We start from the raw sequence: 70496 nt of genomic DNA on the forward strand, positions 1-70496 counted from the left end.
CTACTTCAGGATAAATAAGCAAGCATGTATAAAGCAAAATTTACGTTTAGCGAATGCATAAATTATCGATGAACTTTAGCACGAAACACCAAAAGCGACAATTTACTTGTAGGCGAAGAAAAACGTAAGGAGTTAACGGCAAACCTGGATGTAGTGAGAGCTTTTTCTGTGCTCATCAGCCCTTGATTGTGTGGATAATAAATATTTTTTGTACAACTATGAAAAATCGTAAATATTAATATCTTTTGCGCGACTTTGTAAACGAACTCAGAGAATTAGGAGAACAAATTTGGTTGCATTGTCTTCTGATTCACATGCTGCGATTTCATATATTTAGAAGGCAATAAAATTACATTCTTTGACAATTTCTGCTTTGCCTAAACGCAATTAGTTACCGCTTCACTAAACGCGTTTTATTGCAGAACTCCCATCTATAAACACCAGCAACGCATTTTCAGCCAATCTTTACATTAAATTGCATGTGACGCGGATAAATAAAACATTTTAATAATTAAACTAAGAGATGGTTATAACTTGAAAGAAATTTTTTGGTAAAACAAGTAGATTGATACGGCGACCGGCTTTTGAGATACAGCTGATCAAAGTCGCGTTCTTGCTGCTGCGAACGAAATCGTGCGAAAGCGAGAATATTGCTGTGTGACGTCATAGAAGGCGCTTCAGTCGTGCGAGTGCTGGCAGCAAGCCTTATGCGTAGGAATGGAAAACATTGTAAAACTGGTTTAGTATAGTTTTGCATTAAACAGGGGACAACAAGTGAACAAGTGCAGTAAACGGATTTTGATGTTAATTTGAGCTGCAGATAGATGGCCGCTATTTCGACCTATGAAGTCTTATGTAGTTGCATAATAATAAAACAGTTACTGGGACAGGGTGTTCTTGTGGTTAAAGCTTTTGTGATTGCTAACGTGATGCATGAACTTTTAAAAACACGACAGAAACAATAAACCGTCAATTAAGCAAAAGATAGAAGTAATTCTTTGCTTGGCAGTTGCGTTACCTACGAATTCGTGTCATAAATGATTAGATTAATTCGCCACAACCAACCACTATAACGCCCGTTAGATACTCCCCGGTTCGTGGAGCGGAACGTCACACGAGGGAACGGTTAAAACGCGCCTCCTGAACTTCCTCCGAAAATATTCGCAGTTTTTTATTCGGACAAAGAAGACGGTTTCTGTACAAAATGCATCACATCAACAAATGTACTTTAAATTTACAATCAATAGAGGCTCACTAACTGTTTTCGGAACAGGCATGCAAACGAATAAATTGCTAGTTCAGTGTTACGCCTAAACAAAGATGCAATGTATAGTCACAAATTCCCGTTACGACGTTACACACAATGCTTATCAATTGTTGTGACAACAAACCACAAACACCGCTTTATTAAATGGCACGAACACTCTAAGAATAAACAAAGCAGTGTAAGTAACTTGTCTGACGCATTTACTTTCCAAGGTACAACGAATGGCATCTTAAGCCATTGCGTTCAAATAGCAATCAAGGTTAACCATAATACAGTTTATCCAATACGCATAATTAAGCTCTTTGCGACACAGAACCGTGCTCCACGGAAGTCAGACACAAAAAAGGACTTAACCAAGTTTTCAGTTCAACAAAACTACCCGTTAACTGTTACGTCACAAACTACAATAGACTGCAACAATTATAGCAGTGAAAGGAAAAAAGGCACATAAACAGAAATCAGGCAATTGCTGGCAAATAAGATGTAACATACCCTCCCACAATGTACGAATCCAAGGAGTACATGTCAACACAACAAACAAATATCGGACAGTAATTGCGAAAACAGTTCACCCGCAACTAATCACGCATCGCGACGTCGCGGCACAGTAAGCACAATTTTGCGATTGGGCGTTTTAACGCACCAGTGTGAGTCTTCACGATCACCTGACGCACAACTCCTTTCCGATCAGGAAGTTCCTCAATCACTCGACCCAGGAGCAACTTGCTCCGTGGCTGGTTGTCATCCGCCACAAGAACCACGTCATTTACCATAAAATTCGAATGTCCACTTGCCCACTTCGATCTGGGCATGAGCGTAGGCAGGTACTCGCGAGACCATCGCCTCCAAATCTGATCGGCCAGGTATTGTACCTGACGCCACCGGTTTTGATGGTAACGTGCTTTTGTCTTCCCACTCACAAGTGCAAAACAACCAGACATTAACCTAAAACTACTATTGTCAACATAATGAACATTATCGCGTCACAGTTATTTAAATTTAAGACAACCACCTGCTAGTGGCGCTCTTTCCACAAAACACTGCAGCGAAACTTTGTGATTAAATGTCATTTTTGTGTTAAATTGTGCAATTCGATTACTTCGCGTACGTACGCATCTGTTATTTTTTGGGTTAATCACTTCGTTCTCTACGCCAGATAGGTTTATCTCGCACATATGTGCTAATCGATTTTGGTTTTAATTTCTCATCGACGTTTTATAATAATCCGTCCATATTCGCAGTTTTCTCATTTCGATGATATTATAAACACCGCTACACGGCCTTAAGCTAGGGAGAGGAAGCGAGAAAACGGACTGAGCGAGACAAAAGCAATTGAAGTATAACTTTCGTCGTTGCATTTAACGTTGTTTGTTTTGAAACAAGGTATGTTTGTTTAGCGTTTTATGTTTTGATTAAAAAGTCGCAAAGATAGTTTTTTGGCAGATGTTTTTGGTAGTCTTAGGAGCGCTTGTGTTTCTCCTGGTGCTTATATTATAAGAGATGTTGTTTGCAAATATGTTCCATTATGTTCTTAATGGAGATTTCACAATGTAAATTATATTAATGACATGGACGTTTTCGGAAATAATTCCACCTGAAACTAAATATATAGATGTAGTTGTGGCAGAGCAACTTGTCCATAAATCCAACTTGAATTCTTTTTTTTTATTTTTTTTATTCGGGCGTGTCGCGTTGAAATCCTGCAGTATTCTAATTCCGCAGTAGCAGGTTTGTGCTTCTGTGTTCGCATGGTAACGACCACAGGTGCACCGCATAAGTAACCGTTTACAGTTTGTATTTGGACATCGGATGCCTGTGTAGGATTCTTTGTTGGTCCACTGCCCGCACGGGCATCGAAGGTAATCGATCTTGCATTTGCAAGTGCAGATGGTTCCGTCGGACGGCAACATAGTGCGGCAGCACTTCGCATGTTGTTTCTTGGGTGAGGGGCTTTTATTCCTTTTTTGTTTCCTGCCTACCACCGGCTCAAAAGGGGTTGAGGATGTTGGTGTCTGATCGCATCGGAGGTCAGCTGGAATGTCACCTGGTGCAGAGTCTTGGGCTTGTATTTGGGAACGAGCTGCAATGACAAGGGGTATGAGGGTTGGTGACAACTTGCCCGTGGGTTTTGGTGGGGATGTAGATTCCTCATCAGTTGTGGTGGAGGCGGAGGAGGAGTCTTCATCGGGAGAAGAAGTGTCTCCGTTTTCCTCAGTGGAGTTGGCGACATGCTCGCTCTGCTCTTTGGTCTCATCGGTCTGGTGGTGTTTGGTGTGTTTCTTCTTTCTCTTTGCTGCCAGGAGGTGGCATTCGGCCTGGTTGTGGCCATCGGCCTTACAGTGGTCGCAGTGCGGTGGCTGCGATGTATGGAACGCCGATACCACGTGTTCCCCGAGCTTGAGCTCTCTTGGAATGGGGTTGTTTTGGAGGACGGACCTCTTCCTAATAAATGCTCTTTTCCCATTGCTGATGCGGTACACGTCATAGAGTCGCCAACCCCGGGACACTGGCGCGTAGTGGCTCAGCAGTGCCTGGATTGGCTGCTGTTTGATCTTAGGGGGTACGTAACTGATGACGACTCTCTCCTCGTCATTGGTCCACGCGTTAGCGTAGACCGCCGACGAGGAGTCGGTGATCTTCTTGGCCAATTGTTTCGCTTGCGCCTGATTGGTGGTATAAAACATTACCTTTCCGTAAGGAAGAAGGTTAATACCATTTAAACTTCTTTTTGCAAAGTTCATTGCTTTGAGGAGGTTGTAGATCGCTTCCCGGCTCAGCCCGGGATTGAATCTCGCTTCTACCTCTCCATCCCGCTCAATGCGGAAGGGGTCATCGTCAGTGTTGTCTACGATTTGGGCCGCTACTGCAGCATAAGACGTGCCTGCAGGGTTTGTAGCATCTGCCATACTTCAGTGCGCAATACTATAGGACAGTTTGTCCAACCGCTCACCTTGGATTTGTGGTCCTGGAATACGTTCCGGAAAATCCCAGATGATATAATCCAATTTGGCGTAATCCAAGGACTAAGAGCCAGAAACTAACTTGCCTTCTTTGCTGTTATAAGTAACGTAACTGAAGTAAAAAACGAATTCAGGTCTCGTCAGTACTTCTTCAGTAAACGAATGATGTGGTTGTGGCAGAGCAACTTGTCCATAAATCCAACTTGAATTCTTCAGGCGATGTCGCCGGATTGTTTGGATTGTGTTGCAAACTTATAGTCTTTCTTAAACCCTAATATAAACGTTACCAACTTAACTCTATTTTGTCTTTTAATATTTGTGCTGTTCTGTGTTGCGAAATTTGAGCTATTGTTGCTTTGACGTGACGGCAAAATGTTGCAAACTTAGTCTTTCTTAAACCCTAATATAAACGTTACCAACTTAACTCTATTTTGTCTTTTAATATTTGTGGTGTTCTGTGTTGCGAAATTTGAGCTATTGTTGCTTTGACGTGACGGCAAAATTTGGGACATAATAGATCACATTCTATTGCAGTGCTTCCCAACCTTTTTCAGTTCGCGACCCACTTTTAATGCAAGTTTTATTGTGCGACCCACAATGAGATATGAACAAACGAATGACATGCAACAATTTCGTGATCTAATAAAAAACTGTAACATTTAGAAATGCGACCCACTGGTTGGGATGTACTGTTCTAGTTGAATAAACTCCACATAGTTGGGTGCCAAAAACTCCACATACGTACACATATTTTTCTGTAAAAGCTATAAATAGACCAAGGCCAAAATAGCCGCAGCCTTTTAGTTTGTAGCTGTGGTGTGCTGCTCAATTGCCGCTGTCTACAACTCATACGCACATTCCCACTTGTTTATTCAATTGGTGTCGTCAAGGTTGTAACGTAAGGTTTTCTGGAAATAAATACGAGCGAAAAACATACAAAATTCATAATTGACAAAATAAGCCACACTTACCGACAGTAAGGCCTGAGTAAGCAACATAAAACGTGCGCTTTCAAACGTGCGCTATTTATTTGGCGTAGACAAATTCAGTCACGCGTGTAATCAAGCTTACAAGCGGCAGTTATTTGGCTGCGTTCAAGACGCGAAACTTTTGCGATTACACTCCGGCCCTTTAAGGACGAGAGAATGGAGTGCTTAACTCAACAAATTGATAACAATACGCAAGAAAACACCTCATTTTGTTGCAGCTTCCACTATTAAGCAGATTTTGGTAATGGGTCTTTCTATAAAGCCGTTTTTAGTTTTAATTTTAACAGACGGCACCAGCTCATCGTGGCTGGATGGAAAAGTGGCAACAATGGGTCCAAGAAGCCAGGTGCCTCTGGGCATATTTTCGTCAACAACACAAACAATATCATTAACAATAAAATTGCGATGAGGTTTGACCCACTTCTGGCGTTTGTCCATCAGTGGCAAATATTCATTCAGCCACCGCTTCCAAAATAGGTCCGCTAGATATTGAACTTGGCGCCATCTGCGCCTTGAATAAATGTCTCGTTTGGTAAAGGAGCCGACAGGAAACGGATGGTCCGACTTTAGATGTAGGAGGTGGTTTGGAGTCAAGGGCTCAAAATCATCAGGATCGCTGGACACCGTTGTCAGAGGTCGCCCATTAACAATTGCCTCTGCTTCACACATCAGAGTTGTTAAGACCTCTTCGTCAAGGACTTGCTCCTTGGTGATGGCCGATAGAACCTTTCGTGCAGTACGTATTGATCGTTCCCATATTCCACCGTGATGGGACGCACCTGGGGGATTGAAGTGCCATTTGATCTGGTTTGAAGACAAAAAATTCACAATTTTAGTTTGGTTCAGCTCTTGGAGCGCCTGCCACAGTTCTCGTTTGGCACCGATGAAATTGGTTCCATTGTCTGAACGAAGCTCGGCCACTTGTCCTCGTCGAGCAATGAACCTGCGCAAGGCTAAAATAAAAGAACTTGTGTCCAAGCTATTTGCTACTTCAAAATGAATAGCTCTGGTTGTAAGACAAGTAAATAATGCTCCGTATCTTTTAACTTGTGATCGAGCGCGCTTTACATTGAAAGGACCAAAGTAGTCAACTCCCACAAACGTAAACGGCGGCTTATCGGGGGTTAACCTGTCCTCGGGTAAGAACGCCATCTGTTGTACGCCACGCCTTCCCGTTCTTCTTTTACAGTCCACACAACGGTTCAACACAGAACGCACCAGAGTATTAGCTCTGACCATCCAAAATTGTTCTCTTATCAGAGCCAAAACGTATTCCCTTCCACTGTGGCCAGGAATTTCGTGAAAATGTCTTGCAATTAGCTCAGAAGCGCGGCCACGTCCGGGCAAGAATACTTTGTGGTGTACTTTAAGCGCTTTACAAAGGCTAGTTCTCCCACCAACACAAATTAGTTCATCAATTAAACAAGGATTCAAGTTATAAATCGAACTGGATTCGTGAATAGGTTTCCCCACTTTTAGGAGTTTATACTCCTTACCGTAATGTTCTTGTTGAACCATAAAGAGTGTTCGATTTTTCGCCTGCTTCAGTTCATCTACGGTTAGAGTGCCTAAAGTTGTTCTCTGGTCAGGATTGCGTAATGCTTCTGGAAACCTAAGCACCCAGCCAACAATACGAATCATCCATTGCCAGGATGAGGACCTCTCCAACACCCTGTGCAAAACACTGTTGAAATTTGTAACAACAGCACATGTTGTTGCTGCAAGTTTAACTTCTGGATCATTATCTGGTATGACGTTCAAGAAATTAGGTTGTCGAGGAAAACCAGTATCACGGCACCAAAGAAAGTCTGGCCCATTCAGCCATTGTTTACACTTCAAAAAACTCGTAACTGTTAGTCCCCTTGACGCGTGGTCAGCAGGTTTGTCTAGAGTCGGCACATACTTCCACTGGCATGACTTGGACATATTCAAAATTTGAACAATGCGATTTGCAACAAAAGTATGAAAGCATTTGCTGGTATTACAAATATATCGCAAAACTGTTACACTGTCGGCCCACAAGGTTACAGAATCAATGTCAAGTTGCAATTCTTTTACCAAAATATCAGTTTGTTTTGCTACTACGTTTGCAGCACACAGCTCCAACCTTGGGACGGTCATTGGTTAAATTGGGGCCAACCTAGTTTTCCCACATAAAAATGCACAATGAATATGATCGTTGCCATCAAAAAAGCGAATATACGAAACGCAACCGTAAGCTGTCAAGGATGCGTCACAAAAGGTATGAATTTCAACTCTTACTAAAGGTCCCAAATTTGTCGGTTTGAAACAGCGAGGTATCGTCAAATTTTCTAATGCTGGCAATTCATTTGCCCAGCGCTGCCAAGTGTCACTGAAGACCTTTTGAACGGATTGATCCCATGTTAAGTTACTTCTGCACATGTTTTGCAACAACACTTTTGGAGTATGCAATACCGGTGCCGGTAAACCGAGCGCATCATAAAGTGAGCTAACCATGGACAAAATTCCCCTTCGGGTTACAGGGCGATTTGGTATGCGAATTTAAAAACCTGAGGTATCAGCATCTACTCTCCAGTTAATACCTAATGCTCTCTCAGAAGGCAAGGAGTCACGACTGAGATCAAGATCTTTTATCGCGATGGCATGATCACCGGACGGAATTGATTGCAAGACTTCGCGACTGTTAGATATCCATTTCGTGATATGAAACCCGCCACGTTTTAGCAGAGAAGTTAGTTCGTGAATCATTGTAATTGTTTTTCTTTCATCATCTAATGATTTTAAGCAATCATCAACGTAAAAGTTGTTCATTACTGTGTTTACAGTCTCGGGCGAAAAGCTATCGCCATGATCAATTGCCGTTTGACGTAGCGCAAAATTGGCACAACTTGTAGAACAGACGGTTCCAAACAAATAAACGTTCATTTGATAAGTCACTATTTCCTTTTTTATATCACCATCTTGCCACCACAAAAAACGCAATAAATCTCGGTCTTCTTCGGGGACGCGAACTTGGTGAAACTACAGCAATTTTGTCTTGTCTAAATCTACACAGTACACCAAAAGAGCGAGCTAGTTAAATCCGGCCCCTGTAACAGGCATTTGTTTAGTGAAAACCCGTTAAACTCCGCTGAACAATCAAATACAACCCTTAACTTGTTTGGCTTTTTAGGGTGATATACACCGTGGTGAGGCAGGTACCACACATTTCCGTCATTGCGCTGTAGCAATACACGTGGAACCTTACGAGCATGATCTTCAAGAAGCATTTGATTAATAAAAGAACGATAATGCTCGTAAAACGTAGGGTTTCTCTTGAACTTCGATTTCAATTGTTTGATACGGTTTTCAGCTTGCTTTAAATTTATTGGCATAATCAACTGTGTTTCCCGTTTAGGCAGCGCGATCTCATAATGTCCGGTGTCAAGTTGCTTAATAGAATTATCGAAACATTTCATAAACAGTTGCTGATCTGGCGACAAACCTTTTCTATTGCTTCCAGCGGTTTCTAAACGTCCCCCATTAACGTCGCTGACTAACGGATTATTCAGCAAAAAAGCTTCTTTCACGACATTACCGTTTATCGTGGTGGATGTTATTTGAACTTTTACACCGTTTGCCTTGAGTTCACACATAAGTTTCCTGCTACAAAACGTAGATGTGCTACCCGGATCAAGAAACGCATTAACAATCACCCAATTATCGGAATCTGACCGCTGCACCTTTACTGGCAAAATCGGCAACATGATATTAGCTTCATGGGACTGAACCACGCCACATTTTACAGCGTCCGAATTAGAGGGCGAATTAGGGTTTTCTTCCGGATGCAACAGGGTTCTATGCATTTTTACGCAACCCTCTTTTTTTTTTTTTTTTTCATGGATTTGTGCGACTACAGTTGCTTGCAACATGACCAGGTTCCAAACAAGAAAAACACAAACTTTTGTCCTTCACAAACTTATATCTTTCTTCAACATTCATTCGTCGAAAGACTTTACATTGATTCAGATAATGTTCAGCGCGACAACACACACAAATTGGCTTTTTCTGATAGTCGCTTTGCTCGATAAAAATGAATCGACAGCAGAAGTCGCGTAACAATTCGAACCACGTTTGGAATGTTCAGATACTACACCGAAGATTGGATTATTGGCCTCTCTGGCCTTCTTTCGAACAAACATTGCAATATGTTCAATCGTGATTTCTTTTGCACGACAGTGCATAATATCGTCGGCAACAGAACGCCAATTAATCTTTGTCTATTATTTTTTGCAGCGTTTCTGGATTGTTCATTTTATGTAAACTTCCGAAGCTTTTTAATGCATTAACGCACGATGTAAGGCATATAGAAAAACGCTGTAGCGCATCAGCATCATTCATACTAATCTTCGGGAAATTCGTTAGTTTATGAATATAACACATAGAGATCTGATATGAATGGCCATAGTGCTGCTTAAGCAAACCTTTAGCTGCGACATACCCTTCAAAAGGAGTTAAATACTGGCAACTTGCCACCAAGTCATGGGCGCATCCACTAGTGTACTGCATCAGATAGTATAAACGCTAGCGGGGATCAAATTCCCATTGTTCAATTAGTGTTTCAAAAGCCGTCATAAAATTGAGGTAATCTGCAAGATTTCCAGCAAAAACCGGTACCTTTACATTAGGAAGTCTTGTCGCTGCAATGGTCTGCTGCATTAGTCTTTGGTCCGAAGCAGAATTATGATGCGATTGTCCATGTACTGGCTGATAGATGGTGAAAGGTTGACGGCATCTGTGGTTCGGGCGCAGACGCATGTGGAGGGAAAAAGCATGGGTTAAACACACTGTCACTTCGATTAGCAGAAGTTACAGTAGAAACATTTAATTTGCCCTGTTCTATTGTTATTACATTTAACAAGGCATCGGTTTCAGACCGAAGTCTCTGGAGCCTCGCCTCAGGGGTAGGCGTCGCTTCATCTCCGACATCTGGTCTATTTAATCTAGACCGAGCACGGGTATTTGGACCCGTATAATCGTTTAGAACTTTACCTTTACGCGGCATCGGAGGGCCGTGTCGAAAACTGTGTAGCCACAGCTTTTTAATTTGTAGCTGTGGTGTGCTGCTCAATTGCCGCTGTCTACAACTCATACACACTTCCCCACTTGTTTATTCAATTGGTGCGGTCAAGATTGTAACGGAAGGTTTTCTATAAATAAATACAAACGATAAACATACAAAATTCAAATTTAACAAAATAAGCCACACTTACCGACAGTAAGGCCTGAGTAAGCAACATAAAACGTGCGCTTTCAAACGTGCGCTATTTATTTGGCGTAGACAAATTATAAGCCACGCGTGTAATCAAACCTACAAGCGGCAGTTATTTCGTTGCGTTCAAGACGCGAAACTTTGGCGATTACATACACCAAGGCCAATTATTTTTTAAAAACCGATCACACAATGAAATAGTTCTCGTTCAATGCTTGAATAATTAAAAGCATCGGCTTGTTTGAAAATTTATGTGTCACTCAATGTTTAATGGTCAAGAACAATCTTTGAATTAATTTAACTGAAAAAAAATCAAATATTACTTGCTAATCACTCAAGCGTGGTATAAAGGTGGTTCCCCTCCGGTGTGACATTAGTTTCGTTCTCGGAAATGCTGCAAAAAATAAAAAGAAGTTGTGAACAAACATTTAGGGTTTTACACTAGACCTGGTATTTCATTGACTGTCAGTTTCCCTTTTTGTCTTCATCATGAAGCGAACACAAGAAGAAATAAACTTGCATCACCAGAAAGTGATGGATTTTTTAAACAAGTAAGTTTAATTCATGGAGATTTACTGAAGTTAAACTATTGATGTTTTAGTGACAGAAAAGAAACAAAACGATTTTGCAACAGAACACTTTGTTCCCAAGGAGAAAACTATTCAATACATGATGCTGTTGTTTGTTCTATGTCAGATTATTTTAATGCTTTACTTGGTGTTGAGGTAAGTGTGTTTGTTTTGTAGAAATAATATGAAACCTGAGTGTTTGTCGTTTAGTTGTCCCCTGTCCGTAAATTCATTGTTGCAATCAAGCAAACAATGTCATTTAGACAACGACAACAACTCTTTTCTTTTCAAAATTAATTTAGTTTGTTGACAAAACTCATAGGCCATGTGGTATAGTATCTCAACAATTGAGCAACATACCATAATATTTTGTACCTGTCTTTTATGAACATACATACCCAGAGTTGTTCATCCCTTTAGTTTACACCAGGCCTCCATAACATATGGCTCCATCCCGACATCCAGCTCATGTTTTGACACAATTGGCTCAGTTGCAACAGCTTAGTCTAGTGTTTGCATATCTGATAAGCATTTGTTTGAGTTGTTACAATATTAAGGTTTAAATTTTTAAGATGTTAAGGTGGTTTTTGTTATTACTCGACAATTACTTTGGCTGAACTCTTGCAACTATGATAGAATGCAACTTACTAGATTGATTTATTTTTGCTATAGCCCTTGTGATGTTTTTATTTGAACAGGACTGATGTATGTTATTATATGTAAATTACATACCATATTCCTGCACCAGAAAGGTTGTGAATTTTGTCAGTTCTTTGGACCGAATTGTGTGTGTTTGTTGTGATTGGTTAACTTTGTTTTCTTATAGATGTGCGAGAAATACTCAGATTTTATCAAGGTTGACAATATTTCACCAAAAAGACTGGAAAGTGTATTGGATTATATTTACACTGGTGATATTGAAGTAACAGAGAAAAATGTGTTGGAAGTGTTGGAAGATGCTGATTATACACAGATGCAAGGTATACAAGTTTTAATCTTCACTGGTGTTATTGTGTCAAGAATGAATATTTCAATATATATGTTCTGCTTGTGTATCATTTTATTTGTCAACCACGATAATTTTGCATATTTTAGGTTAATATTTTTGTGTTTGACTACTGTCACTTTGTTGGAGAGATATTAATATCTTTGTACTGTGTGCTACTTTTTCCAATAAACCAGGGACAGAACAAATTATTTGTAATCAATGGAGAAGTGAGAACAGATATTACTTCTGAATTAGAGGCGGTTGAATTTTGTTTTATTCACACTTTCAGAATTGAAGTCATTTTGTTGTCGAGTCATCCTTAAAATGATTTCAACCGACAACTGTTTGAAGCTAAGAGCTTATGCTACTCGATACAATCTTGCTGATGTGGAAAAGAAAACAAACCAAATGATTGTTGATAACATTGCAACAGTTGTACAACATGATGATTTCATGCAACTTGATGTTGGTGATATGTCTGCAATCATCAAACAGAAAAACAAAGGGGTATTTTTGATTCATTTTCTTTGTTTTTTTTCCTGAATTTGTAATTTATTTGTTTATCTATGCAAGTTGGCGGGTTTTGAAGTTGGGTCAGTTTCCCACCCACAGCTTTTAGTTCTGGATGTTGTTTGTTCTTATTTAGTCACAAATGTAACTTTACAAATGTCAGTGAACTTTTCTGCTTATCTGAGTTCATTTCATGACATGCAGTAATGTGATATTTGCAATAAACCTAGGTTTTGATCCAGGGGTTTCTTATCTGCATGTTTTTCAACAACCTAATATCAAAACAATAATGCAAGTTTTTTTCTGAAACATATTTGTTTTAAGTAATTTTGGAAGTGATTTTTTTATGACATTTTAAGTTTCTGTTCATGTTCTTAGGTTTAAATTTACAGTTTGGTGCAGACATATCATATTATTAAGCTTTTCATGGTAGCTTGCCTTTTCATAACATATCGTTTGTTGAATGTAGATGGAAGAAGCTGTTTTTACTGGAATGGTTCGATGGGTCAATTACAAGCCTTCCCATCGAGAGAATTTGTTTGTGAATCTTTTTTCACAACTTGATCTTTCATCTATTTCCAACGACTTTATAACAACTACAGTTAGAAATGAAGTAAATTGTTTAGAGTTAGTATAAATATAATTAGTTTAAATATTTTATTCCTTTCAGCCTCTAGTAAGAGGTAACATGGATTGTGCCATTGCAGTCATGGATGCTTTATCAACAAACATTGAAAAGCCAGGAACAAGTGGAAAAGCAACTTCTGTCCAAAAAGGTCTGATGTTAGGAATACTTTTCTGTAGGTTGAGATTAATTAAAGATCTTAAGCTAAATCTAAACTGACCAATATAGAAAGATGTGCTTAATCAAAAATTTATTTAGAAATAATGTTGTCAAAGGCAGTGTCCCAATAAGTTTGTTAGTTCCATAAATGTAATTAAAAACTTAACTGAAGCTTGTGCAACAAACATATTAATGCTATTTAAAAAGATTAATTAACAAAGCAACAACCTCACCTAAATGGAAAATATGTTTCCATTGTTATCACCATAATTATTTGTTTTACGCAAACAAAAACCATAACAAGCAAATGTTTATGTTGCAGATTTGTCAGGATTTCTTCTCATTGGTGGAGAAGATTCAAAACGAGATTGTGTGAAATGGAATGTTACCACAAAACAACATGAACATTACCCAGTATGTACATTGCTTGTTGTCATACGGTTTGCTTATTTGACATATTTTCCCATAAATACACATGGTTTTTGTATGTTCAAGTAAATGTAAATTTGAACTAAAGTTACCAAGACAGCAAATGTCCATTAACATTCAGGATTTAATGCAAGAAAAATTATGCAACATGGCCTGGTTTAGTGTCAGTGCCATTGACTCAACAAAATATGTTACTAGTTTTTGGATGGAGACTTTCTATTATTTAGTGAAACATGTAAATCACGCCTTGCTGTTTTGGTTTATTGTCATCAAATCTTGTTAAGAAAATGATCACAGACAGAATGAACTCAACTTCAGTTAAATTTGGTGAAAATGTTTATGTAATGGGTGGAGAAGGTCCAACACAGAGTTGTGAGATGTTGAATTTGGAGGAAAGTAAAAACTGGGTACAAATTGCTGATTTATCGGAAGGTCGACGTTGTGCTGCATCTGCTGCTGTTGGAGGTTGGTGTGGTTATTTCTGAAATTGTTGATTACTAAACCAGGGGCGGTTCCTGGAATAAAGCATTGGGGAAGCCCCCCTCACAAATTGTCATGGCAATAAAAAGTAACGCGGTGGCAGACAAAGTGTTTTGTTAATATTTATTTTTGTTTATCACTAGTGTGTTTTGTGTGGTTTATGACTATCTTCTCATCTCTCAACCAACTCATTCTTGTTGCTCTCCATAACTTTTGTTAGTAATACCCCAGAGAAAATTTTTGAATTCTGCCATGACTGCATTTGCGAATTTTTTTGTACTTTTAACAGTATTACTGACACTTTGCTGACAAGTTACCAATTCTTAAACAGAAAGTTGTTCAACTATGTTTTTGGAAACTTACAGTAAATATTTAGATGTTTATCAACAATTATAACTTTTATAGACAACCTTGTTTTCACTAATTACGAACAAATTTAGATGACTTGTATCTCACGGGTGGTCATGGAAACCAAGAAGCATTTTCATCAACTTTGTGTTATTCTGTACAAGAAGACAGATTTAGAAATGGTTTCGACATGTTACAACCAAGATATGGGCATGGAATGTGTTCAATTGCCAGTAAGAATGCATCTAAATTCATTTTTGTATAGGATTAATCTCATTACTGGACCCGGTACCAAATAGTTGGCATGCATTTGAAACAATAACATAATTAACCGTAAACCACAAATTAAAGTAATCAGTAAATCCACTCTATTTACCCCAACAATATTCACTTTTGGACATGAAAATGTTGTGAAACGCCGACCTTAAACTTGCCAGAAATGCAGGAAATATTCCATCTTTATTGAAAAGTTCTTTATTGCATTAATATCAACCATAATATTGATTAATTTTAATTAAAACCTTGATTTAAAGCTAATCGCTTATTTGTACGTTAAGAAACGCAGAGCTTACCTCATTGCTTATTACGTAACATTACGACATAATCGTAATATGACGTCACAATAAATATTAACACAAGCAATTTGAAAATTTCTTCAGATGTTTTGTTTTCTGTGGGCGGATGGGATGATGGCGGACAACTCTTACAATCATGTGAATTCCGCGATATTCGTGTTGGAACCTCCACAAGAATCGCTTCTCTCAATGAAGCAAGAGGTCATTTTGCATGTGAAGAAATTAAAGGGAAGATCTATGCAATTGGTTAGTGATGAAAAGTTAAGCAATAAAATTAACAGTAAGTGGTTTTTGTGTAAATTTTATAAAATACGAATTCATATTCGTCACCGGTAAATGTATCAGGTGATAAATATAATGGAGTTTCCTGAAAAGAATCCTAAACATAAAAACTGGTAGATATAACTATAAAGTATTAACCTAAAAACAATAAAAAGTTTTACTTTAAATCTGACAGGAGGTTATGGTCGTGGCATCCTGCGAACAGTTGAAGAATACGAACCTAGAGTCAACAAATGGAAATATGTTTCTCCTCTCCTAAAACCTCGTTGGCGTCACTCCGCTTGTGTTATTGATGGGAGGATTTATGTTGTGGGTGGATTGGGGTAAGAGTTGCTATTATGACGTCACTATAGTCCACTATTTCCCGTTTTATGTGAAAATGTAAATGTTTTGAGAAACTGGGACAAGTGGGATATACGATGTTATACTTGATTAACAACTTGCATAAAATGTTTGTTAAGATTAAACTTAAAACACTTTGTATTACGAAGAGGTTGTATGCGTGGTTTGGTTTAGTGGTGTAGGGGTCTGCGGGTGTACGTTGGTTGGTTTTTGTTAACTTATAAAATTTACTTTTGATAAAATATTGTAGAAAAACTTGCCTGTGTTTGTTGTGTGTCTGATTCATGAAACTGTATCATGTTTGTTTTATAGGAACTGGGGTGAAATGCTCACATCAGTTGAAGTTTACGATCCAACCTCAGATGTCTGGACACATGCTTTTGATCTTGACAAACAAGTTTATGATGCGACTGTTGTTGCTGTTTAATATGTTTCTATATTTGAGAGTAGTTGATATTTAACTGGGATTGATAACGGACAAAAATGCTCGAATAAAAGTTTTCATGTAAAATATCGTTTTATGCAACTTCAACCAGTTTTATTAAAATCATGTATTTGTGTTTGCAAACCGCTGTATTTTGTGATAATAGCAGATATCCGCAAAATAGCAATTAGTCCTTTTGTCGATTTTCAACGTGATTCTGCTACGAATTTATAATTCCAATACTACAATAGGTGAAGGTGTACATTATGTTCAATGCATGTGTGCCTTAAGCATCTTGTTTTCCCTTGTGAATATCAAGTGCTAATCCGCGCTATATGAAGTCCGTTGCAATCTTCACATGGGCGCCTGACTCGCCAACCCTTTTTGGTTTTATCGGTAACCAAACTATTTTATGTTTCATGTTCATGTACGTTGTAACTTGTGAAAATAAAAATGATTTGATTTTGTCAATAATTTGATCTTCGTGGAAGGGAATGTTTTTTTAAGTGCGGGACCTACCATGAAGGTCTGATTTTGTCAAAATTCGTTTGAATTTGTTATTGAAAACCCCTCCCCCGGAACATAAGATAAAAACAACCAGTACTTCAGGATAAATAAACAAGCATGTATAAAGCAAAATTTACGTTTAGCGAATGCATAAATTATCGATGAACATTAGCACGAAACACCAAAAGCGACAATTTACTTGTAGGCGAAGAAAAACGTGAGGAGTTAACGGCAAACCTGGATGTGGTGAGAGCTTTTTCTGTGGTCATCAGCCCTTGATCGTGTGGATAATAAATATTTTTTGTACAACTTTACAAAAAATCGTAAATATTAATATCTTTTGCGCGACTTTGTAAACGAACTCAGAGAATTAGGAGAACAAATTTGGTTGCATTACCTTCTGATTCAAATGCTGCGATTTCATATATTTACAAGGCAATAAAATTATATTCTTTGACAATTTCTGTTTTGCCTAAACGCAATTAGTTACCGCTTCGCTAAACGCGTTTTATTGCAGAACTCCCATCTATAAACACCAGCAACGCATTTTCAGCCAATCTTTACATTAAATTGCATGTGACGCGGATAAATAAAACATTTTAATAATTAAACTAAGAGATGGTTATAACTTGAAAGAAAATTTTTTGGTAAAACAAGTAGATTGATACGGCGATCGGCTTTTGAGATACAGCTGATCAAAGTCGCGTTCTTGCCGCTGCGAACGAAATCGTGCGAAAGCGAGAATATTGCTGTGTGACGTCATAGAAGGCGCTATGGTCGTGCGAGTGCTGGCAGCAAGCCTTATGCGTAGGAATGGAAAACATTGTAAAACTGGTTTAGTATAGTTTTGCATTAAACAGGGGACAACAAGTGAACAAGTGCAACAAACGGATTTCGATGTTAATTTGAGCTGCAGATAGATGGCCGCTATTTCGACCTATGAAGTGTTATGTAGTTGCATAATAATAAAACAGTTTACTGGGACAGGGTGTTCTTGTGGTTAAAACTTTTGTGATTGCTAACGTGATGCATGAACTTTTAAAAACACGACAGAAACAATAAACCGTCAATTAAGCAAAAGATAGAAGTAATTCTTTGCTTGGCAGTTGCGTGACCTACGAATTTGTGTCATAAATGATTAGATTAATTCGCCACAATCAACCACTATAACGCCCGTTAGATGCTCCCCGGTTCGTGGAGCGGAACGTCACACGAGGGAAAGGTTAAAACGCGCCTCCTGAACTTCCTCCGAAAATATTCGCAGTTTTTTATTCGGACAAAGAAGACGGTTTCTGTACAAAATGCATCACATCAACAAATGTACTTTAAATTTACAATCAATACAGGCTCACCAACTGTTTTCGGAACCGGCATGCAAACGAATAAATTGCTAGTTCAGTGTTACGCCTAAACAAAGATGCAATGTATAGTCACAAATTCCCGCAACGACGTTACACACAATGCTTACCAATTGTTGTGACAACAAACCACAAACACCACTTGATTAAATGGCACGAACACTCTAAGAATAAACAAAGCAGTGTAAGTAACTTGTCTGACTCATTTACTTTCCAAGGTACAACGAATGGCATCTTAAGCCATTGCGTTCAAATAGCAATCAAGGTTAACGATAATACAGTTTATCCAATACGCATAATTAAGCTCTTTGCGACATAGAACCGTGCTCCACGGAAGTCAGACACAAAAAGGGACTTCACCACGTTTTTAGTTCAACAAAACTACCCGTTAACTGTGTACGAATCCAAGGAGTACATGTCAACACAACAAACAAACATCGGACAGTAATTGCGAAAACAGTTCACTCGCAACTAATCACGCATCGCGTCGTCGCGGCACAATAAGCACAATTTTGCGATTGGGCGTTTTAACGCACCAGTGTGAGTCTTAACGATCACCTGACGCACAACTCCTTTCCGATCAGGAAGTTCCTCAATCACTCGACCCAGGAACAACTTGCTGCGGGGCTGGATGTCATCCGCCACAAGAACCACGTCATTGACCATAAAAATTCGAATGTCCACTTGCCCACTTCGATCTGGGCATGAGCGTAGGCAGGTACTCGCGAGACCATCGCCTCCAAATCTGATCGGCCAGGTATTGTACCTGACGCCACCGGTTTTGATGGTAACCATCCTTCCCCGTTAACAGTCCTGGGGGCATATTCGGCGCTGCACGTTGCAGCAGCAAATGATTGGGAGTAAAGGGCTCCTCACCCTTCGGATCGAACGTCACTGGGACCAAGGGACGGGAGTTTAGGATTGCCTCGACCTCCATCAGAGTGCACAACCGCTCATCAGACAACGTCTGTTCCGAGAGCAGGGCGTTGAGAATTTTGCGCACAGAGCGTGTCATGCGCTCCCATACCCCACCCATGTGGCTGGCAGTGGGGGGATTAAAACTCCATGCAATTTCGCGTTGTTGCAGATATTGGTGAATCTGCTGTTGGTTCCACTTCTTCAGTTCTTCACGCAGGATACGCTCGGCTCCGGCGAAATTCGTGCCGTTGTCACTGATCTGGTTTGGACGTCCACGACGACCGATGAACCGTCGAAGGGCCCCAATGAAGGAGTCGGTCGACAATGAATGGGCTATCTCGATATGTGCGGCCCTGGTGGAGAAACAAGTAAAGATACAACCGTACCTCTTTACCTCACTTCGCCCTTGCTTCACAAGAAAGGGTCCGAATACTGAATTCATTCTGGCTCTGCTGCCAATTCATCTTTCTGAAACAACGTTTGAGTCGTGTTTTGCTCAGTTTAAATCAAGAAGACTGGAGCGATTTCAAGCGCAATGTGTACTTTTGCCTTAATAAAAATCACACGCACCGTTTGTATTTTCGCTGTAGCGACACAATTCTATTCTAATGCCGTTATTCGTGAACTAAATTTCCCTATGTTTGTTTCAATTCCAGTTTTGTGCATATATTCCCATGGCAATGTTCAATTCCAAGTGCCCTTGTTAAAAGTTTGGTGAAACAAATTTAACATAGGATTCGGTATCGATATTCGGATTCGGTTTGATTCCAAATAAATAATAACCTCGTGTTTTGGCTGATTACCTGAGGTTTGAAATAAGTTGGCTACAGTTACTATTAACATCTTTTCCTATACTGCTATAATTTAGAGCAGTGGTTCTTAAACTTTCTTGGTCGCGCCCCCAATACATTTTCTATTAAATCTTGCGTTCCCAACTCCACGAAAAAATCCTGTTCAAAAACATCTTCTTGTTCGTTTTTAATATCGCTCCTCAATGAGAGGGATGGGGGATGTTTATTACGTGGTTAAGTGAAAGACAATTCACACCGCGGGTCTGCTGTACAGTCGGGTTTGTTCCGTGCTTTTGTCTTCCCACTCACAAGTGCAAACAACCAGACATTAACCTAAAACTACTATTGTCAACATAATGAAAATTATCGCGTCACAGTTATTTAAATTTAAGACAATCCCTTGCTGGTGGCGCTCTTTCCACAAAACACTGCAGCGAAACTTTGTGATTAAATGTAATTTTTGTGTTAAATTGTGCAATTCGATTACTTCGCGTACGTACGCATCTGTTATTTTTTGTGTTAATCACTTCGTTCTCTACGACAGATGGGTTAATCTCGAACATCTGTGGTAATCGATTTTGGTTTTAATTTCTCATCGACGTTTTATAATAATCCGTCCATATTCGCATTTTTCTCATTTCGATAATATTATAAATACCGCCACACGGCCTCAAGCTAGGGAGAGGAAGCGAGAAAACGGACTGAGCGAGACAAAAGCAATTGGAAGTATAACTCTCGTCGTTGCATTTAACGTTGTTTGTTTTGAAACAAGGTATGTTTGTTTAGCGTTTTATGTTTGGATTAAAAAGTCGCAAAGGTAGTTTTTTGGCAGATGTTTTTATAGTCTTAGGAGTCAGATACACGGCGTGTTCATTTCTCTGCAAACGGTCCCTGCAAGACCAAATCTTCGCTGAAATTAATCGTAAGAGTTCTGAAAACTGAAATACTAAATTTGGATAGATTGCTGCTTGGTCGCTAAACGGGTATTCGAAAAATTTGAGGTCCCCCTTGTCAACCTTCCACGGCCCTCTAGCGGCCGCGCTCCCAGTTTAAGAACTCTTGATTTAGACAATATTAAGGCGTGCTATTCAAATTGCTGGGCCGACGTTTGAAAGACGCCTTTTTGGACATCGCCAGGTTCATCAACATTTGTAGAAACGGACCGGTTGGGTTCAGTGCCTTCAGTAAGTTGTTTATTGACAAACGAATATAAAATACACAAGCATGGAGCCAATAATATGAATTTTGTGATCATGTCAACCTCAAGTTTGTGAGAATATCATCCTCATCTTCCCATCATCTTCGTTTCAGGGAAGAAGGTGAGTGAGGAACAGGAGGCGGAACTTTACACGTTCGAGCAACATGTCCTCCAGAAGATGATGAAGAAGAAGGAAGAAGAAGACAAAGACGAACATCTCATGACAATGATCGTTGAGCAGTAAGTTGGTTAGGATTCGAATCCACACAACAATGACTTTAAACCGACTCTTAAAGTTCCTATGACATAGGAGATGTTGTTTATGCTTCGATCCCACTGAAAGTTTGATTCGCCCTGTAACTAAATGTATTTATTTCAGGCAACAGGAATTGCAACTACAAGTGAAGCAATTATTAAACCTTGAGAAAAGCAGAAAAAGTTCGAAACTTCAAAAGGTCACAAGTTGCCCTATTACCACGTGAGCGATGACCTTGAAGCACAAACGAGGTCAAGCAATCGTGTCCAGTGCAAGCATAAATGAGGCAGCTTATGTATTTGTAATTGCCTCAATGTCTTTTTAGCCTGCGCTTGTGTTTCTTTGCCACTTTTCCATTTTCGGTGTTATGTAAAAATGTTTCTTTTTCATTTGATTGATTTCCATCATTGCTGTTACAGACTTTTCTTTATTGTTTCTGCACTGATTTCTTTTCGTACCGTGCCTTATAACAATTTCTGTTTTCAACTTTGCGATTTTGAATGATTTCATAACTTCAACATTCTGCTTTCCTTTGAAATTCTTTAAAGTGTGAACTATTTATTTAACCAGATAATAAAAATTCCGCGTGTATTTATTATCCCGACTGGAATCTAATAATTGATTTATTAACTCTTACAATGGATTAATTACAACACACATACTTCTAGTAGTTGGAAGTTTTGTTTCATCTTCTCCAACCATTGCACGTTTACAACGGGGCGTAGATGTTGACAATATGGAGGGTGTGGGTGCGGGTTGAGATGTCGACCGCGATAATACGGCCGGCAGAGTCAGAAATAGATTTTGGAATTTGAAGGTTTGGAGAATTGAGAAAAACTGCGACACCCCCTTGGGCGTAGCCTTCGTAGGGTGCCAAGTTTAAGAGGGCAGGGCCGGAAGTCCATTCGGACTTCCACAGGGATTCGGTTTGGGGTGAAGAGTGAGTCTCCTGGAGGAGATACATGTCAAAAGCTAAAGAGGAAAGATGGAACAAGGCCTGCCTTTTGGTGGCCAGGCCCATGCCATTTACGTTTAAGGTACAAATTTTTAAAAATGACGTCATTATGTATGGTTAACTTAGTAAAGGGTGTAAACACAACAAAACATACTAACAATTCCATTATTATTAAAGTTTCCATTATACGTGTGCGATTATTGAAGGGTTATTAAATTCTAGTCTGGTTAAAGTCATTCGGAGGGCGGACCCCACAGTTACAAGTAAATTGTTCATTATGTTGAATACGATACAGTTTATTGCATAAACATTTTATTCTTAGTACTTGGCAGCCCGAGCACCTTGTGTTGGCCCGTAACTGCTTTCGAGCGCCCAGCGGTTACACTCGCACCTAATGTGTGTCTTTTTGCATATACATTCGTACAGACTAACCTCACTGGGGTATCGCTCTCGGCAGCATCTGGTGTAGTTGTTAATCCTTCGTTCCTTTCGTTTTGGAGCCTTGGGCGTGCTGGTTGAAGTAATTTGAGGTGGTTGCTCATCTGGAACGGTGTTGTTTGTGGGTAGCGAGTCCGAAGGGACTCCTCCCGTTGTTGATGTTGTTGACGTTGTGTTATTGGTGGTATCGGTTGTGTCGGTAGTGTCGGGCGTGTCGGGCGTGTCGGGATCGACCTGCTGATATTCTTCTTCTTCTTCCTCCTCCTCTGCCACTTCCATCTTATCTTTATCCTCTTCGAAGATTTTTTCGATCTCTGGTTGCTCCTTCTGCTCTTCAGGTTGGCGTTGGGTTGGCTGCTGTTGTTGTTGCAGTTGTTGCTGCACCTGCTGGCGTTGTTGTTGTTGTTGTTTGCGCAGCAGCAGCTGTGGGCAGTCTTCTTTTTCATGCCCACGCTCCTTGCAGTAGTTGCAGTGGGCTGGTTGGCTTGGGTAGAAAACAGATAGTTTTACATTGTCAACCCATACCTCTCTAGGGATTGGATTTTCCTGGAGTGTTGATGTCTTCATCATGAAAGCTCGTTTGCCTGCGTCTTTTCTACGTTTGTCAAGCATATTCCAGTTCTTGGTGACTGGTGTGTAAATAACTCTAAGGGTCTCAGAGATATTTAACAAGGTCTCGATGGCCTGAGCGGTTATTGAGTCTCTTTGATGGTTAAACCTGCTTCTGCCCCGTTCTATAAAGCACCCAAAACCAAGATCTCTTCCCGAATAATTGTATTCATTTCTGTTATCTTCTTCATTACGACGGTACATTACAACTTTCAATACAACGTTGTTAGGATGCCAGCAAATAGAATCAAATAGAATCAAATAGAATGAATTAGAATGGATTAGAATTAGAATGAATTTACCGGTCTAACCTGGGTTTTTTTACGCTCTCCATTATGAGAGCTGATTGGTCAATAATGTCACGTGATATCATGAGGCGCTTGAAGTAATATAACAAAGAACATAGGTGTGATGTGACATAAGCATAGGAGGACATTTTATGTGGTAAACAGGATGTTGAATGAATCACTTTACTCGAGAATATTCGATGGCTAAATCATTTGGGTCACATTATGGGATTATGCAGTACATGTGCAAAGCTGCGCGCAAAACATTACGCAATACAAGCACTGGTTTCTGTGACGTATGTTACACACGCAAAACATTACGCAATACAAACACTGGTTTCTGTGACGTATGTTACAGGTGCATGTTTTTTCAGGTGAGTGTCTGCTGGCTCATCCACGGAGGCACGTAGGAGATGACGGTCCGTTCGATGTCCTCTTGAATTCATCAGGCGATGTCGCCGGATTGTTTGGGTTGTGTTGCAAACTTACAGTCTTTCTTAAACCCGAATGCAAACGTTCCCAACTTAACTCTATTTTATCTTTAAATATTTGTGCTGTTCTGTGTTGCGTAAGTTGTGCTGTTGTTGCTTTGACGTCATTACAGCAAAGTTCGAAACTTGGCGGCAAAATTTGGGAGAGGATAGATCACATTCTATTGCACTGCTTCCCAACCTTTTTCAGTTCGCGACCCACTTTTAATGCAAGTTTTATTGTGCGACCCACAATGAGATATGACCAAACGAATGACATGCAACAATTTCGTGATCTAATAGAAAACTGTAGCATTTAGAAATGCGACCCACTGGTTGGGATGTACTGTTCTAGTTGAACAAACTCCACATACGTATACATATTTATCTGTAAAAGCTATAAACAGACCAAGGCCAAATATTTTTTAAAAACCGATCACACAACCAAATAGTTCTCGTACAATGCTTAAATAATCAAAAGCATCAGTTTGTTTGAAAATTTATGTGTCTCTCAATGTTTGATGGTCAAAATAAATTTTGAATTAATTTAACTGAAAAAAAATAATTATTACTTTCTGATCACTCAAGCGTGCGATTGGGTGGTTCCCCTCCGGTGTGACATTAGTTTCGTTCTCGGAAATGCTGCAAAAAATAAAAAGTATTTGTAAGCAAAAATTTAGGGTTGTACACTAGACCCGGTATTTCATTCACTGTCAGTTTAACTTTTTGTCTTCATAATGAAGCGAACACAAGAAGAAATAAACTTGCATCACCAGAAAGTGATGAATTTTTTAAACAAGTAAGTTTAATTTATGCAGATTTACTGAAGTTAAACTATTGATGTTTTAGTGACAGAAAAGAAACAAAACGATTTTGCAACAGAACGCTTTGTTCCCAAGGAGAAAACTATTCAATACATGATGCTGTTGTTTGTTCTATGTCAGATTATTTCAATGCTTTACTTGGTGTTGAGGTAAGTGTGTTTGTTTTGTAGAAATAATATGAAACCTTAGTGTTTGTCATATAGTTGTCCCCTGTCTGTAAATACATTGCTGCAATCAAGCAAACAATGTCATTTACACAACAACAACAACTCTTTACTTTTTGAAGTAATTTAGTTTGGTGACAAAACTCATAGGTCATGTGGTATAATATCTCAACAATTGAGCAACAAACCATAATATTTTATACCTGTCTTTTATGAACATACAAGCCCAGAGTTGTTCACCCCCTTTAGTTTACACCAGGCCTCCATAACATATGGCTCCATCACGAAATCCAGCTCATGTTTTGACACAATTGGCTCAGTTGCAACAGCTTAGTCTAGTGTTTGCATATCTGATAAGCATTTGTTTGAGTTGTTACAATATTAAGGTTTAAATTTTTAAGATGTTAAGGTGGTTTTTGTTATTACTCGACAATTACATTGGCTTAACTTTTGCAACTATGCTAGAATGCATCCTACTAGATTGATTTATTTTTGCTATAGCCCTTGTGATGTTTTCATTTGAACAGGACTGATGTATGTTATTATATGTAAATTACATACCATATTCCTGCACCAGAAAGGTTGTGAATTTTGTCAGTTCTTTAGACCGGATTGTGTGTGTTTGTTGTGATTGGTTAACTTTGTTTTCTTATAGATGCGCGAGAAATACTCAGATTTCATCAAGGTTGACAATATTCCACCAAAAAGACTGGAAAGTGTATTGGATTATATTTACACTGGTGATATTGAAGTAACAGAGAAAAATGTGTTGGAAGTGTTGGAAGATGCTGATTATACACAGATGGAAGGTATGCAAGTTTTAATCTTTACTGATGTTAATGTGTTAAGAGTGATTATTTCAATATATATATATGTTCTACATGTGTATTTATTTGTTTGCAAACCATGACAATTTTGCATATTTTAGGTTAAAATTTTTGTGTTTGACTATTGTCACGTTGACACCAGGGACAAAACAAATTATTTGTAATCAATGGAGCAGTGAGCACAGATATCACTTCTGAATTAGGTGTGGCTGAATTTTGTTTTGTTGACAATTTCAGAGTTGAAGTCATTTTGTTGTCGAGTCATCCTTAAAATGACTTCAACCGACAACTGTTTGAAGTTAAGAGCTTATGCTACTCGATACAATCTTACTGATGTGGAAAAGAAAACAAACCAAATGATTGTTGATAACATTGCAACAGTTGTACAACATGATGATTTCATGCAACTTGATGTTGGTGATATGTCTGCAATTATCAAACAGAGAAACAATGGGGTAATTATGATTAATTTGTATTTTCTGTTTGCATTGTGGAAGAAAATCGTCAAGACTTTTTGTTTGAAAGTTAAGGTAAATTAAATTTCGACTATAAAAGTTTGGGTAAACTCATCAACAGTTCCTCATCCACAGCCACCAGCTCTGAATGTTGTTTGTTTGTGTTCACACAAAACAAAGTGAATTCCAGCAATAACTGCAGTTAAAACTTAACATGTATTTTGCATAACATTTACTGTTTACAAGAATTAGTGAACTGGTAACTTTTACATCATATTTTGCGACAGACATTTTTAGTAGGTTGTAGTCCAGGGGTTCTTAACTGCATGTTTTTTTAACAAACTTACATCAAACCAATAATATCAACCTTTTTGTATTTGTTTTAAGTTGCTTTTGTGGTGATTAAACTTTTTACGTCACATTTTTACTTTCTGTTTGTGTTTTCTGTTTTAATTTACAATTTGATGCAATCAGATCATGTTAGTAACCTTTTTATGATATATTTTAACAGTTACTTAACTTGTTGTCACAAATTAGTTGTTGAATGCAGATGGAAGAAGCTGTATTTACTGGACTGGTTCGATGGGTTAATTTCAATCCTTCCCATCGAGAGGATTTGTTTGTGAATCTTTTCTCACAACTTGATCTTTCATCTATTTCCAATCAGTCTCTTGCAACCACAATAAGAAATGAAGTAAATTGTTTTAGTTGATTCGCTTATAATTAGTTTAAATGTTTAATTCTTTTCAGCCTCTAGTAAGAGGTAACATAGAATGCAGCAATGCAGTCATGGATGCTTTATCAATGAACTTTGAAAAACCTGGAACAAGTGGAAAAGCAACTTCTGTCAAAAAAGGTGTGATATTTTTTTATATATTGTCACATTATCCACCATATTTATACCACTGTTATGGACAACATGCTCCCCAGTAAGAAATAATTATTTCCCCCTGACCACAGTGATTTTGTTGTGGTTGTCTTGTGATGTCACAAACACCTACTATATTATGTTCCCCTCATTTCACCGGTATAATGTTGAGATATCTGGTGCAAAGAGCGCAAATCTGTATGTGTTTATAATATTCTATTCGAATAAGGTGCGGTCCGAAACTTTTTAAAATCTCACTTTAGGAAACGATTCCAAAACTGTTGAATTGTCAATAAAAGTGCATATTAAACTTGACCGACCTTATAATACCAGTTGGAGAACTGCAAGGTGGGATTAAGAAAGGGCTTGTATTCTACAACCACCCTTGTAGCATTTGTACTAACTTTAAACCCTACTCAATTTCCCACTTAAGATTTACTCATGGCAAATAATATTGCAAACATGTGGTCAGAATCCATGGACAGTCAACTACCAACAAGTTAGGGATACAATTCTGTGGGCTGAGATTAAACAAATAAATCAAAACTGACCAATGTAGAAAGATGTGCTTCACCAAAAAAGCATTGAGTAAGACTGGTGTCAAAGTAATTAAATACTTAAATGAAGCTTGTGTAAATGCTATACACAAATACTAACTCCATTCAAAAAGATTGATTAACAAAGCAACAACTTTACCCTCATAAAAAATATGTTACCACTGTTATTACCCCAAAAAAATATTTTAAGCAAACAAAACCAAAACAAGCAATGTTTATGTTGCAGATTTGTCAGGATTTCTTCTCATTGGTGGAGATAATTCAAAACCAGATTGTGTGAAATGGAATGTTACCACAAAACAACATGAACATTACCCAGTATGTACATTGCTTGCTGGCTTACAGATTTGCTTTTTTAACATACTTTCTCAAAAATATACATGCTTTTTGTGCATATTTTGCAAATTTTAACTAAAATTAGCAAGACAGCAAAAGTCCAGTAACAGCCAGGATTTATTGCAAAACTTGGACACTGATAATTTTTTGTTGATTTGATTGTAAATGAAATAATAATGCAAACATGCCCTGGTTTAGTGGAACATGCCAATGACTTAACAAAATATGTTCCATAGTATGTCATGTTTTTTTCTATTATTCGAGTTACTGGTTTTAAAATAGAGACTTTTATTTTGTGAAACATTTTAATCACTTTGCCTTGATGCATTGTTTCCAAATGATCAAAATTTATTTAGAAAATGATCACAGTCAGAGTGAACTCAACTTCAGTCAAACTTGGTGAAAATGTTTATGTAATGGGTGGAAAAGGTCGAGCACAAAGTTGTGAGATGTTGAATTTGGAGGAACGTAAAAACTGGGTGCAAATTGCTGATTTGTTGGAAGGTCGAGATTATGCTGCATCATCTGTTGTTGGAGGTTGGTGTGGTTATTTCTGAAATTGTTGATTACTAAACCAGGGGCTGTTCCAGGAATTGGGGAAGCCCCCCACACAAAATTTTTTATAGCAATAAAAAAGTAACTCAGTGGCAGACAAAGTGTTTTGTTAATATTTATTTCCGTTCATTACTAGTGTGTCTTTGTGTGGTTTATGACTATCTTCTCATCTCTCAACCAACTCATTCTTATTGCTCACCATAACTTTTGTTAGTACTACCCCAGAAAAAATTTGTGAATTCTGCCCTGACTTCATAAGTGAGATTTTTTTGTACTTTTAACAGTATTACTGACACTTTACTGACAAGTTACCAATTGTTGAACAGAAAGTTGTCCAACTATGTTTTTACAAACATATAGTAAATATTTAGATGTTTATCAACAGTTATAACTTTTATGGATAACCTTGTTTTCACTAATTACAAACAAATTTAGATGACGTGTATCTCACGGGGGGTCATGGAAACCAAGGAACATTTTCATCAACTTTGTGTTATTCTGTACAAGAAGACAGATGGAGAAATAATTTCAACATGTTACAACCAAGATATGGGCATGGAATGTGTTCAATTGACAGTAAGAATACATCTTTTTTCATTTATGAGAAGGAATAATCCCATGACTGGACTCGGTCCCAAATAGTTGGCATGCATCTGAAACAACAACATAATTAACCAGAAACCATAAATTAAAGTAATCAGTAAATCCACGCTATTTACCCCAACAATATTCACTTTTGGACATGAAAATGTTGTGAAACGCCGACCTCACACCAGAAATACAGGAAATATTCCATCTATATTTTGTAGTTCTTTATTGCATGAATATCAACCATAATATTGATTAATTTCAATTAAAACCTTGATTTAAAACTGGTCGCTTATTTGTACGTCAAAAACGCAGATCTTACCTCATTGCTTATTACGTAACATTACAACATAATCGTAATATGACGTCACAATAAATATTAACACAACCGATTTGGAAATTTCTTCAGATATTTTGTATTCTGTGGGCGGTTGGAATGATGGCGGACAATCCTTACAATCATGTGAATTCCGTGATGTTCGTGTTGGAACCTCCACAAGAATCGCTTCTCTCAATGAAGCAAGATGGGGTTTAGCATGTGAAGAAATTAAAGGGAAGATCTATGCAATTGGTTAGTGATGAAAAGTTAAGCAATAAAATTAACAGTAAGTGGTTTTTGAAGAAAATTTTATAAAATACATATTCATATTCGTCACCGGTAAATGTATCACGTGATAAATATAATGGAGTTTCCTGAAAAGAATCTTAAACATAAAAACTGGTAAATATAACTATAAAGTATTAACCTAAAAACAATAAAAAGTTTTACTTTAAATCTGTCAGGAGGTTGGAATGGTGACTCCCTGCGAACAGTTGAAGAATACGAACCTAGAGTCAACAAATGGAAATATGTTTCTCCTCTCCTAACGCCTCGTTGCGATCACTCTGCTTGTGTTATTGATGGGAGGATTTATGTTGTGTGTGGATTGGGGTAAGATTTACTATTATGACGTCACTATAGTCCACTGTTTCCCGTTTTATGTGAAAATGTAAATGTTGAGAAACTGGGACAAGTGGGATATACGATGTTATACTTGATTAACAACACGCATAAAATGTTTGTTAAGATTAAACTTAAAACACTTATTTATGTGTCTGATTCATGAAAACTATATGATGTTTGTTTTATAGGAGCTGGGTTAAAAAACCCGCATCATTGTACTTCTTCAGAACTTTATCTGAACAACTCACATCAGTTGAAGTTTACGATCCAACCTCAGATGTCTGGACACATGCTTTTGTTCTTGACAAACCAGTTCATGATGCAACTATTGTTGCTGTTTAATATGTTTCTATATTTAGGAGTAGATGATATGTAACTGAGATTGATCACTGGCAAAAATGCTCGAATGAAAGTTTTTGTGCAAAATATCGTTTTATGCAACTTAAAAAATTCTACTTTTACAACGCTTTCTGTATTATTTTGAAATCATGTATTTGTGTTTGCAAACCGGTGTATTTTGTGACAAAAGCAGATATCCGCAATATGGCAATTATTCTTTTTGTCGGTTTCCCATGTGATTCTGCCAAGAATTTACAAATCCCATTATTACAATGTGTCAGGTTTTGCATTATGTTCAATGCATGTGTGCCTTTTGCGAATCTTGTTTTCACATGTGAATTATCAAGTGTTACTCCGCGCTATATAACATCCAAAGCAGTCGGTTGCAATCGATCTCCTCCCAGTGCAACTAGCTGTGATCCTGTGGCAGACTGTGATTCTCCGTGAGGAAATCACCTTCACATGGGCGCCTGACTCGATAACCCTTGTGGTTTTATCGGTGCCCAAACTATTTTATGTTTCATGTTCATATACGTTGTAACTTGTAAAAATAAAACAGATTTGATTTTATCAATAGTTTGGTCTTCGTGGAAGGGAATGTTTATTTAAGTGCGGACTCCTACCAGACAGGTCTGATAATGTCAAAATTCGTTTAAACGTGAAAAAATACCTTCCTGTATGTGACTCAAGATAAAAACAACCACTACTTTACTTACAGGATAAGGGAGTAATGTGGTCCTTAGCGTTCGGCGACAACTTATGGTACGCGGGTAAAATATTCCTGTGTATTGCTTTGTTCGCAATGTACATCAGGTGTTTCCAAGTCTACCTCGTGTTCAAATACTTCGGTCCCAACGTGTACATGATGAGGAGAATGGTGAGTTGGAACGGATATTTTTAACTTCTGTGAGCAGACATATGGCCACTGTTTCGACCTGTCATGCAGGTAACATCAGTGCAGCTTGGTTTAAAGTTTGGACGGCAAGATCGTCCAAAATCACATCAAGCTGCACTGATGAGACCTGACAGGTAGAAACAGTAGTCATCTGTCTGCAGCTCACATAATTCATATCATTTTCCTGTTTATATATTTTTAACTTCGTTTATCAGACTTAAGTTTTATGAAATGCACAAGAACAGTTAAGTTGTGTTTGTTTGATTGTCAACGCAATATTTTGTCCACAGTTGAAGGATTTGGTGATTTTCCTTTCCATTATGGGTTTGATATTTCTCAGTTACGGCGTCATTGAGTGTCAACAACAACATTTTCAGGGTTCCTTACTTGCAACTTTATAGAAACGAGCTTGGAAATGCGACTGTTGCACAAAACAGTAAGTATCTTAATCATTAAGTGTATCTCAAACTCTTTTCTGTACTCCGTGAAGAGCTTGGTATTCTGAAAGCCATCTTGCAATCGGCAATTATGACACAACAACGTAAGTTTTGTAAATTTTAAATCATCCTCAAAGTGCATAGGAAATAACCTGATATCATAACTGCAGTAAGAACAAAATGTTGAACTGCTAATTTTTTTATTGGAGTCTAATTCAAATTGCAAACGGTCCCCAGGGGGCGCTAGTGCCCATTATGCCTCGATTTGTGGCATATCAAATTGCAAACGGTCAATGTGGGCTAATTTCCAAAATGGAGTTTGTTTAAAGTTTCTGTTAATTCCATAGGTTACGGGATAGTATCGGCTTTGTTGACTTGCTTCTACATGTTTTTCTCGAACATTCTTATGCTCAATCTACTCACCGCAATGTTCAGGTTCGTACTCTTGTGTGGTTAAAAGTATTTGCGTCTACTGCCTGGAACATTACTAAAAAACATTGATCTTGGGTTATTTTGTCGAAATTATTTAAACTCTGTGAACAAGGTCAATTGAAATGAATGATTTCTATAGTTACACATTCCGAACGATTGAAGACCGCGCCGGAATATTCTGGAGTAACCACAGATTCGATGTTGTTGAAGAGTTTTGTGACAGACCTTGGCTTCCCGCTCCTTTTGTTATTCTAGAAGACATCGCCAGGTTCATCAACATTTGTAGAAACGGACCGGTTGGGTTCAGTGCCTTCAGTAAGTTTTTTATTGACAAACGAATATAAAATACACAAGCATGGAGTCAATAATATGAATTTTGTGATCATGTCAACCTCAAGTTTGTGAGAATATCATCCTCATCTTCCCATCATCTTCGTTTCAGGGAAGAAGGTGAGTGAGGAACAGGAGACGGAACTTTACACGTTCGAGCAACATGTCCTCCAGAAGATGATGAAGAAGAAGGAAGAAGAAGACAAAGACGAACATCTCATGACAATGATCGTTGAGCAGTAAGTTGGTTAGGATTCGAATCCACACAACAATGACTTTAAACCGACTCTTAAAGTGCCTATGACATAGGAGATGTTGTTTATGCTTCGATCCCACTAAAAGTTTGATTCGCCATGTAACTAAATGTATTTATTTCAGGCAACAGGAATTGCAACTACAAGTGAAGCAATTATTAAACCTTGAGAAAAGCAGAAAAAGTTCGAAACTTCAAAAGGTCACAAGTTGCCCTATTACCACGTGAGCGATGACCTTGAAGCACAAACGAGGTCAAGCAATCGTGTTTAGTGCAAGCATCACATAAATGAGGCAGCTTGTGTATTTGTAATTGCCTAAATGTCCATTTGCCTGCGCTTGTATTTCTTTGCCATTTTTCCATTTTTCGTGATATGTAAAAATGTTTTTTTCATTTGATTGATTTCCATCATTGCTGTTACAGACTTTTCTTTATTGTTTCTGCACTGATTTCATTAAGTTTCGTACCGGCTACATCAGTGCCTTATTACAATTTCTGTTTTCAACTTTGCGATTTTGGAATTGAATGATGTAATACCTTCAACATTCTGCTTTCCTTTGAAATACTTTAAAGTGTGAACTATTTATTTAACCAGATAATAAAAATTCCGCGTGTATTTATTATCCTGACTGGAATTTAATGATTGATTTATTAACTCTGGCAATGGATTAATTACAACACACAAACTTCCAGTAGTTGGAAATTTTATTTCATCGTCTCCAACCATTGCACGTTTACAACGTTTCAATTATTGCACGTGGGTGATGGTAACAACCAATGACCACTGGGGTCGACACAAATTCCACGCTAGACCATTCGGAGTACTTCCTGTACATGGACAATAGTACGACACAAAATCACAAGGTAGATAGTAGGATTTTTTCGGATAGAAATCAACTCCAGTGATCGTTGGAGGAAAACGACAACCTGCAAAAACTTGAGATGGTTAAATGTTGCAAGAAGAGTGATTACAATGCTTTTGCTTAACCTGAAACCTAAGAATACTTCTTAAAACCGATAATATGTTTGCAGGACAATCGTACTACTTCATGCGTGTGCAGTACAACTTACAACGCAAACTATTTGTTTCCCACCTAATATAATATGTTGAAACATTACAAGACAAGCTTTCTCAACACGTTTGTTTCAGCTTTCCACGTGGTCAGGTAATGAACACGGTGATTCCCCAGCTAAGAAACCCGTTTTCAGAAACAGAAAACTTATAGCCACCATTATTGTGACAATAAAAATGGTCGAGTTATTTTTCCATTGGTTTAGTTAAGGTAAGGTTTGCTTACCTTCCACACCGATAAGTAGAACAGCAACCAGCAGACACGATAATAAACGTTTCATTTTCTTCTCTTTACAAGTGGTGATTGAATATTGAAGTTTTACTAAAATACCAATCGTTAGATTATGACTTGAAATAGACTAATTAGATTTTAGTAAAAATCAAAAACTTTTAAACATTCATCTTCCACACTAGCTGTAAAACCAACGGGACGTCAACTTATTGATACTGAGGTTTTTGCTGAGCTTGATATTTTAAATCCTACGTAGTTTAAAGCAAACCATTCGCAAACAGACGAAACCTTCCTGTTTTTCTTGGAAGTTATCAAAACGACAGCGTTGGCATTTCCTGCAACTTATTATAATTTAATTGACAAGCAGGAACCAAAACAATAGCAATGTCGTATGTCATGTAAGTATAGGGACCCATGAACATGGCATATGTCATGGACAGACTCGTGCTTAGCCCATCACGACCCATGCGAGTACATGGACACGCATATGGAACTGAGGAATTTTCATGGAAAGGCTTGGTCCTATCCTCATTCTTACAAAATAGGTCCTTGCACCGACACATTTCCAAGGTCCTGGTGCTTATGTTATAAGAGATGTTGTTTGCAAATATGTTCCATTATGTTCTTTATGGAGATTTCGCGATGTAAATTGTGACAATGACATGGACGTTTTGGAAATAATTCCACCTGAAACTAAATTCATAGATGTGGTTGTGGCAGAGCAGGGACAATTTCTGTGGATTGCCTTGCACTTGCATGTGTATAGATGTTCATCGGTAGGAAAAAATACACGACATTATTTGTATATTGTTTTTTCGGTGAGGGGCTTTTCTTTCTTTTATTCTTTCGTGTTGATGTTGTTGTTTTTGTTGGTTTAACCGGTGTTGAAGTTGATGGAATTTCGGATTGGTTGGTGGAGTATCTAATTGTTGGTGGGAGAAGATTTGGGTCGATGTGTTGGGATTCTTGAGTGACCGGTGGTTGGCTTTCATGTCGTCTGCGTCTTGGTGAGGGGATGTATATTGGTGATGCATGGGGGTAGATAGGAGCTGGTATATTTCTTGTTGGCGTTGTATGGGAAGGTTATTCAGCGGTGGTAGTAGTGGTGGTAGTGAAGGTGGTGTGGGAAGTACCTTCTTCAGATGAGGATGTATCTTCTTCTTCTGCTTCTTCTTCTTCTGCTGTGGATTTAGGGTCCTCCTCGACTGGCTCTTTCTCTTTGTTCTTGGTAGTTTGTCTGTTTTTCTTCTTTTGTGCCAAGATGTGGCATTCAGCCTTGTTGTGGCCGTCCTCCTTACAGTGGTCGCAGTGAGGTGGCTGTGACTTATGGTAAGCCGAGACTAGATGTTTACCGAGTTTCAGCTTTCTTGGGATAGGGTTATGTTATACGACTGACCTTTTTAGTATGAAACCTCTCTTTCCATTACTGATTTTGAACTTGTCATAGAGTCGCCAGCCGCGAGACAGCGGCGCATAGTTGCTCAGCAGTGTCTGTATCGGCTGTTGTTTGACCTTGGGGGGTACGTAGCTGAGGACTACTCGCTCCTCGTCGTTGGACCACGCGTTAGCGTAGACCGCCGACGAGGAGTCTGTGAGCAGTTTTGCAAGTATTTTAGCCTGGGCGTCACTCGTAGTGTAAAATATGATTCTACCGTTAGGGAGTATAGGACGAGCCTGTTCAAGTTGCTTATGGGATAGTTCAGCCTTTTTAGTAGGTTGTATAGTTTCCCCCGGTTCAGCCCGGGGTTGAATTTACTTTCTACTTCTCCTTCGCGCTCAATGCGGAAGGGGTCGTCTTCAGGGTGAACAATGTTAGTGGCGGCAACGGCCGCATACGAGGTACCGGCAGTGGCACTCGCCATAGAGTTAGTGTGCCCACACTATAAGACAGCTTGAAACACTTCTCACCTCGGATTTGTGGTGTCGTCTACGTTCCGGATATCCCAGATGATAGTCCGAACTATTCCGTAATCCAAAAGTTCAACTTGCTATCTAATACTGCCTTCTTGCTTCTTCACTTCCTCACTGCCATCTTTTTTTAACGGTCTCGTCAGTACTTCTTCCGTAAACGAATGAACTTGAATTCTTCAGGCGATGTCGCCGGATTGTTTGGATTGTGTTGCATATTTACAGTCTTTCTTACACCCTACTATAAACGTTCCCAACTTAACTATATTTTGTCTTTTAATATTTGTGGTGTTCTGTGTTGCGAAATTTGTGCTGTTGATGCTTTGACGTTCTTACAGCAAAGTTCGGAACTTGACGGCAAAATTTGGGAGATGATACATCACATTCTATTGCAGTGCTTCCCAACCTTTTTCAGTTCGCGACCCACTTTTAATGCAAGTTTTATTGTGCTACCCACAATGAGATATGACCAAACGAATGACATGCAACAATTTCGTGATCTAATAGAAAACTGTAGCATTTAGAAATGCGACCCACTGGTTGGGATGTACTGTTCTAGTTGAACAAACTCCACATACGTATACATATATATCTGTAAAAGCTATAAATAGACCAAGGCCAAATATTTTTAAAAACCGATCACACAATGAAATAGTTCTCGTACAATGCTTGAATAATTAAAAGGCATCGGCTTGTTTGAAAATTTATGTGTTACTCAATGTTTGATGGTTAAAATAAATTTTGAATTAATTTAACTGAAAAAAAATAATTATTACTTGCTGATCACTCAAGCGTGCGATTGGGTGGTTTCCCTCCGGTGTGACATTAGTTTCGTTCTCGGAAATGCAGCAAAAAATAAAAAGAAGTTGCAACCAAACATTTAGGGTTGTACACTAGACCCGGTATTTCATTGACTGTCAGTTTAACTTTTTGTCCTCATCATGAAGCGAACACAAGAAGAAATAAACTTGCATCATCAGAAAGTGATGAATTTTTTAAACAAGTAAGTTTAATTTATGGAGATTTACTGAAGTTAAACTATTGATATTTTAGTGACAGAAAAGAAACAAAACGATTTTGCAACAGAACACTTTGTTCCGATGGAGAAAATTATTCAATTCATGATGCTGTTGTTTGTTCTATGTCAGATTATTTTAATGCTTTACTTGGTGTTGAGGTAAGTGTGTTTGTTTTGTAAAAATAATATGAAACCTGAGTGTTTGTCTTTTAGTTGTGCCCTGGCCGTAAATACATTGTTGCAATCAAACAAAAAATTAATTTACACAACAACAACAACAACAACTCTTCACTTAATTAATTTAGCTTGTTGACAAAACTCATAGGTCATGTGGTATAGTATCTTAACAATTGAGCAACAAACCATAATATTTTATACCTGTCTTTTGAAAACATACGTACCCAGAGTTGTTCATCCCTTTAGTTCACACCAGGCCTCCATACCGCATGGATCGATACCGACATCCAGCTCATGTTTTGTCACAATTGGCTCAGTTGCAAAAATTTAGTCTAGTGTTTGCATATCTGATAATCATTTGTTTAAGTTGTTACAATGTTAAGGTTTAAATTGTTAAGATGGTAAGACTGTTTTTGTTATTACTCTACAATTACATTGGTTTAACTTTTGTAACTGTGCTAGAATGCAACTTACTAGATTTATTTATTTTTTGCTATGGCCCTTGTGATGTTTTTATTTGAACAGGACTGATGTATGTTATTATATTTAAATCACATGCCATATTCCTTCACCAGCAAAGTTGTAAGTTTTTCTCAGTTCTTTAGACCAGATTGTGTGTGTTGTGATTGATTAACTTTGTTTTAATTATAGATGTGCGAGAAATACTCAGATTTTATCAAGGTTGACAATATTCCACCAAAAAGACTGGAAAGTGTATTGGATTATATTTACACTGGTGATATTGAAGTAACAGAGAAAAATGTGTTGGAAGTGTTGGAAGATGCTGATTATACACAGATGGAAGGTATGCAAGTTTTAATCTTCACTGGTGTTATTGTGTCAAGAATGAATATTTCAATATATATGTTCTACTTGTGTATCATTTTATTTGTCAACCACGATAATTTTGCACATTTTAGGTTAATATTTTTGTGTTTGACTACTGTCACTTTGTTGGAGAGATATTAATATCTTTGTACTGTGTGTTACTTTTTCCAATAAACCAGGGACAGAACAAATTATTTGTAATCAATGGAGAAGTGAGAACAGATATTACTTCTGAATTAGAGGCGGTTGAATTTTGTTTTATTCACACTTTCAGAATTGAAGTCATTTTGTTGTCGAGTCATCCTTAAAATGATTTCAACCGACAACTGTTTGAAGCTAAGAGCTTATGCTACTCGATACAATCTTGCTGATGTGGAAAAGAAAACAAACCAAATGATTGTTGATAACATTGCAACAGTTGTACAACATGATGATTTCATGCAACTTGATGTTGGTGATATGTCTGCAATCATCAAACAGAAAAACAAAGGGGTATTTTATGATTCATTTTCTTTGTTTTTTTTTCCTGAATTTATAATTTATTTGTTTATCTACGCAAGTTGGCGGGTTTTGAAGTTGGGTCAGTTTCCCACCCACAGCTTTTAGTTCTGGATGTTGTTTGTTCTTATTTAGTCACAAATGTAACTTTACAAATGTCAGTGAACTTTTCTGCATATCTGAGTTCATTTCATGACATGCAGTGATGTGATATTTGCAATAAACCTAGGTTTTGATCCAGGGGTTTCTTATCTGCATGTTTTTCAACAACCTAATATCAAAACAATAATGCAAGTTTTTTTCTGAAACATATTTGTTTTAAGTAATTTTGGAAGTGATTTTTTTATGACATTTTAAGTTTCTGTTCATGTTCTTAGGTTTAAATTTACAGTTTGGTGCAGACATATCATATTATTAAGCTTTTCATGGTAGCTTGCCTTTTCATAACATATCGTTTGTTGAATGTAGATGGAAGAAGCTGTTTTTACTGGAATGGTTCGATGGGTCAATTACAATCCTTCCCATCGAGAGGATTTGTTTGTGAATCTTTTCTCACAACTTGATCTTTCATCTATTTCCAACGACTTTATAACAACTACAGTTAGAAATGAAGTAAATTGTTTAGAGTTAGTATAAATATAATGGGTTTAGAGGTTTTATTCCTTTCAGCCTCTAGTAAGAGGTAACATGGATTGTGCCATTGCAGTCATGGATGCTTTATCAACAAACACTGAAAAGCCAGGAACAAGTGGAAAAGCAACTTCTGTCCAAAAAGGTCTGATGTTAGGAATACTTTTCTGTAGGTTGAGATTAATTAAAGATCTTAAGCTAAATCTAAACTGACCAATATAGAAAGATGTGCTTAATCAAAAATGTATTTAGAAATAATGTTGTCAAAGGCAGTGTCCCAATAAGTTTGTTAGTTCCATAAATGTAATCAAAAACTTAACTGAAGCTTGTGCAACAAACATATTAATGCTATTTAAAAAGATTAATTAACAAAGCAACAACCTCACCTAAATGGAAAATATATTTCCATTGTTATCACCATAATTATTTATTTTACACAAACAAAAACCATAACTAATGTTTATGTTGCAGATTTGTCAGGATTTCTTCTCATTGGTGGCAATAAATCAAAACGAAATTGTGTGAAATGGAATGTTACCACAAAACAACATGAACATTACCCAGTATGTACATTGCTTTCTGTTAAATGGTTTTGCTTATTTAACATATTTTCCCATAAATACACATGGTTTTTGTATGTTCAAGTAAATGTAAATTTGAACTAAAGTTACCAAGACAGCAAATGTCCATTAACATTCAGGATTTAATGCAAGAAAAATTATGCAACATGCCCTGGTTTAGTGTCAGTGCCATTGACTCAACAAAATATGTTACTAGTTTTTAGATAGAGACTTTCTATTATTTAGTGAAACATGTAAATCACTTTGCCTTGCTGTTTTGGTTTATTGTCATCAAATCTTGTTAAGAAAATGATCACAGACAGAGTGAACTCAACTTCAGTTAAATTTGGTGAAAATGTTTATGTAATGGGTGGAGATGGTCCAACACAGAGTTGTGAGATGTTGAATTTGGAGGAACGTAAAAACTGGGTAAAAATTGCTGATTTATCGGAAGGTCGACGTTGTGCTGCATCTGCTGTTGTTGGAGGTTGGTGTGGTTATTTCTGAAATTGTTGATTACTAAACCAGAGGCTGTTCCAGGAATAAATGATTGGGGAAGCCCCCCTCACAAATTGCCATAGCAATAACAAGTAACACGGTGACAGACAAAGGGTTTTGTTAATATTTATTTCCACCCTATACTAGTGTGTCTTTGTGTGGTTTATGACTATCTTCTCATCTCTCAACCAACTCATTCTTGTTGCTCACCATAACTTTTGTTAGTAATACCACAGAGAAAAATTGTGGATTCTGCCACGACTGCGTCAGCAAAATCTTTTTGTACTTTTAATATTGTTACTGACACTTTACTGACAAGTTACCAATTTTTGAACACAAAATTGTTCAACTAAGTGTTCAGAAACATATGGTGAATATTTGGTGAATATTTAAATGTTTATCAACAATTATAACTTTTCTGGACAACCTTGTTTTCACTAATTACAAACAAATTTAGATTACTTGTATCTCACGGGTGGTCAAGGAAAGCATGGAGCATTTTCATCAACTTTGTGTTATTCTGTACAAGAAGACAGATGGAGATGTGGTTTCGACATGTTACAACCAAGATATGGACATGGAATGTGTCCAATTGACAGTAATAATATGTCTGGGTTCATTTGTGTGAAGATTATTCTCATTACTGGATTCAGGTCTAAATAATTGGCATGCATCTAAAACAACAACATAATTAACTGGAAACCATAAATTAAAGTAATCAGTAAATCCACGCTATTTAACCCAACAATATTCACTCTTGGACATAAAAATGTTGTGAAACGCCGACCTCGAACTTACCAGAAATGCAGGAAATATTCCATCTTTATTTTGTAGTTCTTTATGACATGAATTTTAACTTTAATATTGATTATTTCAATTAAAACCTCGATTGAAAGCTGATCGCTTATTTGTACGTTAAACGCAGTGCTTACCTCATTGCTTGTTACGTAACATTACAACATAATCGTAATATGACGTCACAATAAATATTAACTCAACCGATTTAAAAATTTCTTCAGATGTTTTGTTTTCTGTGGGCGGATATGATGGCGGACAACTCTTACAATCATGTGAATTCCGCGATATTCGTGTTGGAACCTCCACAGGAATCGCTTCTCTCAATGAAGCAAGATATTATTTAGCATGTGAAGAAATTAAAGGGAAGATCTATGCAATTGGTTAGTGATGAAAAGTTAAACAATAAAATTAACAGTAAGTGGTTTTTATGTAAATTTTATAAAATGCAAATTCATATTCGTCACCGGTAAATGTATCACGTGATAAACATAATGGAGTTTCCTGAAAAGAATCCTAAACATAAAAACTGGTAGATATAACTATAAAGTATTAACCTAAAAACAATAAAAAGTTTTACTTTAAATCTGACAGGAGGTTGGGGTCGTGGCTCCCTGCAAACAGTTGAAGAATACGAACCTAGAGTCAACAAATGGAAATATGTTTCTCCTCTCCTAAATACTCGTCACCGTCACTCTGCTTGTGTTATTGATGGGAGGATTTATGTTGTGGGTGGAAGGTAAGAATTGCTATTATGACGTCACTATACTCTACTGTTTCCCGTTTTATGTGAAAATGTAAATGTTGAGAAACTGGGACAAGTGGGATATACGATGATATACTTGATAAACAACAATCATAAAATGTTTGTTAAATTTAAACTTAAAACACTTTGTATTATACAAGGTTGTATGTGTGGTCTGGTTTAGTGGTGTAGGGGTCTGCGGGTGAACGTTGGTTTGTTTTTGTTAACTTATAAAATTTAATTTTAGTGAAAAATGTTGTAGAAAAACTTACCTGTGTTTGTTGTGTTCCTGATTCATGAAACTGTATCATGTTTGTTTTATAGAATGACATCAGTTGAAGTTTACGATCCAACCTCAGATGTTTGGAAACATGCTTTTGATCTTGAGAAACCAGTTGATTATGCGACTGTTGTTGCTGTTTAATATGTTTCCATATTTGGGTGTAGTTATTATTTAACTGAGTTTGATTATCGGAATAAATGTTTTTTTCCAAAATATCGTCTTTATCAATTGTTTCTCCTTTAACAGCACTTTCTGAGTGGTAGATTTAAAAAAAAACGTAATTATGTATTTGTGTGCGAGTGTCTTTTGTGATATGGAAATAGTAATTATCCACGAAATAATTCCAATATTCTATTTGTTGTTTTCCAATTCAATCCTTACTTGATTCCCTGCAACCATAAAATTATGACATTGTTCAAACACTGGATGATAGAATTGTTTTTTTTCCCTCAATACTCAGTTATAATTTTTTTTCCAATTACTTCCTCTTCATATTATAAGTGACGAATAATTTACTGTGAGTTAACGGCGATTTGTGAGTTTGTGTCTTTTCTGCCCCTGCCTTGTCACGTGTGTGTTTGCTTGTTTGTTTCTTACTGAATGCATTCTGGCTCTGCTGCCAATTCATCTTACAGAAAGATCGTTTGAGTCGTGTTCGCTCAGTTTATATCATGAAGACTGGAGCGATTTCATACGTAATGTGTACTTTTGTCTTGATACAAAATCACACGCACCGTTTGTATTTTCTCTGCAGCGACACAATTCTATTCTAATGCCGTTATTTGTGAAATTATTTTCCCAATGTTTGTTTCGTACAATTCCAGTTTCGTGCATATATTCTAATAGCAATGTTCAATTCCAAGTGCCCTTGTAAGAAGTTTGGTGAAACAAATTAAATGTAGGATTCGGTATCGATATTCGGTTCGATTCCAAATAAATAATAACCTCGTTTTCTGGCTGATTACCTCAGGTTTGAACTAAGTTGGCTGCATTTACTATTAACATTTACACCAATACTCAAACATAGCCAAGGTATCTTTTCCTATATTGCTATAATTTATACATTATTAAGTCGTGTTATTCAAATCGCTGGTCCGACATATGAAAACACACCTATTATAGAGCTGTATCGGCGATGCCTTTAAACTTTTTATCGTACAGTGAGCATCTAGTTACCCTTCCTTGGGATTTGTCATTAGACTGCATCAGGTGCTTTCCTATACACCGTAGACTTTTCCACAAACTTATACTCATATTTCAACATGCTTCTATTGGATGGGAAGCGTTAAATACACATGTTTAGGTTTCGACAAGAAGGCTTTGCCTTTTAAGTTACTGATCTGAAAGTCCAGTGGACAATTTAACAAACACAATGGAGAAAACCCACTCCATTACAATTTACTTTGTCGAAAAAGTTTAACCGGATTTGTGAATCTTTAATGTGAACAATATTGCCCATATAGCTGATGTAAAATTTACATGGTAGAAGTTTTGTTCCTCAATAATTCTCAAACCACCAATAAAGGAGTGGTTTGTATTAAAAAATTATTACATTGTTGTGTGCCATATAACCTCAGTATTGTCTCCAGTCCAGGGAATAAAGTGGTCCTCAGCGTTCGGCGACAACTTATGGTACGCGGGTAAAATATTCCTGTATATTGCTTTGTTGGCGATGTACATGAGGTGTTTCCAAGTCTACCTCGTGTTCAAATACTTCGGGCCCAAAGTGTACATGATGAGGAGAATGGTGAGTTGGATATTTTTATCTTGTGTTAGCTGTAGACATATGCCTACTGTTTCGACCTGTCAGGTCACATTAGTGCAGCTTGGTTTAAAGTTTGGACGGCAAGATTGTCCACAATCACATCAAGCTGCACTGATGAGACCTGACAGGTCGAAATAGTGGCCATCTGTCTGCAGCTCACATAATTCATGTCATTTTCCTGTTTATATATTTTTAACTTCGTTTATCAGACGTAAGTTTTATGAAATGCACAAAGGCAGTTAAGGTGTGTTTGTTTGATTGTCAACTCAATATTTTGTCCACAGTTGAAGGATTTGGTGATTTTCCTTTCCATTATAGGTTTGATATTTCTCAGTTATGGCGTCATTCTTCTTTCCGTCAACAATTATCCAAACCCGACAAAAACGTAAGCAGTCAGTTTGTACGCGTTAACAAACTGCGCGTTAACCAACTGCTGGTTAACCAACTGCACGTTAACTGGAAGTTATTATTTCAAACAAGTCCATTTACTTTCTAGTTACACGAACACATTAAACATTACATCGGTTGACACTTTCCTCTTGAGTGTCTACAACAACATTATCAGGGTTCCTTACTGGCAACTTTATGGAGACGAGCTTGGAAATGCGACTGTTGCACAAAACAGTAAGTGTCTTAATCATTAAGTGTATCTCAAACTATTTTCTGCACTCCGTGAAGAGCTTGGTAATCTAAAATCCCTCTTGCAATCGGCAGCTATGACGCAACAACGCAAGTTTAATCAACTTTAAATCATCCTCAAAGTGCATAGGAAATAACCTGATATCATAACTGCAGTGAGCACAAAATGTTGAACTGCTAATTTTTTTCTTGGAATCTAATTCAAATTGCAAACGGTCCCCAGGGGGCGCTAGTGCCCATTATGCCTCGATCTGTGGCATATCAAATTGCAAACCGTCAATGTGGGCTAATTTCCAAAATGGAGTTTGTTTTAAGTTTCCTGTTAATTCCACAGGTTACGGGATAGTATCGGCTTTGTTGACTTGTGTTACGCTGCCCTTGGCAGTGCGGGTGGGCGTGACTCCTGCGCCCGGACAGTGTGACAGGGGGTTTTCTACAATAGTCGTAACGCGCAACCCTGTTCCAAGAAAACGAACAAATCCACTTTATTCTGACGGAGCTGCGCTTTCTACATAAACATTTGTAGAATTAGCGACCAAAAACAAACACACAGAAATAAGCAAATTCTGCTTACCGAATTATTATAGCACCAGAGTCACAAATTTCGGGAAGTTTCAGATCAACCAGTCAGCGGAAAACAATGGCACTTAAATTATCTTTATGCAATAGGCTATTCAAATAGAAAATACATTTACAATAGGTCAGCAGCACTGGTAGACAATAACAAGTCAACAGCAGTGGCAGGCAGCAGTGTTCCACTAAGACAAATGTTCGTGTGACGCAACAACGGCACATTGAGATGACGTCAAACAATCACAATCATAGAAAACACACACACAGCATACTAGTGGCGATGTAACAACTTGCTTCTACATGTTATTCTCGAACATTCTTATGCTCAATCTACTCATCGCCATGTTCAGGTTCGTACTCTTGTGTGGTTAAAAGTATTTGTGTCTACTGCCTGGAACATTACTAAAAGCATTGATCTTGGGTTATTTTGTCGAATTTGTTTAAACTCCGTGAACAAGGTCAAGTGAAATGAGTGATTTGCATGTCGTGTAGATGTAAGTTTATGATTTCTATAGTTACACATTCCAAACGATTGAAGACCGCGCCGGAATATTCTGGAGTTACCACAGATTTGATGTTGTTGAAGAGTTTTGTGACAGACCTTGGCTTCCCGCTCCTTTTGTTATTCTAGAAGACATCGCCAGGTTCATCAACATTTGTAGAAACGGACCGGTTGGGTTCAATGCCTTCAGTAAGTTGTTTATTGACAAACGAAGATAAAATACACAAGCATGGATCCAATAATATGAATTTTGTGATCATGTCAACCTCAAGTTTGTGAGAATATCATCCTCATCTTCGTTTCAGGGAAGAAGGTGAGTGAGGAACAGGAGACGGAACTTTACACGTTCGAACAACATGTCCTCCAGAAGATGATGAAGAAGAAGGAAGAAGAAGACAAAGACGAACATCTCATGAAAATGATCGTTGAGCAGTAAGTTGGTTAGGATTCGAATCCACACAACAATGACTTTAAACCGATTCTTCTGGATCAAACGTTTGCGTTGAAAGAACTTGATTTAATTCACAACAAATCGTAAAGATTGATAGGATTTGCTTCAAAACTGAAGAATTTCTGCCGCAAAGCCTTAGTCCCACCTTTAATCTCACAAAACACTTCTTTGCATCGGCATATTTTATTTCAAATGGCCGTGGTTCCTATATCATAGAAGATGTTGTTCATGCGCAGATCCCGCTGAAAGTTTGATTCGCCCTGTAACTAAATTTATTTATTTCAGGCAACAGGAATTGCAACTACAAGTGAAGCAATTATTAAACCTTGAGAAAAGCAGAAAAAGTTCGAAACTTCAAAAGGTCACAAGTTGCCCTTCTACCACGTGAGCCATGACCTTGAAGCACAAACGAGGTCAAGCAATTGTGTCTAGTGCAAGCATCACATAAATGAGGCAGCTTGTGTATTTGTAATTGCCTAAATGTCTTTTTTGCCTACGCTTGTGTTTCTTTGCCACTTTTCCATTTTCCGTGTTATGTAAAAATGTTTTTTTCATTTGATTGATTTCTATCATTGCTGTTACAGACTTTTCTTTATTGTTTCTGCACTGATTTCATTAAGTTTCGTACCGGCTACATCAGTGCCTTATTAAAAGTTGCTGTTTTCAACTTTGCGATTTTAAAATTAAATGATTTCATAGTTCCTTTAAAATTCTTTTAAAGTGTGAACTATTTATTTAACCAGATAATAAAAATTCCGCGTGTATTTATTATCCCGACTGGAATCTAATAATTGATTTATTAACTCTTACAATGGATTAATTACAACACACATACTTCTAGTAGTTGGAAGTTTTGTTTCATCGTCTCCAACCATTGCACGTTTACAACGTTTCAATTATTGCACGTGGGTGATGGTAACAACCAATGACCACTGGGGTCGACACAAATTCCACGCTAGACCATTCGGAATACTTCCTGTACATGGATAATAGCACGACGGCTTAACTCTGTGGAAGGGTAGGATTGTGGTGACCCCCAACGAAACCTGCCACAATGCTGTCTACCACTTCCCGCTGTCTTTCAGGGAGATGGTACGTTCTGGCTCAGTAAGAGATCTGGGGGAGGAGTAATGTTTCAGTGAGGATGCTTTTCGAATCGTAGGTCAGAAAGGGGTCGCTTATAGAGGAGACACGGGTGCGTAAAAAGAAAATGGCTTTGCCCCATGCCGTGGTGATTGAGCTGGGGTGTCCGATTGGCATATTTAATGGGCTTATGGCCTTACTATTCCAAGTTATCTGATATTGGGTAAAGTTATGAGGGGGATTGATGGTGGCGATCGCCTGGGTTTTGGTGGGATTTACGGTTAAACCTGATATACTAGAAAATTGTGTGACGAGGTCGGTGGCAAGTAAGAGGGAGTCGCGGCCGGTCACCGGTGACATCGTCCGCGTAGGCGACCGCTTTGGGAACGTTGCGGCATGGTGCGGGGATAGACCTAATTGAGGGGTGGTTTTGAAGGGCAGCAAGAAGTGGGTCGACAGCAATCAGGAAGAGGGTCAGGCTAAGGGGGTCACCTTGCCTAACACCTCTCCTGATCGGGAAACCCGTTGTGGCAAACCCGTTGAGGAGGGCTTGTGATGAGGATGAAGAATTGAGTGAAGATAAAAAATCAGTAAAAAGTGGGGGAAAGCGCTTTAGTTTTAATTGCAAGAGGAGCCAGTCATGAGAGATGGAATCGAAAGCTTTTCGGAAGTCAAGAGAGATAAAAAAGAGTCTGAATTATACGTTTTTTAGCTGAATAGTGAAGGTCGCGGAGGAGAGTAGTAGCGTGAGATGACGTTATTACAGCAAAGTTCGGAACTTGACGGCAAAATTTGGGAGATGATACATCACATTCTATTGCAATGCTTCCCAACCTTTTTCAGTTCGCGACCCACTTTTAATGCAAGTTTTATTGTGCGACCCACAATGAGATATGACCAAACGAATGACATGCAACAATTTCGTGATCTAATAGAAAACTGTAACATTTAGAAATGCGACCCACTGGTTGGGATGTACTTTTCTAGTTGAACAAACTCCACATACGTATACATATTTATCTGTAAAAGCTATAAATAGACTGTAGCCGCAGCCTTTTAATTTGTAGCTGTGGTGTGTTGCTCAATTGCCGCTGTCTACAACTCGTACGCACTTTCCCACTTGTTTATTCAATTGGTGTCGTCAAGATTGTAACGCAAGGTTTTCTGGAAATAAATACAAGCGATAAACATACAAAATTCATAATTAACAAAATAAGCCACACTTACCGACAGTAAGGCCTGAGTAAGCAACATAAAACGTGCGCTTTCAAACGTGCGCTATTTATTTGGCGTAGACAAATTAGGCCACGCGTGTAATCAAGCTTACAAGCGGCAGTTATTTCGTTGCGTTCAAGACGCAAAACTTTGGCGATTACACTCCGGCCCCTTTAAGGAGGAGAGAACGGAGTGCTTAACACAACAAATTGATAACAATACGCAAGAAAACACCTCATTTTGTTTCAGCTTCCACTATTAAGCAGATTTTGGTAATGGGTCTTTCTATAAAGCCGTTTTTAGTTTTAATTTTAACAGACGGCACCAGCCCATCGTGGCTGGACGGAAAAGTGGCAACAATGCGTCCAAGAAGCCAGGTGCCTCTGGGCATATTTTCGTCAACAACACAAACAATATCATTAACAATAAAATTGCGATGAGGTTTGACCCATTTCTGGCGTTTGTCCATCAGTGGCAAATATTCCTTCAGCCACCGCTTCCAAAAGAGGTCCGCTAGATATTGAACTTGGCGCCATCTGCGCCTTGAATAAATGTCTCGTTTGGAAAAGGAGCCTACAGGAAACGGCTGGTCCGACTTTAGATGTGGGAGGTGGTTTGGAGTCAAGGGCTCCAAATCATCAGGATCGCTGGACACCGTTGTCAGAGGTCGGCCATTAACAATTGCCTCTGCTTCACACATCAGAGTTGTTAAACCTTCTTCGTCAAGGACTTGCTCCTTGCTGATGGACGATAGCACCTTTCGTACAGTACGTATTGATCGTTCCCATATTCCACTGTGATGGAACGCACCTGGGGGATTGAAGTGCCATTTGATCTGGTTTGAAGACAAAAAATTCACAATTTTAGTTTGGTTCAGCTCTTGGAGCGCCTGCCACAGCTCTCGTTTGGCACCGACGAAATTGGTTCCATTGTCGGAACGAAGCTCGGCCACTTGTCCTCGTCGAGCAATGAACCTGCGCAAGGCTAAAATAAAAGAACTTGTGTCCAAGCTATTTGCTACTCCTATATGAATAGCTCTGGTTGTAAGACAAGTAAATAATGCTCCGTAAGTAGTCAACTCCCACAAACGTAAACGGCGGCTTATCGGGGGTTAACCTGTCCTCGGGTAAGGACGCCATCTGTTGTACGCCACGCCTTCCCGTTCTTCTTTTACAGTCCACACAACGGTTCAACACAGAACGCACCAGAGTATTAGCTCTGACCATCCAAAGTTGTTCTCTTATCAGAGCCAAAACGTATTCCCTTCCACTGTGGCCAGAAATTTCGTGAAAATGTCTTGCAATTAGCTCAGAAGCGCGGCCACGTCCGGGCAAGAATACTTTGTGGTGTACTTTAAGCGCTTTACAAAGGCTAGTTCTCCCACCAACACAAATTAGTTCATCAATTAAACAAGGATTCAAATTATAAATCGAACTGGATTCGTGAATAGGTTTCCCCACTTTTAGGAGCTTATACTCCTAACCGTAACCCAGCAAACATTCTTACGTTTAAGTAACGTATGAAGTTGGTTCTAACCACAACGTTGAAAATTTGTTTCTACGAGGTTGATTTTGAAAGGTTTTTTAACGTAATTTGAGCAACATTAGATCAACGTAATTTGATGAATGTTTTTTCAACGTTGAAATCTCATTAGAATCATAACGTTGTTATCGTGTTACCACGAAGTTGATTTTGAAAGGTTTTTTAACGTAATTTGAGCAACATTAGATCAACGTATTTTGACGAATGTTTTTTAAACGTTGAAATCTCAATAGCAACATAACGTTGTTATCGTGTTACCACGAGGTTGATTTTGAAAGGTTTTTTAACGTATTTTGAGCAACATTGGATCAACGTAATTTGATGGAGGTTTTTTAAACGTTTAAATCTGATTAGAATCCTAACGTTGTTATCGCGTTACCACGAGGTTGATTTTGAAAGTTTGTTTTACGTAATTTGAGCAACATTACATCAACGTAATTTGATGAATGTTTTTTAAACGTTGAAATCTGATTAGAATCATAACGTTGTTATCACGTTACCAAAAGGTTGATTTTGAAAGTTTTTTTTACGTAATTTGAGCAACATTACATCAACGTAATTTGATGAATGTGTTTTAAACGTTGAAATCTGATTAGAATCCTAACGTTGTTATCGCGTTACCACGAGGTTGATTTTGAAAGTTTTTTTTGCGTAATTTGAGCAACATTACATCAACGTATTTTGATGGAGGTTTTTTAAACGTTTAAATCTGATTAGAATCATAACGTTGTTATCGCGTTACCACGAGGTTGATTTTTAAAGTTTTGTTAACGTAAATTGGGCAACATTGGATCAACGTAACTCGATGGGCGTTTTCTTAACGTTGTTTTTTGTTTGTTTGTAGAACGTTGCTGAGCTAACGTAACTTTCAAGTTTTCGTTTGTTGCTCAGCTTGTGTTTGTTTTGTTCTGAAAACGTAAAACCTTTTCCCAGTAGTAGACGCAAACTGATAACCAATACACAATTGCTGTTGAGTTAAAACTCTGCACCTTGACATTGGAGCTCCATCATAGGTACACAATATTTCCAGAAGTGTATTTATTAGAATACATTATACAAATACATATAACCTTATTGCGACAACGAGTCGTCTGAAGATGCACACAAAGACGATTTTCTAAACGGGGCGAACTTGAAAGCAGTCCGCCAATAAGCGTTTATTTCTTTTTTGGTGGTCGAGCTGCACCTCATCATGTAATCTGTAAAATTGAGAAGTTCGCATTACTTTTTGTAACAAAACAAATCATGGTTGTTGTTCTGCCAAAGAACTGCTGCTATATTTCACATACTAAAGCGTGTTTCATATAGGTTGTTAAAAGATTTTTTTTCTTTAAAACATATTTTTCTTATTGCCACAACCCCACCAAGTTGTATTAGAAAACATCTAAAAGCAAATATCTAATGATCTATTAAGGTTCTCAAAAAGCAATTTTATTTTAACAACCCCAAACTAATAGTGATGGACCTTGGTTTGTCCCTTGAGCATAGCTGAAATGTTGATGTTTCACTCACCACTTTATACAGTTATGCTGTGGTGAAAGTTCTTTTTCCATGGCTTCCTTTCATGCTAAGTTGTGCCATTGCTTCATTGGTCATTAATCTGCAAAACATATGAAAATATAACAACAATCTGGGCATTAACATAAAATGATTTACTTACTTTCTCAAGCGGATCACATTGTCTTTCATTTGCCATGGAACTTTTATTGTCAACTTTAACCAGCAAATTACTTTAAGCTGCAAAACAACCTGTGTAAATCAACAGTCATTACAAAACACAAAATTTGCTATATAGCACTAAACAAATTATGTGTTCTGAGGTTATGCTATGGTATACTCTGATATTATTTCTGACATGACTTGAGGCTAACCATCAGTTTAACTCGCAGCCAATAATATCTCTCCTGAGAGGAATCCAACCGTACTTTGAAAAACTTTCCCGCCAACCGGCTCCACTCCCACAGGCCGCGGCAAGCCCAGATAGCGCCAAATGTTCTTTTGCAAATATGTGATGCGGTGCGTTGTCGACTTGCGACCCCACGCTGTGGCAAATCGACAAGGGACGAACTATAGCGAGGTCGGTGGACAGCCCCAATTAATCACAGTGTGTGGTGTCGCAAGGAATACAGAATTTGTCGAAATGGCTTTTAGTCGAACTCGAAAATAGAATTCATGCGTGAATGGCTCCGTATAAATGACCGGCCCTGGTTCGTATCTCTAAATAAAACCCACAGTAAAAAAAAGCACAAATACAAACTATTTTGCGGTGGCCCGCAATTACTCTTTGTACACTTGCGTGCGCTGACAGAGTTTTTTCTTGGGACAAACTTTAAGATTAACATGCGTTATACAACTTGTTGAACAACGAAACCAATTGACTTCAAAAAGTGAAAATAAAACGCACTGGCTAGCTTTAAGCACAATGTGTTTTTAGGTCAATATTGAAGCAAGTTTCTAATTTTTATTGTTATTTTTTAAATGACAATTGGATTTATTCTGCCAAAAAATATTTTACGAAAGGGTTAAGGCTAACCATAACTTTGACTCATAACCAAAATCAATAATGTCCCTCCCGAGAGGAACCCAACAGTACTTTGAAAAACTTTCCCGCCAACCGGCTTCACTCCCACTAGCCGCGACGGGCCAGATAGCGCCAAAACCCTAAATTCAGTGTAACATAAACAGGAAGATACGATAATAAATGATACTACTAACCATGTCCTAATCGTTTGCTAGAAATAAAACCAAAAATGCGGTACAAAAACTGTTATTGCAATCAAACGATGTTGTTCCCTGCACAACAAGGAAAGTCGACGTGCAAATTTTCTTATTCGAAAACGTGAGGTATGTGGTGCGCTGTCCATTGTCCGTTGTCGCCTTTAAGGTCTTCGACCACACGCTAAGGCAAATCCACAAGGGACGAAGCGTAGCGAGGTCCGCGGTGGAGAGCCCAATTAATCACAGTGTGTGGTGTCGCAAGGAATGTGAAATTTTTCGAACTGGGTTTTGTATAGGACGAAGTATTGCGTATATGACAATTTAATCTTTACAAATCTCGAAAAACAACTGATTTGGTCCCATTTCGATATAGCCATACAGGAGCAGTTTGGTTACGTTTACGGTATATAGAATTTTGGAAAGGGTCCTCCACTATCACATCATAAAAGTTTTGCACAGTATTACAACACTCTATTCGGAGTTGAACTGCAAAAACCGATTTCTTTCATTTCAATTGGCTTTTGAAAGACAAGCGACCAAGCATGTTAACGTGCCGGCAGTAGATACCAAACCGCGCGGGTCGTGCCTTCGTGTTCAATTAAGTTGTCAGTCTCTCATTCGTTTGTTTCAACTTCAATCGAAACAAAATTTTGCACAGTATTACAACACACTATTCGGAGTTGAACTGTAAAACCCGATTTCTTTCATTTCAATTGGCTTTTGAAAGACAAGCGACCAAGCATGTTAACGTGCCGGCAGTAGATACCAAACCGCGCGGGTCGTGCCTTCGCGTTCAATCAAGTTGTCAGTCTCTCATTCGTTTGTTTCAACTTCAATCGAAACAAAATTTTGCACAGTATTACAACACACTATTTGGAGTTGAACTGTAAAACCCGATTTCATTTATTTTAATTCGCTTTTGAGAGCCAAGCGACCAAGCATGTTAACGTGCCGGCAGTATATACCAAACCGCGCGGGTCGTGCCTTCGTGTTCAATCAAGTTGTCAGTCTCTCATTCGTTTGTTTCAACTTCAATCGAAACAAAATTTTGCACAGTATTACAACACACTATTTGGAGTTGAACTGTAAAACCCGATTTCATTTATTTTAATTCGCTTTTGAGAGCCAAGCGACCAAGCATGTTAACGTGCCGGCAGTAGATACCAAACCGCGCGGGTCGTGCCTTCGCGTTCAATCAAGTTGTCAGTCTCTCATTCGTTTGTTTCAATTTTTATCGAAACAATATGTTGCACAGTATTACAACACACTATTCGGAGTTGAACTGTAAAACCCGATTTCATTTATTTTAATTCGCTTTTGAGAGCCAAGCGACCAAGCATGTTAACGTGCCGGCAGTAGATACCAAACCGCGCGGGTCGTGCCTTCGTGTTCAATCAAGTTGTCAGTCTCTCATTCGTTTGTTTCAACTTTAATCGAAACAAAATTTTGCACAGTATTACAACGCACTATTCGGAGTTGAACTGTAAAACCCGATTCCTTTTATTTCAATTGGCCTTTGAGAGCCAAGCGACCAAGCATTTCAATGTGCCAGTCGATAGCAAACCTATTATTATTTGAACATTATTTTCAATCAGTATAAACGAATAATGCATGCCTATTTCGGATGTAATCGCTGTAATGGGAATGTTTGTATTTTAGGCGTTAGTTTGATTTAAATTAAAGCAAAATTCCCTGATGAATGGCAACCCTAAAAAATTGCACCGTCCATTGTACTAGAATTGCTGCCGTGGGAGTCGGTCGACGTTGGGCAAAGAAATATCTGAAGCGTAAACAACTGTCAGATTTTGACTGATAATACGTTATTCCCATGTGAAACGCTTTTCGGCCAACAAATGAAAAAAGTTATGTTTGCTATTTGACTTTGTGCCTCAAACTTTAATGATATTTCACAACACCTTTTTTATTTGGTATCAAACAGTCATTCTGATATGAAAAGACATGGTATGAGATAAACCTCTTAATTATGATAACATTAACCTGCTATAATACTCAATTAATTATTTATTTATTTATTTGTCAAGTCAACGTCCTTGTTGCGTTAACATTGACGCGCAATTGTTTAACAAACATTCTATAAATGTTACGCATCGGTTGGTTATTTTTTCGTCATTCCGATAACATTGGAATAACGTTGATGTTTGGTTCTTTATAATAACGTTATCATAACAACATTTAATAAACGTTAGGTTTTGGTTGGTTGATTTTTTGTTTTTCCGATAACATTAGAATAACGTTGATGTTTGGTTCTTTATTATGACATTATCATAACAACGTTAAATAAACGTTAGATTTTGGTTGGTTGATTTTTTGTTTTTCCGATAACATTAGAATAACGTTGATGTTTGGTTCTTTATTATAACGTTATCATAACAACATTCAATAAACGTTAGGTTTTGGTTGGTTGATTTTTTGTTTTTCCGATAACATTAGAATAACGTTGATGTTTGGTTCTTTATTATAACGTTATCATAACAACGTTCAATAAACGTTAGGTTTTGGTTGGTTGATTTTTTGTTTTTCCGATAACATTAGAATAACGTTGATGTTTGGTTCTTTATTATAACGTTATCATAACAACGTTCAATAAACGTTAGGTTTTGGTTGGTTGATTTTTTGTTTTTCCGATAACATTAGAATAACGTTGATGTTTGGTTCTTTATTATAACGTTATCATAACAACGTTCAATAAACGTTAGGTTTTGGTTGGTTGATTTTTTGTTTTTCCGATAACATTAAAATAACGTTGATGTTTGGTTCTTTATTATAACGTTATCATAACAACATTCAATAAACGTTAGGTTTTGGTTGGTTGATTTTTTGTTTTTCCGATAACATTAGAATAACGTTGATGTTTGGTTCTTTATTATAACGTTATCATAACAACGTTCAATAAACGTTAGGTTTTGGTTGGTTGATTTTTTGTTTTTCCGATAACATTAGAATAACGTTGATGTTTGGTTCTTTATTATAACGTTATCATAACAACGTTCAATAAACGTTAGGTTTTGGTTGGTTGATTTTTTGTTTTTCCGATAACATTAGAATAACGTTGATGTTTGGTTCTTTATTATAACGTTATCATAACAACATTCAATAAACGTTAGATTTTGGTTGGTTGATTTTTTGTTTTTCCGATAACATTACAATAACGTTGATGTTTGGTTCTTTATTATAACGTTATCATAACAACGTTCAATAAACGTTAGGTTTTGGTTGGTTGATTTTTTGTTTTTCCGATAACATTAGAATAACGTTGATGTTTGGTTCTTTATTATAACGTTATCATAACAACGTTCAATAAACGTTAGGTTTTGGTTGGTTGATTTTTTGTTTTTCCGATAACATTAGAATAACGTTGATGTTTGGTTCTTTATTATAACGTTATCATAACAACGTTCAATAAACGTTAGGTTTTGGTTGGTTGATTTTTTGTTTTTCCGATAACATTAGAATAACGTTGATGTTTGGTTCTTTATTATAACGTTATCATAACAACGTTCAATAAACGTTAGGTTTTGGTTGGTTGATTTTTTGTTTTTCCGATAACATTAGAATAACGTTGATGTTTGGTTGTTTATTATAACGTTATCATAACAACATTCAATAAACGTTAGGTTTTGGTTGGTTGATTTTTTGTTTTTCCGATAACATTAGAATAACGTTGATGTTTGGTTCTTTATTATAACGTTATCATAACAACGTTCAATAAACGTTAGGTTTTGGTTGGTTGATTTTTTGTTTTTCCGATAACATTAGAATAACGTTGATGTTTGGTTCTTTATTATAACGTTATCATAACAACGTTCAATAAACGTTAGGTTGTGGTTGGTTGATTTTTTGTTTTTCCGATAACATTAGAGTAACGTTGATGTTTGGTTCTTTATTATAACGTTATCATAACAACGTTCAATAAACGTTAGGTTGTGGTTGGTTGATTTTTTGTTTTTCCGATAACATTAGAATAACGTTGATGTTTGGTTCTTTATTATAACGTTATCATAACAACGTTCAATAAACGTTAGGTTTTGGTTGGTTGATTTTTTGTTTTTCCGATAACATTAGAATAACGTTGATGTTTGGTTCTTTATTATAACGTTATCATAACAACGTTCAATAAACGTTAGGTTTTGGTTGGTTGATACAACGTTTTACGATTAACAACAAAAGAACGTTGGAATTAGGTTAGGTTTAGAAGACGTTCATTTCCTACGTTAGTTCAACGCTGATATTTGGTTGGTTTAAAAAACGTCGAAAGGAAACGTAGAATCAACGTTAATATTTGGAAAACATGCAACCAGTAAAATTTTTTTGGTTCGATTTACGTTAATGAACGTTTCAACCAAAAGCCAACGTAACAAAAACGTTCCTTCCACGTTCGATGTTTGCTGGGAATGTTCTTGTTGAACCATAAAGAGTTTTCGATTTTTCGCCTGCTTCAGTTCATCTACGGTTAGAGTGCCTAAAGTTGTTCTCTGATCAGGATTGCGTAATGCTTCTGGAAACCTAAGCACCCAGCCAACAATACGAATCATCGATTGCCAGGATGAGGACCTCTCAAACACCCTGTGCAAAACACTGTTGAAATTTGTAACAACAGCACATGTTGTTGCTGCCACTTTAACTTCTGGATCATTATCTGGAATGACGTTCAAGAAATTTGTGCTATTGTTGCTTTGACGTGAAGGCAAATTTGGGAGATGATAGATCACATTCTATATTGCAGTGCTTCCCAACCTTTTTCAGTTCGCGACCCACTTTTAATGCAAGTTTTATTGTGCGACCCACTATGAGATATGACCAAACGAATGACATGCAACAATTTCGTGATCTAATAGAAAACTGTAACATTTAGAAATGCGACCCACTGGTTGGGATGTACTGTTCTAGTTGAACAAACTCGACATACGTGTACATATTTATCTGGAAAAGCTAGAAATAGACTGTGTAGCCGCAGCCTTTTAATTTGTAGCTGGTGTGCTGCACAATTGCCGCTGTCTACAACTCATACGCACTTTCCCACTTGTTTATTCAATTGGTGTCGTCAAGATTGTAACGGAAGGTTTTCTGGAAATAAATACAAGCGATAAACATACAAAATTCATAATTCATAATTGACAAAATAAGCCACACTTACCGACAGTACGGCCTGAGTAAGCAACATAAAACGTGCGCTATTTATTTGGCGTAGACAAATTATAAGCCACGCTTGTAATCAAGCTTACAAGCGGCAGTTATTTCGTTGCGTTCAAGACGCGAAACTTTGGCGATTACATACACCAAGGCCAAATATTTTTTTAAAACCGATCACACAATGAAATAGTTCTCGTTCAATGCTTGAATAATTAAAAGCATCGGCTCGTTTGAAAATTTATGTGTTACTCAATGTTTAATGGTCAAGAACAATCTTTGAATAAATTTAACTGAAAAAAAATCAAATATTACTTGCTGATCACTGAAGCGTGGTATAAAGGTGGTTCCCCTCCGGTGTTCCATTGGTTTCGTTCTCGGAAATGCTGCAAAAAATAGAAAGAGGTTACAACCAAACATTTAGGGTTGTACACTAGACCCGGCATTTCATTGACTGTCAGTTTCCCTTTTTGTCTTCATCATGAAGCGAACACAAGAAGAAATAAACTTGCATCACCAGAAAGTGATGGATTTTTTAAACAAGTAAGTTTAATTCACGGAGATTTACTGAAGTTAAACTATTGATGTTTTAGTGACAGAAAAGAAACAAAACGATTTTGCAACAGAACACTTTGTTCCCAAGGAGAAAACTATTCAATACACGATGCTGTTGTTTGTTCTATGTCAGATTATTTTAATGCTTTACTTGGTGTTGAGGTAAGTGTTTGTTATGTAGAAATATTATGAAACCTGAATGTTTGTCATTTAGTTGTCCCCTGTCCGTAAATGCTTTGTTGCAATCAAGCAAAAATTTAATTTAGACAACAACAACAACTCTTTAGTTTTTAAAATTAATTTAGTTTGGTGACAAAACTCATAGGTCTTGTGGTATAATATCTCAACAATTGAGGAACAAACCATAATATTTTATACCTGTCTTTTATGAACATACATACCCAGAGTTGTTCATCCCTTTAGTTTACACCAGGCCTCTATACCACATGGCTCGATACCGACATCCAGCTCATGTTTTGACACAATTGGCTCAGTTGCAACAGCTTAGTCTAGTATTTGCATATCTGATAAGCATTTGTCTGAGTTGTTACAATATTAAGGTTTAAATTGTTAAAATGTTAAGGTGGTTTTTGTTATTACTTGACAATTACATTGGCTGAACTCTTGCAACTATGATAGAATGCATCCTACTAGATTGATTTATTTTTTGCAATGGCCCTTGTAATGTTTTTATTTGAACAGGACTGATGTATGTTATTATATGTAAATTACATACCATATTCCTTCACCAGTAAAGCTGTATATTTTTTTCAGTTCTTTAGACCAGATTGTGTTTGTTGTGATTGGTTAACTTTGTTTTCTTATAGATGCGCGAGAAATACTCAGATTTTATCAAGGTTGACAATATTCCACCAAAAAGACTGGAAAGTGTATTGGATTATATTTACACTGGTGATATTGAAGTAACAGAGAAAAATGTGTTGGAAGTGTTGGAAGATGCTGATTATACACAGATGCAAGGTTTAATCTTTACTGATGTTAATGTGTTAAGAGTGTTTATGTCAATATATATGTTCTACATGTGTATTTATTTATTTGCAAACATGACAATTTTGCATATTTTAGGTTAAAATTTTTGTGTTTGACTATTGTCACGTTGTTGACACCAGGGACAAGGGGCAAAAATTATTTGTGATTAATGGAGCAGTGAGCACAGATATCACTTCTGAATTAGATGTGGCTGAATTTTGTTTTGTTGACAATTTCAGAGTTGAAGTCATTTTGTTGTCGAGTCATCCTTAAAATGACTTCAACCGACAACTGTTTGAAGCTAAGAGCTTATGCTACTCGATACAATCTTACTGATGTGGAAAAGAAAACAAACCAAATGATTGTTGATAACATTGCAACAGTTGTACAACATGATGATTTCATGCAACTTGATGTTGGTGATATGTCTGCAATCATCAAACAGAGAAACAAAGGGGTAATTGTGATTAATTTGTATTTTCTGTTTGCATTGTGGAAGAAAATTGTCAAGACTTTTTATTTGAAAGTTAAGGTAAATTAAATGTCGACTATAAAAGGTTGGGTAAACTCATCAACAGTTCCTCATCCACAGCCACCAGCTGTGAATGTTGTTTGTTCGTGTTCACACAAAACGAAGTGAATTCCAGCAATAACTGCAGTTAAAACTTAACATGTATTTTGCATAACATATGCTCGTTACAAGAATTAGTGAACTGGTAACTTTTACATCATATTTTGCGATAGACATTTTTAGTAGGTTATGGTCCAGGGGTTCTTATCTGCATGTTATTGTAACGACCTTACATCAAACCAATAAATATCAACTTTTTATATTTGTTTTAAGTTGCTTTTGTGGTAATTAAACTTTTTACGTGACATTTTTACTTTCTATTTGTGTTTTTGGTTTTAATTTACAATTTGATGCAGTCAGATCATGTTAGTAACCTTTTTATGATATATTTTAACAGTTACTTAACTTGTTGTCACAAATTAGTTGTTGAATGCAGATGGAAGAAGCTGTATTTACTGGAATGGTTCGATGGGTTAATTTCAATCCTTCCCATCGAGAGGATTTGTTTGTGAATCTTTTCTCACAACTTGATCTTTCATCTATTTCAACTCAGTCTCTTGCAACCACAATGAGAAATGAAGTAAATTGTTTTAGTTGATTCACTTATAATTAGTTTATATATTTAATTATTTTCAGCCCCTAGTAAGAGGTAACATAGAATGCAGCAATGCAGTCATGGATGCTTTTTCAATGAACTTTGAAAAACCTGGAACAAGTGGAAAAGCAACTTCTGTCAAAAAAGGTGTGATATTTTTTTATATATTGTCACATTATCCACCATATTTATACCACTGTTATGGACAACATGCTCCCCAGTAAGAAATGATTATTTCCCCCGACCACAGTGATTTTGTTGTGGTCGTCTTGTGACGTAACAAACACCTACTATATTATGTTCTCCTCGTTTCGCCGGTATAATGTTGAGATATCTGGTGTAAAAAGTGCAAATCTGTATATGTTTATAATATTCTATTCGAATGAGTTGCACTCCGAAACTTTTTAAAATTATACTTTAGGAATCGATTCCAAAACTGTTGAATTGTCAATAAAAGTGCATATTAAACTTGACCAACCTTATAATACCAGTTGGAGAACTGCAAGGTGGAGGCTTGAATGCTGCAACCACCCTTATAGCATTTGTACTCCTGTAATTTTAAACCCTACTCAATTTCCCACTTAAGATTTACTCGTGGCAAATCATATTGCAAACATGTGGTCAGAATCCAGGGACAGTCAACTACCAACAAGTTAGGGATACAATTCTGTGGGCTGAGATTAAACAAATAAATCAAAACTGACCAATATAGAAAGATGTGCTTCACCAAAAAAGCATTAAGAAAGACTGGTGTCAAAGTAATTAAATACTTAAATGAAGCTTTGTGTAAATACTATACACAAATACTAACTCCATTCAAAAAGATTGATTAACAAAACAACAACTTAACTTTCATAAAAAAATATGTTACCACTGTTATTACCCCCAAAAAAATATTTTAAGCAAACAAAACCATAACAAGCAAATGTTTATGTTTCAGATTTGTCAGGATTTCTTCTCATTGGTGGCAATAAATCAAAACGAGATTGTGTGAAATGGAATGTTACCACAAAACAGCATGAACATTACCCAGTATGTACATTGCTTGCTGTCTTACAGTTTTGCTTTTTAACATACTTTCTCATAAATATACATGCTTTTTGTGTTTGCAAGTAAATGTAAATTTGAACTAAAGTTAGCAAGACAGCAAAAGTCCAGTAACAGCCAGGGTTTATTGCAAAACTTGGACACTAATAATTTTTTGTTCATTTGATTGTACATGAAATAATAATGCAAACATGCCCTGGTTTAGTGTAACATGCCAATGACTTAATAAAATATGTTCCATAGTATGTCATGTTTTTTTCTATTATTCGAGTTACTTGTTTTAAAATAGAGACTTTTCTTTTATTTTGTGAAACATTTTAATCACTTTGCCTTGATGCATTGTTTTAAAATTATCAAAATTTATTTAGAAAATGATCACAGACAGAGTGAACTCAACTTCAGCCAAATTTGGTGAAAATATTTATGTAATGGGTGGAGATGGTCCAACACAAAGTTGTGAGATGTTGAATTTGGAGGAAAGTAAAAACTGGGTAAAAATTGCTGATTTATTGGAAGGTCGAAGTTGGGCTGCATCTGCTGTTGTTGGAGGTTGGTGTGGTTATTTCTGAAATTGTTGATTTCAAAACCGGGGGCTGTTCTTTTTATCACTAGTGTGTCTTTGTGTGGTTTATGACTATCTTCTCATCTCTCAACCAACTCATTCTTGTTGCTCTCCATAAATTTTGTTAGTAATAACCCAAAGAAAATTTGTGTTTTTTTGGACTTGTAACAGTATTACTGACAAGTTACCAATTGTTGAACAGAAAGTTGTCCAACTATGTTTTTGGAAACTGATAGTAAATATTTGGTGAATATTTAGATGTTTTTCAACAATTATCACTTTTATAGACAACCTTGTATTCACTAATTACAAACAAATTTAGATGACTTGTATCTCACGGGCGGTCAAGGAAACCAAGGAACATTCTCATCAACTTTGTGTTATTCTGTACAAGAAGACAGATTTAGAAATGGTTTCAACATGTTACAACCAAGATATGGGCATGGAATGTGTCCAATTGACAGTAAGAATGCATCTAAATTCATTTTTGTATAGGATTAATCTCATAACTGGACCCGGTACCAAATAGTTGGCATGCATTTGAAACAACAACATAATTAACCGTAAACCATAAATTAAAGTAATCAGTAAATCCACTCTATTTACCCCAACAATATTCCATGACTGGGCCCAGATGTAAATCAGTCAGTTTAAACTTTTTACCCCAACAATATTCACTTTTGGACATGAAAATGTTGTGAAACGCCGACCTCAAACTTACCAGAAATGCAGGAAATATTCCATCTATATTTTGTAGTTCTTTATTGCATGAATATCAACCATAATATTGATTAATTTTAATTAAAACCTTGATTTAAAGCTGATCGCTTATTTGTACGTTAAGAAACGCAGAGCTTACCTCATTGCTTATTACGTAACATTACGACATAACCGTAATATGACGTCACAATAAATATTAACACAAGCGATTTGAAAATTTCTTCAGATGTTTTGTTTTCTGTGGGCGGATATGATGGCTTACAACCCTTACAATCATGTGAATTCCGTGATATTCGTGTTGGAACCTCCACAAGAATCGCTTCTCTCAATCAAGCAAGATGGGATTTAGCATGTGAAGAAATTAAAGGGAAGATCTATGCAATTGGTTAGTGATGAAAAGTTAAGCAATAAAACTAACAGTAAGTGGTTTTTATGTAAATTTTATAAAATACAAATTCATATTCGTCATCGGTAAATGTATCACGTGATAAATATAATGGAGTTTCCTGAAAAGAATCCTAAACATAAAAACTGGTAGATATAACTATAAAGTATTAACGTAAAAACAATAAAAAGTTTTACTTTAAATCTGACAGGAGGTTTGGGTCGTGGCCTTGACTTCCTGCGAACAGTTGAAGAATACGAACCCAGAGTCAACAAATGGAAATATGTTTCTCCTCTCCTAAATCCTCGTCACCGTCACTCTGCTTGTGTTATTGATGGGAGGATTTATGTTGTGGGTGGATTGAGGTAAGAGTTGCTGTTATGACGTCACTATAGTCCACTGTTTCCCGTTTTATGTGAAAATGTAAATGTAGAGAAACTGGGACAAGTGGGATATACGATGTTATACTTGATTAACAACTTGCATAAAATGTTTGTTAAGATTAAACTTGAAACACTTTGTATTATACAAGGTTGTATGTGTGGTTTGGTTTAGTGGTGAAGGGGTCTGCGGGTGTACGTTGGTTTGTTTTTGTTAACTTATAAAATTTACTTTTAGTGAAAAACGTTCTAGAAAAACTTACCTGTGTTTGTTGTGTGTCTGATTCATGAAACTGTATCATGTTTGTTTTATAGGAGCTTGGGTAGAGGAATCACATCAGTTGAAGTTTACGATCCAACCTTAGATGTCTGGACACATGCTTTTGATCTTGACAAACCAGTGGATTATGCGACTATTGTTGCTGTTTAATATGTTTCTATATTTGGGAGTAGTTGATATTTAACTGAGATTGATCACGGACAAAAATGCTCGAATAGAAGTTTTTATGTAAAATATCGTTTTATGCAACTTTAACCAGTTTTTTTTGAATCATGTATTTGTGTTTGCAAACCGCTGTATTTTGTGATAATAGCAGATATCCGCAAAATACCAATTATTCCTTTTGTGGATTTCCAACGTGATTCTGCTACGAATTTATAATTCCAATACTACAATAGGTGAAGGTGTACATTATGTTCAATGCATGTGTGCCTTAAGCATCTTGTTTTCCCTTGTGAATTATCAAGTGCTAATCCGCGCTATATGAAGTCCAATGCAGTCTGTTGCAACCTTCACATGGGCGCCTGACTCGCCAACCCTTTTCGTTTTATCGGTGCCCAAACTATTTTATGTTTCATGTTCATATACGTTGTAACTTGTAAAAATAAAATAGGTTTGATTTTGTCAATAATTTGGTCTTCGTGGATGGGAATGTTTTTTTAAGTGCGGGACCCCTACCATGCAGGTCTGATTTTGTCAAAATTCGTTTAAATTTGTTATTAAAAACCCCCTCCCCCGGAATATAAGATTAAAACAGCCACTACTTCAGGATAAATAAACAAGCATGTATAAAGCAAAATTTACGTTTAGCGAATGCATAAATTATCGATGAACATTAGCACGAAAAACCAAAAGCCACAATTTATTTGTAGGCGAAGAAAAACGTGAGGAGTTAACGGCAAACCTGGATGTGATGAGAGCTTTTTTTGTGGTCATCAGCCCTTGATCGTGTGGATAATAAATATTTTTTGTACAACTATAAAAAATCGTAAATATTAATATATTTTGCGCGACTTTGTAAACTAACTTAGAGAATTAGGAGAACAAATTTGGTTACATTGTCTTCTGATTCACATGCAGCGATTTGATATATTTACAAGGCAATAAATTTATATTCTTTGACAATTTCTGCTTTGCCTAAACGCAATTAGTTACCGCTTCACTAAACGCGTTTTATTGCAGAACTCCCATCTATAACCACCAGCAACGCATTTTCAGCCAATCTTTACATTAAATTGCATGTGACGCGGATAAATAAAACATTTTAATAATAGAGATGGTTACAACTTGAAAGAAAATTTTTTGGTAAAACAAGTAGATTGATACGGCGACCGGCTTTTGAGATACAGCTGATCAAAGTCGCGTTCTTGCCGCTGCGAACGAAATCGTGCGAAAGCGAGAATATTGTTGGGTGACGTCATAGAAGGCGCTTCAGTCGTGCGAGTGCTGGCAGCAAGCCTTATGCATAGGAATGGAAAACATTGTAAACCAGATTTAGTATAGTTTTGCATTAAACAGGGGACAACAAGTGAGCAAGTGCAACAAACGGATTTTGATGTTAATTTGAGCTGCAGACAGATGGCCGCTATTTCGACCTATGAAGTCTTATGTGGTTGCATAATAATAAAACAGTTACTGGGACAGGGTGTTCTTGTGGTTAAAGCTTTTGTGATTGCTAACGTGATGCATGAACTTTTAAAAACACTACAGAAACAATAAACCGTCAATTAAGCAAAAGATAGAAGTAATTGTATTTTGAGGCTGGCAATTCCGCTGAGAAAAACCGACCAAATTAGCTGATAATGCCGCACAATTATTCTGTATAGAACCACTTTTTGCTTGGCAGTTGCGTTACCTACGAGTTCGTGTCATAAATGATTGAATTAATTCGCCACAATCAACCACTAATGTATTTTTCGCAATATAGTTCGTAACTAGAAATGCTGGAAACATCAAATTAAAGTCAACACAAAGGTGAGGTTAAAGTTATGCCATAACCCCCAAAATGACATCATGTAATGTCACTGAGCAAAGAAACGCACCATCCCCGTCTTATCGAAGTACAGAGTAATGTCGTTTCTGCTACATCCTGGTCTTCCGATAATGAGGCAAATAGCCTTTGGTTTGTGACGTCACTGTGACATATTTTTGTATGATGTGAAACCTTAAAGTAATTTGTGGAACCTCCTGTTCTTGAAACTATTCGATATCTGCTATCTCCTATCCACACAATGCATTTTTTGACGCAAGTGCCTTGTTTGGCGTCAAATTCGATACAGCGAAAACTGTTTACGATTTTTGGTCGCCGCTACTTTTCGTGCAGTTTTCTACATTTTTTAGTTGACGTAGAACCGAAAAACTTAGAAAATATTTTGGTTGTAGATGTACCTTTAGTTTTACGCAAAGTTGCCATGACAGGTGACGTGCACTAAGCATTGTGACGTCAGACCTATTAATGAAGCGAAGTCAGTTCATGCATGACTAGTTACCTTTTCCATAAATTTTTAACCACTTTTTAATATGACCATTAATTAAATGAATTCCAATTGATGCGCTTGGCTGAGTTATTTCAACAACAGGTAAGTTACCACAATGTTCGCGTACCTTCAACACTGAGAAGTAGAACAGCGTTTAAACGTGATTTAAAAAAAACATCCCCGGATATGACTCAAGATAAAAACAGCCACTACTAACAAGATAAATAAACAAACATGTGTAAAGCAAAAGCTTTTGGCGTGGATAATATAAAAATTAATATATTGTTGTCTTGCCATATAAATTTAGTATTGTCTCCAGGCCTGGGAATAATGTGGTCCTCAGCGTTTGGCGATAACTTAAGGTACGCGGGTAAAATATTCCTGTGTATTGCTTTGTTCTCAATGTACATCAGGTGTTTCCAAGTCTACCTCGTGTTCAAATACTTCGGGCCCAAGGTGTACATGATGAGGAGAATGGTGAGTTGGAACGGATATTTTTAACTTATGTGAACTGCAGACATATGTTTGGACGGCAAGATTGTCCATAATCACATCAAGCTGCACTGATGAGACCTGACAGGTCGAAACAGTGGCCATCTGTGTGCAGCTCACATAATTCATATCATTTTCCTGTTTATATATTTTTAACTTCGTTTATCAGTCATAAGTTTTATGAAATGCACAAGGACAGTTAAGGTGTGTTTGTTGGATCGTCAACTCAATATTTTGTCCACAGTTGAAGGATTTGGTGATTTTCCTTTCCATTATGGGTTTGATATTTCTCAGTTATGGCGTCATTCTTCTTTCCGTCAACAATTATCCAAACCCGACAAAAACGTAAGCAGTCGGTTTGTACGCGTTAACTAACTGCGTGTTAACTGGAAGTTATTACTTCAAACAAGTCCATTTACTTTCTAGTGACACGAACACATTAAACATTACATCGGTTGACACTTTCCTCTTGAGTGTCTACAACAACATTATCAGGGTTCCTTACTGGCAACTTTATGGAAACGAGCTTGGAAATGCGACTGTTGCACAAAACAGTAAGTATCTAAATCACTAACTGTATCTCAAACTCTTTTCTGTACTCCGTGAAGAGCTTGGTAATCTAAAAGCCATCTTGCAGTCGGCAATTATGGCGCAACAACGTAAGTTTTGTAAATTTTAAATCATTCTCAAAGTGCATAGGAAATAACCTGATATCATAACTGCAGTGAGCACAAAATCTCGAACTGCTAATTTTTTTATTGGAGTCTAATTCAAATTGCAAACGGTCCCCAGGGGGCGCTAGTGCCCAATATGCCTGGATTTGTGGCATATCAAATTGCAAACGGTCAATGTGGGCTAATTTCCAAAATGGAATTTGTTTTAAGTTTCCTGTTAATTCCCCAGGTTACGGGATAGTATCGGCTTTGTTGACTTGCTTCTACATGTTTTTCTCGAACATTCTTATGCTCAATCTACTCATCGCCATGTTCAGGTTCGTACTCTTGTGTGGTTAAAAGTATTTGTGTCTACTGCCTGGAACATTACTAAAAAACATTGATCTTGGGTTATTTTGTCGAATTTGTTTAAACTCTGTGAACAAGGTCAAGTGAAATGAATTATTTGCAAGTCGTGTAGATGTAAGTTTATGATTTCTATAGTTACACATTCCAAACGATTGAAGACCGCGCAGGAATATTCTGGAGTTACCACAGATTCGATGTTGTTGAAGAGTTTTCTAGAAAAAACCGCTCCTTTTGTTATTCTAGAAGTCATCGCCAGGTTCATCAACATTTGCAGAAATGGACCGGTTCGTTTCAATGCCTTCAGTAAGTTGTTTATTGACAAACGAATATAAAATACACAAGCATGGAGTCAATAATATGAATTTTGTGATCATGTCAACCTCAAGTTTGTGAGAATATCATCCTCATCTTCCCATCATCTTCGTTTCAGGAAAGAAGGTGAGTAAGGAACAGGAGGCGGAACTTTACACGTTCGAACAACATGTCCTCCAGAAGATGATGAAGAAGAAGGAAGAAGAAGACAAAGACGAACATCTCATGACAATGATCGTTGAGCAGTAAGTTGGTTAGGATTCGAATCCACACAACCATGACTTTAAACCGATTCTTCTGGATCAAACGTTTGCGTTGAACGAACTTGATTTAATTCACAACAAATCGATAAGATTGATAGGATTTGCTTTAAAACTGATGAATTTCTGCCGCAAAGCCTTAGTCCCACCTTCAAACTCGATAAACAAGTCCAAGTAAAACAAGTTTGATTCGCCCTGTAACTAAATGTATTTATTTCAGGCAACAGGAATTGCAACTACAAGTGAAGCAATTATTAAACCTTGAGAAAAGCAGAAAAAGTTCCAAACTTCAAAAGGTCACAAGTTGCCCTATTACCACGTGAGCTATGACCTTGAAGCACAAACGAGGTCAAGCAATCGTGTCCAGTGCAAGCATCACATAAATGAGGCAGCTTGTGTATTTGTAATTGCCTAAATGTCTTTTTTTGCCTGCGCTTGTATTTCTTTGCCATTTTTCCATTTTCCGTGTTATGCAAAAATGTTTTTTTTTCATTTGATTGATTTCCATGATTGCTGTCACAGACTTTTCTTTATTGTTTCTGCACTGATTTCATAAAGTTTCGTACCGGCTACATCAGTGCCTTATTAAAAGTATTGTTTTCAACTTTGCGATTTTGAAATTGAATGATGTAATACCTTTATTTTCTGCTTTCCTTTGAAACACTTTAAAGCGTGAACTATTTATTTAACCAGATAATAAAAATTCCGCGTGTATTTATTATCCTGACTGGAATCTAATAATTGATTTATTAACTCTTACAATGGATTAATTACAACACACATACTTCTAGTAGTTGGAAGTTTTGTTTCATCGTCTCCAACCATTGCACGTTTACAACGTTTCAATTATTGCACGTGGGTGATGGTAACAACCAATGACCACTGGGGTCGACACAAATTCCACGCTAGACCATTCGGAGTACTTCCTGTACATGGACAATAGTACGACACAAAATCACAAGGTAGATAGTAGGATTTTTTCGGATAGAAATCAACTCCAGCGATCGTTGGAGGAAATCGACATCCTGCAAAATAACTTGAGATGGTTAAATGTAACAAGAAGAGTGATTACACTGCTTTTGCTCAACCTGAAACCTAAAAAGAATACTTCTTAAAACCGATAATATGTTTGCAGCACAATTGTACTACTTCATGCGTGTGCAGTACAACTTACAGCGCATCTATTTGTTTCTCACCTAATATAATCTGTTGGAACATTACAAGACAAGCTTTCTCAACGCGTTTGTTTCAGCTGTCCGCGTGGTCAGGTAATGAACACGGCGATCCCCCAGCTAAGAAACCGTTTTACAGAAACAATAAACTTATAGCCACCATTAATGTGACAATAGAAATGGTCGATTTATTTTTCCATTGGTTTAGTTAAGGTAGGGTTTGCTTACCTTCCACACCGATAAGTAGAACAGCAACCAGCAGACACGATAATAAACGTTTCATTTTCTTCTCTTTACAAGTGGTGATTGAATATTGAAGTTTTACTAAAATACCAATCGTTAGATTATGACTTGAAATTGACTATCATGAGGTTTTCAGGCTTGGCAGCCCAGGCAATGCAGCCCAGCTGGATCAGCCACTTTTTCCTGACAAGTCGGAACAAGATTTGAAAAATCAAGCTCTATACGGTGGTAGAGATCCCCTACGTATATGTGAAGGTTGCCTGGCAAGTTGTGCGCTTGCGCACCAGTGTACCTTGGCCACAATATACCCCGTGAAACCACTGAGCTCCTGTAGCTCAGTTGGTAGAGCGTTGGGCCTGGTTAGCCCAGGGTCGTGAGTTCAAACCTCACCGGGAGCTTGATTTTTCAAATCTTGTTCCGACTTGTCAGGAAAAAGTGGCTGATCCAGCTGGGCTGCATTGCCTGGGCTGCCAAGCCTGAAAACCTCATGATCGCGATACGTTAGCTGTGATCGCCAAGCAAGGACCTGCGCAGTGGGGCGATCATGCCATTGCATGAAATATTACTGTTGAAATAGACTAATTAGATTTTAGTCAAAATCAAAAACTTTTAAACATCCATCTTCCACACTAGCTGTAAAACCAACGGGACGTCAACATATTGATACTGAGGTTTTTGCTGAGCTTGATATTTTAAATCCTACGTAGTTTAAAGCAAGCCATTCGCAAACAGACGAAACCTTCCTGTTTTTCTTGGAAGTTAACATAACGACAGCGTTGGCAT

The 70496-nt window shown here is 37.3% G+C and overlaps 8 protein-coding genes and 2 pseudogenes across 8 annotated transcripts; 8 read left to right on the top strand and 2 right to left on the bottom strand.

Moving 5' to 3' along the window:
* Window positions 1-5420: 5420 nt before the first annotated feature.
* LOC145917729 (uncharacterized) lies at window positions 5421-7337 on the bottom strand. Its single transcript, XM_083003002.1, has one exon. It carries the CDS (start codon window positions 7335-7337, stop codon window positions 5421-5423), a length of 1917 nt encoding a protein of 638 aa, XP_082859128.1.
* Window positions 7338-12143: 4806 nt separating this feature from the next.
* On the top strand, window positions 12144-16600 carry LOC145917793 (kelch-like protein 35). Its single transcript, XM_083003077.1, has 9 exons — window positions 12144-12513; window positions 12986-13129; window positions 13187-13292; window positions 13623-13714; window positions 14014-14194; window positions 14650-14790; window positions 15217-15378; window positions 15590-15737; window positions 16069-16600. The coding sequence occupies exons 1-9, from the start codon at window positions 12331-12333 to the stop codon at window positions 16181-16183; spliced, it is 1272 nt and encodes a 423-aa protein (XP_082859203.1). The 5' UTR covers window positions 12144-12330; the 3' UTR covers window positions 16184-16600.
* Window positions 16601-18700: 2100 nt separating this feature from the next.
* On the bottom strand, window positions 18701-19405 carry LOC145917730 (uncharacterized). The gene has a single exon (XM_083003003.1). The coding sequence runs from the start codon at window positions 19403-19405 to the stop codon at window positions 18701-18703; it is 705 nt and encodes a 234-aa protein (XP_082859129.1).
* Window positions 19406-26131: 6726 nt separating this feature from the next.
* Window positions 26132-30989, top strand: LOC145917796 (kelch-like protein 26). Its single transcript, XM_083003079.1, has 9 exons — window positions 26132-26237; window positions 26788-26931; window positions 26988-27093; window positions 27889-27980; window positions 28355-28535; window positions 28989-29129; window positions 29551-29712; window positions 29925-30072; window positions 30273-30989. Exons 1-9 carry the CDS (start codon window positions 26139-26141, stop codon window positions 30424-30426), a joined length of 1227 nt encoding a protein of 408 aa, XP_082859205.1. The 5' UTR covers window positions 26132-26138; the 3' UTR covers window positions 30427-30989.
* A 164-nt stretch (window positions 30990-31153) lies between these two features.
* On the top strand, window positions 31154-32998 carry LOC145917733 (transient receptor potential cation channel subfamily M member 2-like; annotated as a pseudogene).
* A 3828-nt stretch (window positions 32999-36826) lies between these two features.
* Window positions 36827-40021, top strand: LOC145917741 (kelch-like protein 12). The gene is made up of 8 exons (XM_083003014.1): window positions 36827-36985; window positions 37036-37159; window positions 37829-37982; window positions 38424-38497; window positions 38972-39115; window positions 39173-39278; window positions 39605-39696; window positions 40013-40021. Exons 1-8 carry the CDS (start codon window positions 36924-36926, stop codon window positions 40019-40021), a joined length of 765 nt encoding a protein of 254 aa, XP_082859140.1. The 5' UTR covers window positions 36827-36923.
* LOC145917804 (kelch-like protein 35) lies at window positions 40006-42953 on the top strand. Its single transcript, XM_083003089.1, has 5 exons — window positions 40006-40180; window positions 40649-40789; window positions 41211-41369; window positions 41581-41725; window positions 42056-42953. The coding sequence occupies exons 1-5, from the start codon at window positions 40060-40062 to the stop codon at window positions 42153-42155; spliced, it is 666 nt and encodes a 221-aa protein (XP_082859215.1). The 5' UTR covers window positions 40006-40059; the 3' UTR covers window positions 42156-42953.
* A 540-nt stretch (window positions 42954-43493) lies between these two features.
* LOC145917742 (transient receptor potential cation channel subfamily M member 2-like) lies at window positions 43494-46332 on the top strand. Its single transcript, XM_083003015.1, has 9 exons — window positions 43494-43548; window positions 43604-43761; window positions 44064-44164; window positions 44276-44403; window positions 44753-44774; window positions 45267-45341; window positions 45507-45682; window positions 45799-45925; window positions 46230-46332. The coding sequence occupies exons 1-9, from the start codon at window positions 43494-43496 to the stop codon at window positions 46330-46332; spliced, it is 945 nt and encodes a 314-aa protein (XP_082859141.1).
* Window positions 46333-60207: 13875 nt separating this feature from the next.
* Window positions 60208-64289, top strand: LOC145917800 (kelch-like protein 26). The gene is made up of 8 exons (XM_083003086.1): window positions 60208-60346; window positions 60403-60508; window positions 61302-61393; window positions 61777-61957; window positions 62293-62433; window positions 62917-63075; window positions 63287-63440; window positions 63771-64289. Exons 1-8 carry the CDS (start codon window positions 60227-60229, stop codon window positions 63883-63885), a joined length of 1068 nt encoding a protein of 355 aa, XP_082859212.1. The 5' UTR covers window positions 60208-60226; the 3' UTR covers window positions 63886-64289.
* A 2253-nt stretch (window positions 64290-66542) lies between these two features.
* Window positions 66543-68621, top strand: LOC145917743 (transient receptor potential cation channel subfamily M member-like 2; annotated as a pseudogene).
* Window positions 68622-70496: the final 1875 nt, after the last annotated feature.

The sequence above is a fragment of the Ascidia mentula genome, chromosome 1 (genome assembly GCF_947561715.1).
Source record: "Ascidia mentula chromosome 1, kaAscMent1.1, whole genome shotgun sequence".
In the NCBI taxonomy this organism is placed as follows: Eukaryota; Metazoa; Chordata; class Ascidiacea; order Phlebobranchia; family Ascidiidae; genus Ascidia; species Ascidia mentula.

What these genes read in the sequence shown, in the direction of transcription:
- LOC145917729 (XM_083003002.1), bottom strand. Translation starts at nt 7,337, where the DNA reads ATGACCGTCCCAAGGTTGGAGCTGTGTGCTGCAAACGTAGTAGCAAAA.
- LOC145917793 (XM_083003077.1), top strand. Translation starts at nt 12,331, where the DNA reads ATGATTTCAACCGACAACTGTTTGAAGCTAAGAGCTTATGCTACTCGA. An exon ending in CAACTACAGTTAGAAATGAA is followed by an intron (nt 13,130 to 13,186) that starts GTAAATTGTTTA and finishes TATTCCTTTCAG; the next exon opens with CCTCTAGTAAGAGGTAACAT. An exon ending in AGGGAAGATCTATGCAATTG is followed by an intron (nt 15,379 to 15,589) that starts GTTAGTGATGAA and finishes TAAATCTGACAG; the next exon opens with GAGGTTATGGTCGTGGCATC.
- LOC145917730 (XM_083003003.1), bottom strand. Translation starts at nt 19,405, where the DNA reads ATGAATTCAGTATTCGGACCCTTTCTTGTGAAGCAAGGGCGAAGTGAG.
- LOC145917796 (XM_083003079.1), top strand. Translation starts at nt 26,139, where the DNA reads ATGATTGTTGATAACATTGCAACAGTTGTACAACATGATGATTTCATG. An exon ending in AACAACATGAACATTACCCA is followed by an intron (nt 27,981 to 28,354) that starts GTATGTACATTG and finishes AAATTTATTTAG; the next exon opens with AAAATGATCACAGTCAGAGT. An exon ending in TGGAATGTGTTCAATTGACA is followed by an intron (nt 29,130 to 29,550) that starts GTAAGAATACAT and finishes AAATTTCTTCAG; the next exon opens with ATATTTTGTATTCTGTGGGC.
- LOC145917741 (XM_083003014.1), top strand. Translation starts at nt 36,924, where the DNA reads ATGAAGCGAACACAAGAAGAAATAAACTTGCATCATCAGAAAGTGATG. An exon ending in GTGATGAATTTTTTAAACAA is followed by an intron (nt 36,986 to 37,035) that starts GTAAGTTTAATT and finishes TTGATATTTTAG; the next exon opens with TGACAGAAAAGAAACAAAAC. An exon ending in TGATTATACACAGATGGAAG is followed by an intron (nt 37,983 to 38,423) that starts GTATGCAAGTTT and finishes ACATTGCAACAG; the next exon opens with TTGTACAACATGATGATTTC.
- LOC145917804 (XM_083003089.1), top strand. Translation starts at nt 40,060, where the DNA reads ATGGGTGGAGATGGTCCAACACAGAGTTGTGAGATGTTGAATTTGGAG. An exon ending in TGCATCTGCTGTTGTTGGAG is followed by an intron (nt 40,181 to 40,648) that starts GTTGGTGTGGTT and finishes AAACAAATTTAG; the next exon opens with ATTACTTGTATCTCACGGGT. An exon ending in ATTTATGTTGTGGGTGGAAG is followed by an intron (nt 41,726 to 42,055) that starts GTAAGAATTGCT and finishes TTTGTTTTATAG; the next exon opens with AATGACATCAGTTGAAGTTT.
- LOC145917742 (XM_083003015.1), top strand. Translation starts at nt 43,494, where the DNA reads ATGGTAGAAGTTTTGTTCCTCAATAATTCTCAAACCACCAATAAAGGA. An exon ending in TGTACATGATGAGGAGAATG is followed by an intron (nt 43,762 to 44,063) that starts GTGAGTTGGATA and finishes TTTTGTCCACAG; the next exon opens with TTGAAGGATTTGGTGATTTT. An exon ending in GGTTGGGTTCAATGCCTTCA is followed by an intron (nt 45,683 to 45,798) that starts GTAAGTTGTTTA and finishes TCTTCGTTTCAG; the next exon opens with GGAAGAAGGTGAGTGAGGAA.
- LOC145917800 (XM_083003086.1), top strand. Translation starts at nt 60,227, where the DNA reads ATGGTTCGATGGGTTAATTTCAATCCTTCCCATCGAGAGGATTTGTTT. An exon ending in CAACCACAATGAGAAATGAA is followed by an intron (nt 60,347 to 60,402) that starts GTAAATTGTTTT and finishes AATTATTTTCAG; the next exon opens with CCCCTAGTAAGAGGTAACAT. An exon ending in AGCAACTTCTGTCAAAAAAG is followed by an intron (nt 60,509 to 61,301) that starts GTGTGATATTTT and finishes TTTATGTTTCAG; the next exon opens with ATTTGTCAGGATTTCTTCTC.